We start from the raw sequence: 72,089 nt of genomic DNA, 5'->3' as shown, positions 1-72,089 counted from the left end.
CTTTTTCAGACCCTAACCCGAATTAGATTATAGTCCAATTTACTTGTTCGAATTTAAACCAATCCAGTTTTGTCAATTAAATACGTCTGAAACCCAATCCGGGTTAGAGTTTGGACATGTAAATATTTCGTAAACACATGTTGCTGTTCGACCCAAAATCGACTTGGAACCCATTTTTTGGCACCCGTACCAACAACAAACTAGCAAAAAAAACTAAAAAAGACATACTATAAAATTGTATGGAGGAGGAGGTGACGTTCTCCTCCTCCTCATATCCGTACATCGAGAGAAACTTTGGTTGAGAGAAACTTTAGAGAGAGGGGAAGCGATTAGGGTATCAGTTCGCGGATTTGGTTCTATGAAGATAGATCAAGAAGATATTTTCATTTATTTTTTAATATTCGAAACAAAATTTTTGCAAATATTCAACTCAACACTTTAGAATAAGGAGGAAAAAAAAGGGCAATTACTAATAAATACATAATTGGAAAGACATATTCCAATAATAACAAACAAACAAATTATTAATGACAAAACTCATTGAATTACTTATATGCCCCTTTCAATTTTTAGAAAAAATTATAGAGTATTCATGTAGTCTCCTTCGGGTTAAGGAGAGGCCCGATTCACTAGTGAACCATCAGATCTTGATAAGTAAGATTTAATGGTCCTCCCTAAACCCATTTTTTAATAATTAAAAATTAAGAAAAAATCAACAAAAAATCATCCTTTGCATCTCCCTTTCGTTCCTTTATACAACGGAAAAGGTAATGCCAAAGAGATTGGGTTTAGTGTATATAGGTCACTGAAAGATGTCATTGTTTGCAATTAGCTCATGGAAAAGAAAAAAAATTTAAAATTGAGTCACTGAATGTTATGAATTTCAACAATTATGTCACTCTAATCAAATTCCGATCAATTTCATGTCAAAAATTGCGGACAATTATAAATTCGCCGAAATATAAAATAAAATTGCCATGTGGAATATAAAAAAATGATGTGGCTTTTTAAAAAATAAAAATAAAAATGAAATGTGGCATACATCAACAAAAAAAAAAAAACAAAAAAGAGATTGAAAAAGAAGAAAATGGGTTTGAATTTCGAGTACATAGATTGAAAAAGAAGAAAATGGGTTTGAATTTCGAATACATAGATTGAAAAAGAAGAAATTGGTCACTGGAAATTGAGAAATCCACAACCAAGAAAATCCATTCTATTGATGTATCTACTCTATCGAAGAGGGGACACCGCATCAACACCAACATCCTTTTCACAATCATTTGACGAACATGTTTCCCCTTTACCAGGCTCAAAAGTAAAGGAATCAATCGCGGACATCAGATCTGTAAGCTCCTTGGGGTCACCAGTATTTCACCATGGATTACTGTTACCCCCTTTCAGCATTCGGAACCAAGCTCCATGAAATTTTGCTTTGTAGTTCCAGTTTTGGCTGCAAAGGAATCCATAACCAGGAGACACGGAGAGAAGGAGACCGAAGACGGCAATGGTATCTTTGCTGGTGCAACTTCAGCTGAAAGTCATAAATCGAAAGCTCCTTGATCTTCTAGTCTTTGGTTGTTGTTGATCTGAACACCAAAGCAACATAAATGACCAGATCCAGACATTCGGATCTAACAAGTTTGATTTTTTTTTCTTTTCTCCATTTTCATCTTTTAATTCATTTTGTTTGTTCTTATATCATGTGTTATTTTTATTTTTAATTTTATATTCCATTGTGGCACTTAAATGACAGGTCAGAAATTTTCGACAAACAACTAACCGGATTTGGACTAGAGTGACCTAATTGTTTAAATTTAGGACATTGAGTGATCCAATTTAAATTTTTTTTCTTCCAATGATCTAATTACAAACGGGAGATATCTTTCAGTGATTCACATGCACTAAACCTCACAGAAATCTTTAGGGACAACATTTTCTTGCCTCAAATTATCAACGGAGATAACATTCATGTGGGTCATATTGTTTTGTTGATCATATTGCTTAAGAAAACAACTTTCAATCCCGCAATTTCAGATCTAGAAACGCTTGTAGAGATCGAAAAGCCATATAGAACCTTTTGAAAGACAGAGTATTTAAAATCCAAAAATTTGGCACAAAATTAGCAATTGAGGCGGAATAGAGAGACAAATCCATAAAAAAGAAAAAGAAAAAAGAAGAGACTAACCCATAAAAAACAAACCAAAAAAAGAGAAGAATTATGGAATAGAGACGAACTGAGGTAGTAGATCTAGGTAGAATAGAGAGAGGAGCCAAACCTTTGTAAACGCAAGAATACGGAAAGGTTTTTTGCTGTACTTTTTCCTAATTTTTAATAATTAAAAAAATGGGTTTAGGGAGAACCATTAGGTCTTGCTTATCATTTTGACGGTTCACAAAGTAAACAAGTTAATAACATGTTCATTAGTGAACCGGCCCTCGATCCCCTAACTCCGTCTTCTCCCACATTTTTCCATGCATGACATCATCATCACTTTTTTCTTTTCTTAAATGAAATTTTAAAATGACACTTAAATCAAGAAAAGGGTATTGAAGAATATTTTGTTGGATCAGACACGAAAAAACAAATACAAAAGTTTTATGAAGTGGAGCTCGATCTCTCAAAATACATGATGGATTTTGAAAAGAATTATATATTCTAAATCAACACGAAAACTTATTTCAAACAAGATCATTTATCGATATATTTTGAGATAAAAGCAATCTCGCATATCAAATTTAGTGCAGATGAATTTATCTGCACTGCAGAAGAATTTATATGCACTGCATATAATGTATCTACATTGTATAGATTTTATCTACCGTGTATGAAACTATTTATCTGCAGAACATATAATTTATCTGCGGTGTATATAATTTATCTGCGATGTATTTTGGTCAATAAAAAACATATTTTAAATAATTTGTCCTCAATGTATACAAAATCTTATCCGCTTATGTTCCTTATTAGTTAAAAAAAATTAGAGTGAATTTACTGGAATGAAAATTTGATTTGAGGAATCTGTTGCTTATTAATCCCTAAAAAATAAAGATATTTTGGATCTCGAAAGGGGCTACAGCCGGGACCCATAAAAAAAAATTAAAAAGATCAATTGGATGATGATACATGTGAAACAAAGTAATTAATTTTTTTTATTAATCTTAAAACAGTAATAAAATCACGCATACGTATTTCCACACAAAAAAAATACTCCAAACGAGTGTTAAAAACTGTGTAATGTCATAATGTGCGTCGCATTATTACATTTTGTTCTATCTATAATAGATTAAATCAAATGTATATTTTTAATTGCTAACTATCACAGAAAAGAAAAGAAAATTACTGCTTTAATTTACTTTATGATGCTTTTCCATTCTTCCATGCAATTAAGCATTCGGGAGAAAGTCCTTTTTAAAACAATGGAGGAGGAGGGTAGTATGGTTAATAAAAAATATATTTAAATAATTTATCCTTAATGTAATAAATTTTATTCACTTATGAATATTTTGGGTTGGAAAAAATTATAGTAGATTTATTGAAATAAAATTTTGATTTTGAGAATTTTAGGGTTATAGTGTTATTGTTGTCCATATTTCTTCAAATCACATCAGGATAATTTAGATGTCAAAATATGCAGATCTTTGAAATAATAAATCAAAAATTATAATAATTTAAGGACACTATAAAAGAGATTCATCAAATAATTGGACACATCAAAGAAAAATCTCATTTATTCAATTACATTTATTTTTTTAATACATATGTGACAATACAGTCGTACGTCATGAATCTACCAATTGGGTTATCATGAATCTCAATTGGACTTTTGTAATTGTTTTAGTTTTCAAATATTCTTTTAAGACGAGATTTTCAACTCCACAAACCTCCTCGACGACCCCAACAAAGAAGAACCATACACCTACACGTACATGTTGAATTTAAGGAAAAATATGGGGTTAATGTAATTTTGGAAACCAAAAGAGTGGCTCGTTCCAACTCATTTATCAAATGTTCAAATGTTTCAACTTAATAATCGAAAGTTCAAATTTGTTTCAGTCCAATAACTCGAGTAGATTTTTCAATTTTTGAACAATCAACTCGCTTACATGACGTATTGATCGAACATAAATCATTAATAATTAATGATGTGGCTTGACATGTTTGTTACTTGATGTGGATGAATAAAAAATGTCATGCCTAATCAGCATGACATGTGGCACGGGGAGGGAGTGAAGACTCATGGATAAGAGCTTTCTAGAGTAACTTAGGAAGTCAAGTCAAGTCAAGTCAAGATCAACATAGACGATGGAGAATTAACTCAAATCCTAACATCTCATATCTCCACAACCTCAACGTGAGGATCAAAGCGAGATCCTAATAGATTCAACAACTAGGATAAGATAATCCCAACAAACATGTTTCATAGCGTCTATAAAAGGAATTGTCAACCTGAGACGAGGTATGCACCATGAATTGTAACATTGGATACTTGATAGATTATTGAGAAAGACATTGACTTGAGCGTTAGAGTGTTCCTGGACCACGAATAGCAGCCTTCTCTCCGTTCTTAAGGTTGGAGTTTCGCCATTTACATCACAACTTGAACCCTAACTGTTGATGTGTGGGTCATGCAGATTTTTGCATCGATAATTTGCATAGTTTGTGGGAAACGAGTACTTTCTTGGTGAAACCTCTGAACTACATCATGCTAGGAACAATAGAGCGAGAACCAAGGCTGGAATAAGTGTCCACCCAAAACTGGCCGGGGAGATGTGGAGAAGCCAGCTGGAGAAAGATTAAGACATGATTTTTCTAGAGGGCAAAATTGAGGAAATAGTGTGCCGTAAGCAAGAGGAGCTTCAACAAGGGCTTGAGTTTTCATAGAAAGGTGGAATTAATCCTCCCTCCTTATCTCTCCTCACTTGACTATCTCTCCTGCAATTCAAACAAGCCCTTAGTCCCATCCTATAAATTTCTAGCTCCGCCCACTTACCAAGCCCCCCTCAATATATTTTCTACATCCGCCACTGCTTCCAAATACCTTTTTCTGCGCGTATGCCCTTTTCTTCGTCTTTGGTTATGTACCTTATTTCTCTTTCATTTGCATTTTGTCTTTGTTTGTGTAGGCATCTGCCCACTGCCCTTTTTTGTGTGTACGTGGCCGCGTGGCTGTTTCTTTCATTAAAAAAGAACAAATAAATATTATATGCCAAAAAATAATAGATAACGAAACCATGCATTGTATGTGTCGCCACTTGTTTTATGATTATATATATCTGCTTCGATAATAGCTGCACTTCTTTTGCATTCATTTGAGGTTGTTGATCGGCTCCATACGTGTGTGTGTGTGTGTGTATATATATAGATACACACACACACACATATATATAATATGATACCATTTACCAGTCTCATGTGATCTGCTTCTGCTAACTTCAACGTCTAATTCACAAACATGTCATCTAGTCATTGATTCTTCTGTGATTACGTCAGCTCCAAAATTTATCATGCAAGAGAAATCCAGATTGGACCATCCACGCTTTGAAGTTTGAATATAGTTATTAAAGGTTTGGTTAAAATGAAAGCCCAAGCCCAAAGCTTGGATATATGATTTGGATGGGTTGAGTCTACTTACAAGGGCTTTAGGCCTCATGCACCATTCTTCTTCTTTGTAGACTTCCAGCCCAGATTTTTCTTCTCTTTCCTGCTGTCCTTATCATATTCAGAAGCCGCAAACTATACAATTAAAACAACTAATAAGTATCATTCACATTAATTGATTCCTCAAAAAGGGTAACATCTCCGGTAACTATCATTTAGATGTGCAATCAATCCCTACTTCTGCACTGCATCACATTTTTTTATCTGCACTGCATCACATTTTTTTATTGCAGTATTAAACTTGAGTCCCCCAACTATAAGGATTAATCTCGAGCTTTCTGTCAAATACCACCGTTGCAGTAAACTGAGATTCTTCTTGATTTTATTCTTCATGAGACGGGGATTCATCTTTGTCTCTCTCTAACTATCCCTCTATTAACTAAAATTAAAATTAAAAGCAAATTGAGATATAATATATATGTCTTAGTAATCATACATATATATATGTATAAACTAATTAAGTTGGGATTTGCATTAAATATCTAGAGGAATATTTCTTATACGTACTTAAAATTAAAACCTAAAATACGGATTTATGTCTTAACCATTGATTTAAAACATGTGGGACACAAAATAGTGGGCTCTACTTGTCATTTCACTTATTCACGGCCTCAAAAAGTGATCCACTCACATTTTAGGTATTTATACCTTAAGTTTGCATAAGAGAATTCTTGTACATGGCTATTTGTTTTCCTATTTTCAAACCTACTCTTAGCTAAATTTGATCGATAGCAACCTGAAACCTAGCAAAGGACAGATTGTTACCTAACAATATTTTTATATACAGTGATTTCCCCAAGAGATGAACCACCTTTTTTTTAATATTAGTACTCCAAGAATGCAAAACGTACTCTTTTTTTTTCTAACCTAACTTTCATTTCTTCTTACAAGCATCCCCATGGCGATATATAGGTATTTGGAGCCTTGTAAAGATTGCAATAACTTGCCAAAATATTATTCTTCATATTGAATATTGCATTGTGGCCCCCCCTTGCTTCTCGTCATTGACAAATTACAGCTTTCAAAAGTCATTACACCAAGACACACATCTACTCACCCTTATTTGGATAGGGAGTTATGGGAGGGAGACTACATCTACTCACCCTTATTTGGATAGAATGTCGAGTTAATAAGAGTTGAGCAGAGTTATATGAGAGATGTGACTTACAAAATTTTTTTTATTAAAATTGAAATGAGTGAAAAAATTTTAAGGATGATTTAAGAAATAATAAACAAATTTTCTTTCACCTCACAAACCCCCCAAATTGAGGTTTCACAGAATGTTGAGTAAGAGAATTAAGTGAGGGGAACTTCCTCCCTCCTTCACCCCACTTAACTCTCTTTTCTACAATCTAAATAAGGTGAAGTTACTCCACATCCTTAACCCTCCTCACTTAACTCTCTAAAATATCAATCCAAGCAAACCCTAAAGTAATCTAAACTACTTTCTGGAAAGCACTGTTGCCTGCTAAAAAGTGTTAGGTGCCATATATGATATATCCATATACCATTGCTTAGTCTTTTTTGCGCTGGACAAGAGATCTTCAAATTTTGGCCATTGGTGTTAGGAGTGCTGGGGTTGTTGATGATGATTGTGTTCAAGTGTGCTAGGACTTGTTGTCAGTCCAAATATTTTGACATGAGCTTGCACCAAATATGACCTACAACCAAACGAGTTGTGTGCAGTCTGAGAACATAAAACTGTTGGTTCAAGGTTGTCTTAGTGAAAATGACTTAAAATTTAATTTGTGTCATGAGAAAAGCTAGAGATAGAAGACTAACACTGTAATGAAAACACTTCTATTAACTAAATGAAAAAAAATAACACATCGCTGGATTAATGCATTTGGATCTTTAACTGTGAATACATCCTGGAATGTATTGAGGGAAGTACTTTACAAGCTAAAACTAAACATAGCCGTGGAGTTACAACCATGGAGGCTTGAAAGTAAATAAATGGGATAAAGATAATTGACTAGAGTCATGCTAGGAAATCAGTAAAATTTGTAGATGCGGAGTCTGTGTTTGATGTGGAGTAATTATGAATTTCTATTATTATTCTTCTTCTTATAATTTCCATGGTCTTCAGTGGTGACCATCATCTCCTGTTTCCTTGGCACGAATTTGACAAGTTTTGTCATGGTGAATTGTGAAAAATCGTCTTCTTGCTTAATGCTTGAGTTTTTGGGTCAAAACTCTTCATAACCGCAACATTTCAAAGTAATGGGAATTATGATGAAAGTCTCAAGTCATGTCCCTTCTCCAGGGTGGATATGGGAGCACTAGAAACATGTAGCTTGCATCACTCTCTTTGAAAATAGGCCTCATGTTGGATGTTGAGGAAACAATGCTGGTAGTTGCCATTTTATTACTGCTTTTGTATTCTACAACACGGGAAGGACTCTTTGATGGATCGTACTTAACACAAGAGGGGGGGGGGGTGAATTGTGTCCCCAAATTCCGATAGGAATCTCTTTTTATAATTTAAAAGGAAATCAATGTCAATTAACAATTAGCATACAAATTTGGACTCTAATAATTATCTTAATCAATATTCATTTCAATGCAAGATGTGATACAATATGGTGAATGATCAATTATCAAATAATCAAGGAATTGCAAAAACATATTTTTTTTTAAACAACACACTGCGCACAGATTTTACAACTCAAATTTCACCTAGCAAATCAAGTCAGAATTCAATGAAATTTGGTATGCAGTATCACAACACCCTAATGAATACTATATAAAAAATTCAGATTAAAATTCAAAGTTCAGCTATGTGAACAGTGCACGGACAGACTAGTGGTTCAGAAAATTCTGCAATCAAAACACTTAATCAATCAACAAGCAAGCAATGCAATCAAGAAAGTCCACACAGCAATTTATAGTAGTTCGGAGACTCTTCTCCTACATCTACTACCTAGGTTCACCAACCTAGGATTTTTCAACCTCCACTAAGGATGTGGTTTTCTCAAGAGCTCCACAAAACTCACAAGGGTTTTTAGGTCACCCTTAAAACTGAAGATTTCAAGATAATCTTCAAACTTTACAACCAAGGGTTTCAAGCACTCCCTTAAACTCAACCTCAACAAGGTTTTTGCCCAATGAAGGGACTTTTACAAGTGTTCGGTATAAATGGTTCACTCAAGATTTGCACTAAGCAAATGGGGTTGAGGAACACTCAAGAATCACAATATCACCTCACGGGTTGGATAGAAAATAAAGAATAATGAGGATTTTCGAATCTGAAAATAAGAAGCCAAATGAGAAGCACTCCCTCTTTGCAAAAGCAAAATAGTGAGGAAGCCTTTAGAGTGGCTTGGGTAGAAGCTTGGATTCAATGGCACAAACTAGCTTGGAAGCTTTGAGAACAACAATTTCTTCAATGTAATTTTGGCTTCTCCAAGTTGGAATGAGGAAGAACCCCTCTTTATAATTTACCAAGCTCTTGTGATTTCCACCATTGGATCTTTTTCTATCTTCAAATCTCGACCTTCAATTACATGTGCAAATCTTGGCCATTGAATGAATAGATCATTAAATCTTGACCTTACAATATGTAGCCGTTGCACTTGCATTATTTTCCAAGTCTAGCTTTCCAAGATTTGAGTTGTCATGTGCACTTGCAGCCATCTTTGACAATTTGATCAAACTTGCACCAAATCTTGACCTTGGTATCTCCAACAATTTTGTCATCTTTGACCATTTGATCAAACTTACACCAAATCTTGGCCTTGGTATCTCCAATGATTTCCTACAAAATGTGTAGCAACTTGCAACACTCTTTGACTCCAAAAATCAAGTAAGATCTTCTTTTAAGTAAAAAATTACAAGCAAGAATATGGTCTTATGCACAACCATTGGATTCACCTTTTAAATGGTCATCTTAACCCTTCAAGTCTTGTTGTAATCTGATCCATTCATAATTCAAAACAATTCAATCTCAGCCATAGATTAGTGTACCGTTGGAGCTTGTAGTCTTCAAGAATATCTTCATAATCTAAGTCTTGTCTAGTTGCAAAATATACTTTCTCATCTCTTACAAATTTCAACCATTGCATTTGTCCTTTAGCTTCATCAATTGTCTTCTCACAAAAATATGATTATTGACCTCAATAAAGGAAGCATGTGCAAGATCTTGTTTGATGAAGACAAGAGATCCTTCAAGTGACCAAACATGTCCCTCCAATCTTGACTTCAAACTCTGAATTTGGCAGCACCAATATATCCATATTATACAGCCCTAAGGCTAGTTCCAATCATCAATCAAAATGCCTTAGTGGAAGGTTGATGAACATAGGTTTTTCTTGGTTTTCTAGAGATCCAAGCTCATACTTGAAAACCGGACTTCAATTCACTTGAGCAAACTGAATTCTGAGTGATATAACATCTTCATGATGATTAACCTACAAAGAAATAGGAGGTAGAACTCCCCAATTGCATGTAAGCTCAAAGAGCTTCATATAGAGCGCATAGGTTAATTACATTAGAAAAACAACCCAGAAAATTCATATTACTGCATGATAAATCATTTTATATATATTAAAATGTCCATATAAAATTTCATAACAATCGGAAATCGTTTGGTCACTCAACCAAGCAAATAAGTCACTAATAGTGAAACCGATAAATTCTAAGTGTAAATTCAATGTCATTTTGCAAACTCAGTGTAAATGACCTTTTCTCTTGAACTTTACTAGGTCAAATATGTTCATAGTGATAAAACTAAGATGCACACGAAATTTCATTTAAATCGGAGTTCATTTGGTTCACCACGTTCACAAAGAACACATATGCACAAAATTAGGTAAAACCTAGTTTTGGCGGAATTTAAGCATATGACCAAATGTATATGTGATGCACTTAATTTATCATGATTATAGTCCTAGAGCATATATTAGACTTTTATGTGCATGTGGTTCAAATTTCAAGTCATTTTGATCTAAGTTGGTTAAGATAAATTATGATCATTAGAAGATTAATGCCCTAACTTAGTCCATGTATGTTTGTTTTCAAAACTAAATTTCCAGCACTATCTCAAAAATATATAGATATCAAATTCACATAGAGCTATGCATAAGCCTTCATTTAAGTGTATATGCACAATTAAGATATTAAACAATTAACCAAATAACCATTTAAGCATGTTTTCTAGCATTTTAGAATATGTTCAAGTCAAGCATGCTCACACACATTTTAGTATACAATCATACACAATCATCAAAAACACAATGTTGACTAGACACTAAGTCTTGGTCCAACACTCTTCTTGTTCAAAGTGTATGACAAGTGTGGTTTTGAATTCTGATCTCTGCTTGTCGTGCAATTGCTGAAAACGTGTCTGAGATATTTTATGAACGTGTAGGCTGCAAATTTCAAAATATCCTGAGCTTCCTCTACGTTATCCAATTGAAATCTCGGTTTTCATCTAACAAGTTGTTTAAATAGAATAAAATAATTCTGAAAAAATTCCCTTGATTGTAGCCTTTCAGACATAACTCTTTAGACCGTCCTAATTTCCAGTAACCACCTTTTGGATTTTAGCTCAAATAACACCATAATATCTACAAAATGAACAAACATTAATATAAAATCTTCTTCCCCTTGCTACATGTCCACTGGTGATTGAATGTTAGCATGGGTGGAACTCACGACGCCACTTGTCAGCAGATGATTGGAGGTCACTTTTGATACAAACAACCATATAGATACACCTATACTTATATATATACACACACAATCTCTTTAGCTAGTAGCTATAGGGGTCTATATATCGTGCTTTATTTTGGCAGGGAAATCTTACTACATTATTGTATAATATAGGGGGGTTGCCGGAGCTCCCTCGCAAGTGCTTCTCCCCGTTACAAAACAACAAAGTATGAGAGAGGTGGCTAGGGTTAGGTAGAGTGAAGAATTACCTGTTCTTGAGCTCTAGGAGCTTTGCATGTGGCCTTGTACAGTTGTACGGCCGAAGCATTTATTGCCCTCTCAATATTGATTTTGGTATTATCATTTATTAATGGTACAATTTTGGATTTTCTGTAATTAATTAGTTACATAAGTGTGTCATTTGGAAACATATATATTGATATTATAAAAATATCCCTACCAATAAGGCACTACCACGTGGCACATAAACACAGGACTGTAGAAGGATAAGTAGGTAAGGCTACCTCGGTAAATACCTAGGTAAGCACCTCGGTACATCTCCTTAGCACCAATCGAAGAAGGTACCTTGGTACTGACTGAGATAAACATTATAGTGACTCACTAGTATAGTCACCTCAGTACTGATCGAGGTAGTCTCCTCGACATTGCCCGAGATAGATATGCATCCCCACCAAGGGATTAAAGTCCCAATAAGACATGAACTCTAGACAAAGTCCGACTCCCCATTAGAGAGGAATACAGATGCAATCAATCATTCGATAAATCTTCATAAAACCAAAGAGAGGGAGTCCTACTCTTACTACAACAAGAACAATTCAGCTCATTTAAAAAGGGGACCTCAAGGTCTAGGTAAATATTCTGACTCCTGCACTTTCAATAAATTTTACTGAGAGGAAGAGCTCCGAGATATCGAGCTACTCCCCACTGCAAAGTTCTGTGCTGACTTGAGCATCGAAGAGGTTCCCTCGAGCACACCCTCTAGTGCTGACCGTAACTTACGTTCATTCTATGTGTAGGAAGGAAGGAGAATACTTATCACCAAAGAAGGATATTGACAATTCAAGCTCGGTCTGACTAATTGATTCATCTGGTAGGGTTAGTCCTATTTATGACATCATCGTCAACGGTGTAGCCAAGGGGCTACACTAGGCTTAGCCCCCGTAAATTTTTAAATATATATAGTTAGTTAGTTAGTTAGTTTTTATAGTAAAAAATATACTTAATCTAATAGTAGAGAGTAACTTTGATATTATCCATTCCATTATTGTTAATATTTTAGTTAGTTTTTATAGTAAAAAATATACTTAATATAATAGTAGAGAGTAATTTTGATATTATCCATTCTATTATTGTTAATATTAAACAATAATACATAACAATATTAATTTTTTGTTAAAAAAAATAGATTGTATTTGAAATATGACTTCTAGTTATATACATTATATATTATCTCATTTTGTACATGGTGTTTAATTAGTTTTCAACAATTTTAATATTTATTTATGTAAATATTTTTGATTATTTTATGAGACCAAACATTAAAATGAATATTGAATTTAATATTATTTCAATGAATATTCAGGGACAGCTCGGACTAAATTTTTTTGAAAATAAATCAAAATACTATTTTTTTAATATCTACCCTATTATTACTTGCGGCTGCGCCCCTGATGTGTATAGTCCTAGCCAGAGTTACATCATTCTCACGTAATTGGGAAGTACATGCATGTGTTGTTATAATGATATAGGCCATAGACTCATGGTATATTGCAAACAATATAGGGTACATGAAAATCCACCAAGTCTAAAACTCCTAAGTACATCACCCTACGATAGGACCCTTAACAACTTTAACATTTTTTATACACTTTTTATATTTTATTATTTATTCTTTTGTTTTATTGCATTTTAAAGATAATTTATCGCATTAGACAACTCATCACATTGCTACATCACATCACATTGTTGGCAGGATGATATTTTCATAAAACAAGAAGACAAACCTGTGGAAGAAAGTGAAGACAATATTGACGTTGATGTTATAAATGAAATTTTCACCGAGATGGTATGATGTTGCTGCGATTTACCACAAAATTTTTTGACTTCAAGATTCAATTTTAGAGTTAAATTTCACACGTTTGCATTTAATTCCTGACCTAACTCTCTTAATTACTATATCCTCGGGTATTCAAATCGCGTCAATCCTTAATTGATTGGGTTCAAGATAGTGGACGTAATTTGGGATTTATCATCGTCATTAAAAGGTCAGAGATTGGTGGATTCAGAAAGAGACCCACATTGCAGTTACAATGTGATCGCGGTGGCACATACAAAAGTAAGAAATCATCAATGAAATATACTGGCACCAAAAAAATAGATTATCCTTTCAGATTGAAAGGAGTGAAATTGAAAACAGATGATGATTGGATGTTAAGGGTGCTATGTGGAACCATGTCGTGACATTATATATGGAGGGACACCCGTACGCCGATCGGCTATCTACTATTGAATTCGTTGAATAACCGTGATCCCGACAACGCATCCACAATTGATACTATATACAATGCACACAAGAAGATTCGGCCAGCTGAGAAAGCTGATAGATCCTAAATGCAGGTTCTCATGAGCTTCTTACACGAGTCCGGCTACATTTTCTATCATCGTGCCAATGCTTTAACTAATGAACTCGAAGATTTATTCTTTGCACATCCAGGCTCGTTAGAATTGTTGCGTGCATTCCCGCATGTGTTATTGATGGATGCAACATACAAGACAAACCGGTTTAGGATGCCTCTTCTCAAGATTATCGGTGTGACTTCTACAAATATGACATATTGTATAACGTTCGTGTGATAGCTATCTGTCTTCGTCTTGGCAAAGATGCATGGGTCACCGTCCGGTATAACCTGACGGAAGAGTTGAGCACATTCTGGGATCAGTATGTTGTAATATTTGATAGTGAAGAGCGAGCATCTCGTATTCATAACTCATTGAACTTCTTTGCATCAGATAGAGGAGCACCGGTTGAGCACTTGATGACAATGCCAGACATGGATCTCTTGATTGCTTCGAGGTACAATGTCATTCTACACGTTCTTAGTGAGTTATAGAGCTTGATGTATTTGCCACTTCGATCAACTCCTCCACCGCTGTATCAACATGTTGCTATAGCTATCGGACACGTAAATAATAATCATTACGTCCAGGTTACGTTGACAAAGGGTTACCCGATGCCTCACATTATGTATCAATGGAAACACTTCAGGTATGATTGTGCAACTACACGGGCTATGCCTTATATGGAACAACTTGATGCGTACATGCAGAATACTCGTTATAAGTTTCCTCCTGAAACTATTGTGTTAGAAGATTAGAGATGTAACATGTATTAATGTGACCCAATAAAATAATTATTTTACTTTATTATAGTAATTAATTTTTAGACACGGATCCCACTGACAAACAAAAGAACAAGCAAAAGCCTGCTGGAAATTGGATAATAGTGGAAGAAAATTAAAAGAGAATGAAAAAAATGAGAATGAAACGTTTAAGGAGAAAAAATGAGAAAAAAATTAAAAAGTGAAACGTTTGGGTATATGGGCTCATGAGAGTACGGAGCATCCAGTTATGAGATCACTGACAGGGAGGTGTAACTACCGAAAAATTAGGTGTGAATACCAATTTCCATTGCAAAAACGCAGTCACGTCATTTACCTAATAAGTAAAATCAGGCCGGCATGCATGTGAGAATTAATGCAAAAGATTGTCGCAAGTCAAAATAAGAGATGCCCGACCAACGTTGACCAAATATACTAAACTCGGCAGAAATAAAAATATGTGCTATATCTACATGTAACCATTAATCTTAATCACACTTTCCAAGTGTGGGAAGTCATGTCTCCCTCTAAAATCTCTCTAGATATTCATGTGTATTCAATTCCATTGCTTTTCGAGAAAGAGAAGGAGTCTTGCATATCGTTAATTAAGGACTTCATAGCAAAAGGAGCAGGCCATCACCAAGTCAACTCTTCCTCTTTTTAATTAGTTTGATCATGTACACCTTAGTTGCAAGGGAATTGTTTTATGTTGCCCCCGCTTATTTGATTCAAAGGAAATTAAGTTTTTTCAAAAGCAAATTAAAATTGCGTTGATTCTGATTAGTAGGGGTCCACCATCCTAATGGTACTATATATATATGTAACATTTCTCTGCTAAGGACGAACTATACTGGAGTGTTATCGCGGACATGTCATGTCACAAATGAGTGGGGGTCACATTTATTGTGCTTTATTACAATCTTGCACGGGTCCGTAAACTTTTCTCGTAAAGTTGGTCCTTAACAGAGAATTATTCATTTATATATTGAATGAGTTGAAGAGCCAAAAAAAAAATAAATGAGTATTTTGGTTGTTTCAAAACATGTAAATATATGGTCCAACATGTATCCCACCAATGCAGGGAAGTCGCAACATTGATCAATCATTTTCTTTAATATTACAAAAAATAATTAGCTATATATCGTGTAATACTCTCTGTTGACTATGTGCATGCATATGTTTCTTTTTTCTTGTACATGTATGCATATATTTCACAATCCTCAATCACACACACACACACACATAATACACACATATATATATATCAACGTACCTAAATGTTCTCTGGGTTCACATGAGGTAGACACGTATGTTCACTAAGACCAAACATTTCATGTCAGTACAGTATGAATCACACACGCATGCACACAGATGTACAGAAACTTCGTACACTATTTGGTCAGCCTACGACGAAGTCAAAAGCCTTGCATATGAATACAGGAACACACGCCTAATAAAAACATTAGTAATTAATATGTGGTTGGCAATTTGGCATGCTATATGTGTAGGTACGATAAGTGACCTAATTAAAGCATACTTTTAGGTGTACACATGGACCCCAATACACAGAAGTTGGTGGGGTTAAGTAATCGAAATCTTTATGTACATTTAACGTGGCGTATAATCTTTTGTTATTTGTAGATATATCAACCCTTCACACAAAAGAGAGAGGGACGTAAAAAAAAAGTGTATGTATATATATAAAGATGGTTAGTTGTAAACTGATAAACTGCCTCATTCTTTCATTACATACTAGTCAATCCAAACCCTAGCTACACACCCTTAAAAGCTACCATTTTGTTTTTCAACACCACCAAAATTATTAACACGAACAAGATCAATATGGAGTGCTCATCTTCACCATCGGTTGTTTCAGAGCTTGAAGGAGCTCTATTGAAAGATCCCGATCACTTCTCTTATTTCATGTTAGTAGCGTTTGAGGCTTCAGGTTTGATTCGATTTGCCTTATTATTGATTCTTTGGCCTGTGATTCGGTTGTTGGACGTGTTAAACATGGGTGATGCCGGTCTTAAGCTCATGATTTTTGTTTCCACCGTTGGTGTTCGAGAATCGGAGATTGAATCGGTGGCACGAGCAGTTTTGCCTAAGTTTTACATGGATGATATTGATATGGATGGATGGAGAGTGTTTTGTGGTCATGAGAGAAGGTTTGTGTTTACTAAGATGCCAAGGATCATGGTGGAGAGGTTTGTGAAGGAGCATTTGAGGGCTGATGAGGTTGTTGGGAGTGAGCTTGTGGTGAATCGATTCGGGTTCGTCACTGGATTTGTTAATGGTGATATCAACTCTCATATCTCCGGTCGAATCTCGAAGCTGTGTGTTGATGGCAAACCTGCTTTAGGGTTGGGAAAGCCTTCTTCAAGCTCATCCATTTTAAACCTATGCAATGTAAGTATTGAGAACTCACTTAAAATGTTTCTGTGATGTTTTAATATAGAGAAACACATTGATGTAGTTGATGTAGCTGAATCCAACACTATGATACTATATATATATATATATCCTAAAAGCTTAACCGTAAAAAGAAAATGGTAACTCTTTATCTTTCATTATTCATGCATGGGTCATGCACATTTCATTTGCTAATTGAAACCATCACTTGCGTCAACAGGAACAATTGCACCCCCCATTCATGATGACTACCAAAAAGCAGCAAGACCATCAAATCCTCCGTCCACTACCGGTGATCTTCCATGATGGCCGCCTTGTCAAGCGCCCGACACCCTCCACCGCACTCCTAATCCTTCTATGGATGCCATTAGGCATATTACTTGCCTTTATCCGCATAACTATCGGCTTTATACTTCCAATGTCTGTGATACCATATGTTTCTCGTATCTTCGGAGGCAAAATCATCGTAAAAGGCAAACCACCGGCGCCTCCGACCGATGGTAATAGCGGCGTCCTCTTTGTGTGCACCCACCGGACATTAATGGACCCCGTGGTCTTAGCCACCGTGCTCCAACGCAAAATCCCAGCTGTCACATACTCCGTTTCTCGATTATCCGAAATCTTATCCCCAATCCCTACCGTCCGATTAACAAGAATCCGCCATGTGGATGCAGAGAAAATCAAAGGCGAGCTCTCCAAGGGTGATCTAGTGGTTTGTCCTGAAGGAACAACTTGTAGAGAGCCGTTTTTGTTAAGATTCAGTGCACTTTTCGCTGAATTAACCAACAGCATAGTCCCGGTCGCAATGAATTATAGGGTAGGATTTTTCCATGCAACTACTGCCAGGGGTTGGAAAGGTTTGGATCCAATATTCTTCTTCATGAACCCTAGACCAGTCTACGAGGTGACGTTCTTGAACCAGTTGCCGGTGGAGGCGACTTGCTCTTCCGGTAAGAGTCCACATGATGTTGCAAATTATGTTCAGAGAATCTTGGCTGCCACGTTAGGGTTTGAGTGCACAAACTTTACAAGGAAGGATAAGTATAGAGTACTGGCTGGAAATGATGGAACGGTGTCGTATACTTCGTTTGTTGATCAGGTTAAGAAGGTGGTGAGCACTTTCAAGCCCTGTTTACACTAAGAAATATTTTGATGATCAATAAGATTTGTTGTGAGTTTATCGTATTATTGTTTTGTAAATTAGTTGGGCTTGTATTCTTTTTGTTTTGTTTTTTTTTGCACAATTATTATTTCTGGAATTGTTGAATAATGTAAAGGGTGACTAATGTTAAATAGTTTTTATCGTTAATGTTAGTTATCTGATTGAGACTTGGGAGGTGAAAGTTTTGAAAACAAAAAAAAGGTTTGATTTTGTAGCAATCTATTATCATTGAAAACAGAAGCCCATCAACAAATATGGGCCCATCTAGGCGTAGCCTATTATACTTAGCTCAGCCCATTATCCATATTATTCAATTATTAAGGTGAACTTTATTTGTACCACATCAGTATATCTACATCACATTGAAATTGAAAAAAAAAATCTAATCACGCCCCGTATACCCAAAATCTCACACATTTATGAAATACATCCCATTTGCAGTTTTGCCTTCCACAGATTTAATTGGACTAAGAAAATGAGCAGTAAAGTGGACTTCTTGTTCATTTTCTCTGCAATTATCTTATTTGGAGCATTATTATGGCCTATTGATGCCGACCCAGTTGTGGATAAGCTAGCAAGCAGATTTACTTAACAATATTCAACATTCGCATCATCTCAATTGGAATGAGAACTCTCCAGTATGCAATAACTGGACAGGAGTGACCTGTAATGGCGACAATTCTAGAGTCATCTCCCTCCAGTTGCCAGGACTTGGATTTCGTGGTTCCATTCCACCCAATACTCTTAGCCGCCTTTCAGGAATCCAGATTCTAAGTCTTAGATCCAGCGGAATATCAGGCTCATTCCTTCTGATCTCTACAAGCTTGAGAACTTGACAAAGCTTTATATATCTTCAATTCAAGCGGTCAGTTCACATGCCCATTGCCATTGAATTTCTCAGTTTGGAAGAAGAACCTCACGGTTGTTGATACTTGATATCTCAAACAGAGGCTTTAATGGCAGCATCCCTTCCTCGATTTCTAATTTGGCTCACCTCACAGCCGTTAACAATTCTCTTCCAGGTGAAATTCCCGATATCAATATATATTCCTCGTTTGCAGCCGTTGGATTTTATCCAACAATAATCTCAGTCAATCTGACAGAGAAAGGAGATGATTAGGTTTGGGAGGGGTGTAATAATCCTATGTTGGGAAAAACAGAGGGTCAAAGATAAGTTGATCAAAATTGGGGTGTAGTTAGAAAAAAATGGGTTTCATTTTAAGAAGTACTTTAATACATTTGAAAGAGAAGCCGATCAAGAAAGCATGGGTCCATCTTCTTCTCTCACGCTAATAATCTTAAATCATAAAAATATGACATAAAGAAATTCAAAGAGGTCTTAATATCATATACATAAATAGAATTTTAATTTACATATGAAAAAGACTTTAATATTCATGTTGAGACCCCTGTGGAATGTTGGATGTGAATTGGATGGGTCTTTTGTGGGTAACAAAATGAGGGATGTAGCATTGTCTTTGCACAAAGGATAATGTTTGAGATTTTAAAAAATGACCCTCAAAAGACCTCATTTAATATGAAGTGGGGCTGACGTTTCTGTTTTTAATCAATGATTAATACCATATATGTTTGAGGGTCTTTTGGGTGTCAAAAAATAGGGATGTAACATTGTCCATTGCACAAAACATCAGAGTCATGAACTAAGTTTTCAATTTTAAAAAAATCAAAAGACTATCTCTATTTTTAGTATTGTGTTTTTTATTTATATAGGATTAATCTTGAGAGGGGTACAATATTAAGACATGCCACAAGGTCACCCATTTTAGCATACTCTATCTTATGTTCTATTAATTTCTAATTTTGTCGTGACTGGAATTTTTTGCATTTTCTAACTTCTTGTTGGGCAGATTGGATTAGACGTTGTTGTTGCACTATTAATTGTTGCTTGTTTGGTGAAGAAACTCTGACATTTTAATTTCCTACTATACAAGAAAGGAAGTTTTGTTTTTTTTCCTCTTTTTTTAGAAGACTAATACAGCTATTTATTTCAATAAAAAACAATGAAAGACTAATTATGGTGTGTTTGGAAATGTTTTTCAATTTTGTATTTATAAAAATGCTGACGTGTACATCTTTTATGCCATGTCTTTTGTTGTTATTATTAAGGCTCAATCATATTTTATACCCCCGAAGTTGCATTGCTTTTTCCTTCATGTCCGTCAAGTTTAAAACCTCATCTTCCTTATTCAGTTGTCTTCCTCCTTCCGCTCCTCTCACAACCACAAGAGGTGCAACTGTGCAAGTCTCAAGAATCTCCTTTCCCTGACTTGTGTTCTCATCTCTTTTCCTACTTCACTTTCCAAATCCACAAACTTTTGTACAAGCTATGTCACATACTCCTTGCTCACCAAACTTTCTTCTCCTTCCTCTCTCTTGACCCATTTACCAACTCTCCATTCTTGACACTATTTGAATCCTGCTCAAGAAATAACCCAGCAAAAGCAGCTTCCATAGTTGAGCATTGGAACACACACATATGCCGTTGCCCACCGCTTCTCGCCCCCGAATCGAAGTTTTGATAATTATTATCCGACACCAAATCGGATTGGCCTCCTGGGTCTTCTAAAGCCGTTAATTAGGGAGTACTTTTCGGAGAATCATGTGAAAAAAGTACCAACAAAGCCAGAATTTGATGAGGGATTTGCTTCATTTGGATTCTTTTGTCATTTCCAGTTTTCCTGATTTGAGGAACCACAAGAACACCAATCAACTTGTTAGGTGTGAGGAGGAAAATATCGATCCAATCCCTGCTCGGTTTACATGGAAGCAAAGCATGTTACAAATTTTTTTTGGCTAAATTCAGATTTGGGGAAAGGGAAGGCAGAATCGCATTCGTCCTTCGAAGAAGAAAATATTTATTTTTTATTTAGGGCTTGTTGATGAGTTGGCCTTTTTAATGATGAGGATTTCTTTTTTCTTACACGTGTATGTCATGTTGTCATTTCGGTAGCTAGTTGGGCAAATTCCGGTACTCACATCATCGAAAAGTGGGAATCGGGACATAATTGGGTGACTGTTTATAACATGAAGGATATAATCGAGAAATTTTAAACCTTAATGATATAAATGAGAAAACGATGTAAATTTAAGGGCATAAAATCTGATTTAGTCTAATTGTTAATGTGGAACAATAATTAAATTAAGGAACTAATAAAAAAATTACATCAACAAATTGCAGCCATTGAATAATATTGGGCTTGTTTGGGAATGCTGTGAGGTGTTGTGAGGTGTGGTGCTGTGAGTTATAAAACTGTGGTGCTGTGAGGTGAGTTGAAACGCAAAAAGCAGTTTGGCGCATAACTTTTAAAACTATGGTGCGGTGCGGTGCGGTGCGTTTGACGTATCAAAATTACATTTATATTAGATGACTAATAATATTAATATAAAATCACTCAAGGTTTATCTTGTACATTAATCTAAAATACAATAATTGACCTAATTTGATTACGTAGGACAAGTCAACATATATTGTAAGTGTTTGGGAGTGTGGTGATGTGTGGTGAGGTGCTGTGAGGTAAAAAGCTGTGGTGCTGTGAGGTGAGTTAAAACGCAAAAGCTGTTTGGCATGTCACAAAAAACTGTGGTACTGTGAGGTGTGTTGCAACTGAACACAGTTACAACACACTGCCAAACACATACATTATTATTAACACACTGCCAAACACATACATTATTAACTACATCCGTGGATGGGTCCAACCATGCACCCTTCAAGGAAGTTGTGGATCTATGCACCGGTTCATCTAAATTCTCTAAAATTAACAAATGTATTTGATTTCGTATGATATAAAAGAAAATATATATATGTGCTTATAACAATTCCGGTACTCACTAACACAACCTTCTCCAAACTATCGTCTACCATTCATTTTTATCTACTTATCAATAAACTCATTTGTCATATCACATCCATTCATTTTCAATTCTTTTCTCAGCTTCACTCATTTCCACTATCATCTGCTGAAGGTCATGAAAATATATATTAGTGTTTATACCAAAAATAATTATTACACGTCAGTTGACACGTGACAAGGAAGGACATACAATTGGTAACGGTCAATCAATCCTTAAAGGACATGAGGTAAGGGCAGGACATTGTTATTTTTAATATTTGTTCATTTTGTAGGTTTTTGGGTGAGTGCTGACCTGAAATCTAATGATTAGTTGTTGAAAATTAAAAAATGACTGAAAGTCAATGTCCAAAAGGTTATAAATGAGAAAATAATTGTTTTAACGATTTATTGTATTTCAAATCAATTTGTTGAGGAATAATCAAGATTTTAGGAGGATTATCTCAAAGAAAATTTAGGATCAGAGTTTGTTAGCCCTACATCCCTGAATTTACTCAAACACGTTTTCAGCTACTGCACGACACTAAAAAACCAAGGTCACATTCGTCCTATACTCCGAAGAAGATGACATTTTCCCACGACCTTTCGTTCTTAGGATTTCTTGTTCATCAAAGAGGAATTGAGGTTGACATACAAGAATAAATTCAGAGCCGTTCTTGAAGCACAACCTCTTGACAACAAGAAGGAACTTCAAAGATTCTTAGGATATATAAATTTTCTCGAGAGATTCATCTCCAATCTTGCTAGGAAGGTCTAGGTATATTCTCTAAACTCCAAAAATTGAAGCAGGAAGAAGGATTCATCTGGAAGGAGAGACTCCGTAGATTTTCAAGAAGATTAAGGAGTATCTAGCAAGACCTCCTATCCTTACTTCTCCAGTACCAAAGAAGGTATTGAAGCTCTATATTCCAGTAGCAAAAAGATCTATCGGATGCCTTCTAGCTCAAGATAATGAAAGTGGCAAAGAATAGACGATCTACTATCTCAACTGACTATTATCTCCCACAGAGCAGCGATATTCTCCTATTGAGAAACTTTGCTTGAGTTTTTTTTTTTTTACAGCCACCAACCTCAGACATTATATGCTGCGAGTTACAGTTTTGCTCTTGTGTAAGATTGACCTCATCAAATACCTTTATCAAGACCGATCATCAGAGGCGAAATTGATAAGTGGCCAATCGTCCTAATGGAGTTTTACTTTTCAGTATGTACCTCAGAAAGCGGTGCAAGAACAGGCGCTTGCAGATTTTCATGCAAATCATCTTTGTCTAGAAGTTGAAGAAACAGAGTCCCCAGAGTTAAGGACATTCTCCATGATAGAACGTTTTCTCTCTCAAAATATTTGTTATATTTCGAAAAAAATTTACATATTCAGAAGCAATGCGTAAAAGCATTTTCCAACAACACCCATTGTCGATAGTTTTATCTAAATATTCTTAATTACATTATTTTTGAATAACAATTTCATTACAAAAACAATGAATTTAGCTGTGAATAAAGAAAACAATTAATTTTAGAGTGCATTTGCTGAATTCCATTGTTTTTATTAGAGATATGCATGTTCCAATATTCATTGCCAATAAAATTTCAACATAAATTGACCAAAAGTCATTGTTTTTTTCCTAGTATGTGGGATGTGTGAGTTCCAGTGTGCATTCAGTATGAAATTTCGTTGTTTTCAAAAATAATGTAAATACTACAAAACCTATGTAAATTGTCTGTTTGAGGTGAAATTTCATTACATCATGATAGTAGAACATATATTCATTATTTTAAACATTGAAAGAAATTGTTTTGTCTGTTTGAGGTGAAATTAGGTTGTTTTCCATATTGTTATTTAAATTACTTTACTTTTAAAAACAATCTAATTGTCATATAGGCTATGTAAAATGTCTGTTTGGTGGGAAATTTCATTACAAAATGATGCTAGAACAATGTAACTACATAGTTTTTCAACAAAGTATGAAGTTTATTAAAATATTGAAAGTAGCATGTGTTACAGAAAAACATTGTAATGAGGACTATGTTACACAAAAATAGTGTAATAAAGAGTCTGTCTTAATCTAAAATAATGTATTATAAATGTCATACATGCCAGATTGAAAACAATAAATACTCTATGCACTTAAAATGTGATCTATGTCAGCATGCTTAGATGGCAATGCCACCTAGATTTGGGTTAAAAATTGGTGGGATATTTATCATTTTTGCCCAACTACATATTAAATTTATATTTGGTAGTGCTAAGTATTCCAACTCTAAACATCCCGAGTCATATGAAGACTATATGACAATGTTGACTTAGCATGTGGCATGACAAAAAAAATTATATTTTGAACAAAAATACCCATATTTCTTTAAAAATTATCGGTCCAATTCTTCTCTGCTACATGCTGACATTATTGTTTTTTTTTATATTTTTAAAATATAATTTCAAAATATTTTCTCTTTCAAATTATATGCTAGATTTCGAAAAAAAAATTACTACATATCCGACATCAACATGTAAAGTTCTTTCCAACAATACTCATTATCAATATTTTTTTATCTGATCATTCTAAATTCCATTGTACAACAAATAATGGAATTACAATGTTTTCAAAAAAAATGAAATTTATTAAAATATTGAAATTAGGCCTTAAAGGTGAAATTTAGACTAAATTCACGTTCCAAAGAAGAATAAATTGTTTTTTCTATCTTCTGATTGAAATTTCATTGTTTTTGAGCTACTATCAACTCGGAGATTGAAGAACAAACAGTAATGACCAAAAATTATCATTTAACCTAGTCAACATTGACCACAAACCAATGACAAGTAAAGCCTAGTTACTACTACTTTATCATTCTTATTATCATGACTAAGCATAATATCTAAATATCGCCCAACATGGTTTATAAATCCAAGCCATAGATGAACTAAAATTAGTAGGCTACAAGATTAGTAGGCTACAAGAAACTAGGTAGCTCATGTCGGCGACATTAACTTTATACTGACAGTCTAAATCATTTTCTCCTCGAATATCTTCTCCAACCACCTCTATTACGACCCACACCTCCTCATATGACGTCATTAGTTTACTTCGTCGATACCTTTTATACCTTACATCCCATCAATCACCTCATTATCTCCTCAAGACACACCTTTATGACAATAAATCCAAAAACAGCTAAGTAGCTAACCTTACTCTCGGAAATGACAAAATCCAAAAGGATTTACTCTAACACATGTCTAAAATCCTTTAAACCCAAACAATTCCCAAGATCCTTACCTTAGGCAATACGAATCACCCTACATTATAAAAGGAGGCCATCAACATCAAGTAAGAAAAAATGAGTGGATTAACTAAATATTACAGTTTTTACTTGAGAAAAACATATGATTAACTTGATCATGGAAGCTTCCTTGGTCAAAACCCCTCTGACCAAGGAACCTAACATCTCTTGTGAATTTTGTAAGATTGTCGGTGGTTCTTAGATACATATCATTTTTTCATTAAATTTTCACCACACTTACAAAATGGGGTTAACCTAACTCACTACAACAAACAAGTGATTTTGTGATGGAATTATCCATCACCAAATAAGAAAATTCTGTCACAAAACGGATTTGTGACGGAAAAAAATTTGTCACAAAAACTCTCATTGCAAAATATTAGTGACGGCATTTTGCGATGGATATTTTGTGACGGATTTTGCGATGGTGGGTCATGCGTTAATTAAATAATAAAAAATATATATCTTCATATTTACGACGGATAATTCTGTCACTAATAAAATAATATTTTTAGTAAATTTTTTTAAAAAATTGCGATGGATTTTTCTCTCACTAAAAATTATATTTTTTTAAAAAAATTTACAATTTTTATTTGCAATGGAAAATGATTAAATTTCCTTCACTACTTATTTTTTCATAACATTTTATTTCTGTATTATTTATTTTAATGCAATATTACCTTTTCATTAATATAATTGTATTAAAAATGTAATAAAAAGTAATTATATAAAAGCTTTAAGCAAGATGTTTGACAAAGTTTTCACAAAAGAATACAACCCCAAAATCTACCCTTCATCGGAAGTGTGCCCATCATCCTTGCTATCATCGCCAATGTCATCACTAGGTGGTTGCATCCCAAGCCGGGCAACGAGTCCCTGCATCCTTTGATTTTGTTTCTGAATCATCAAGTTCTGTTTCTCCAACCTCCGGTCTTGTCGCTTCATCTTTTCGCTTTGTGTCTCCGAGGATTGCTTATAGAACTACAACTCCTCCTGCAATGTACTAATCATAGTGCATTGATATGAGAATTGATCATGTAACTCGGAGTTCATTCAAGCCACGCACTCCTCAATCTCCTACTGCAAATAATCAGGACGCGATCCAAATGGTCTACTGTAGGAGGATGAAAAGCGCATATGTGACGTCTCTGATCCAAGATGGTAGATACGACCTTCCTTATTGACCCACTTAGTCACCTCCATGAATATGAAATCATCATCTTATGGCTCAAGAGGTGACTCTCCGGAGGTCGATGCTTGACTGGAAGGGGCCTTCCTTCAGCTTGTTGTTATAATGTTGTATCAATATTATAAAAGTTATATATCAACTATCATGCATGACGATTTAAATATCATATAAAATTTCAAATTTAATAAAATTTATATTACTTACATATGTAGTGGCTACTCAGCGTTCAACGAATTCTTGGGTAGCCTTTTTTGGTATGGCAATGACGAAAGAGCTCAGCCTTAGTTGGAGGCTGACCCAATTTTTTTTTCCCTGCATTCGTTGTATACAAGACAAGTTAATTTTCATCTTCAAGCAAATAAACAATTGAAAAGGTAAACTTGATTTAAAAATATAAAAATTTATCAATCTCTTCTTATGTTCCAAGCGTGGAATAGAGTCACCAGTATTAGTGCACCCGTCAGTCTCAGATGCTCGGTTCATCTTTGCCTTCTCCATTTTCCTCACATAATCCAGTTCCACCCAAAGCTTTTCAAGTGCATCTCAGGCTTCCTCTTGAATCCATTCACCATAATCATCCTTTTTTCGAACCCTTTGCATAATTTTCCGCAATATATCTCCATTCTTCTTATTCCATAATTTTTTTACTGCATCAGGGCAAATGCAATGGGAATTAATTTGCTGGGCCAACATTTTTGTTGGCCCGGTCCCACCTCTATTACACAAAAAGTCAAGTCAAACACGAATTCTAATACAGCCACATCAGCAAAACACAAATTTCTATAAACTTTTTCTTCCCACACACTTTCTCTTTCCACCCAACCCAACAACATTCCATTCCTCCATATTATCCACAACAAAACTACATCAAAACATCAAATATCAATACATCCACATCAGCAAAACACTTATCCCAATACAGCCACATAAGCAAAACACATTTTACAATACAGCCACATCAGCAAAAGACAATGTATTTGTTGGCCCAATACCACTTCACCATTGCATTTGCCCTCACCATTGACGGGTCCCATCTAAATTGATTTTGTAAAATGTAAATATATATAATAGGTAGCAATTAAGTCATTTTAAATTTAAGAATATGTTAAAGATTATCCTAATACACATTGACACTTGACCAGTGAACCATAGCAGCTCACTATGAAAATGTGATAATCTTCGATTGGCAAATTTATGCCTACCTCAAATTGCTGAAAATAAAAGTCCTTGGCTAACTTAGGAACACTCTTCCATGTATAAGCGACATGCTCGAACTTGGACTTAAGGATTGAAGTCATCTTCCTGTGAATGTCATAAGGCTCGAATCTAGAAAAATATAAATAAGAACATATTATTGACATATATGTTTCTTTAATTAATAATAATGATGAAAAATACACCTACGCTGAGTTTGAATATGGTCGTATCCAAGTTTTGTTGGCCTCAGTGTTGGTCAGTGGAATTTGTTAGGACGATGATGGTCCGACAGCCTGCGTGTCCATCATAGGGATGTTCGATGTGGGTGCAGGTGGGGTATTGGGCAAGTGAGTAGTATTCGGGGTCATCAAGAAGAGGGGCGATGATGAACCTGGTACCCACATCTCACGATAATGCTGGGGAGGTGAGATGATGGGTGGCAACACCGAATTGACAAACGAGGGGGATAAGGTTGTGTTGTGAGGGGATTCTTGAATCTCTATAACTCCGTTGCCACCAATTTGGACAACTCGACGTTGATGTCTTTCTCGACCTGATGGAGTAACATTATCTTCGCTTGAATGATCACCAGCCATCTACCATTTATTTCTTTAGTGACGGAAATGCATTTCCGTTGCAAAAAGTCGATTTTCTGTCGCTAGCAAAAAGTTGATGATTAGACACTATCTGCAAAAAACATTTTTGTCAGAAACTTTAGCTACGGAATTAGTGACGAAAATATATTTCCGTCGCAAAAATTAACAACTAGTGACGGAAATGCATTTTCATCACTAACAAAAAGTTGACGATTAGACACTAGTTGCAAAAGGAGGTTTTGTCAGAAACTTTAGCGACGGACTTAGTGACGCAAAAAATTTTCGTCACTAAATGTTGGGACAAAAATGATTTTCAGTAGCAAAAAAAAAAGCCGCTCTGATACCCTCTATGGAGGCCTGTTTTTTCAGACATATTTGTGACAGATTGGGTGACGGAAATATTGTTGTCACTAATATTAGCGAAGAAATTACGCTTTCGTTACAAATCCGTCACTAAATTACGTCACTAAATTTGGCAAGTGTTTGCGCTAAAATTTGTCACGGAATTAGTGATGGAAAGTTCTGTCACTAATTCCGTCCCAAATTGATCCTTAGAGCATCCACATCAGATTATCTAAACATGAGTCTGTCTGTAAAATTTAGAGATTTTGTCAAAATAGAGTTCTGCATCAGATTACCTAGAGGTTCCCTATTTTACAGAATATGAACAGTAGTTCCCTACATCTAGATAACCACTATTCACTTCCCTAAACATAAAATAATATTTTTTACTACTTTATTTTCTCCTCTCTCCTCTCTCCTCATTTTTTCCCTCCTCTCTCTCCTCACTCCTTTCTTTCTCTCTCATCTCTTTCTCTCTCCTCCCCTCACATTTTGACTCCTTTCTCTCTCCTCACTTTTTCTCTCTCTCTTCTTTCTCTCTCCTCACTCTCTGCTCTCTCTCTCCTCACTCCTTTCTTTCTCTCTCCTCTTTCTCTCCTCACTTTTTCTCTCTCTTCTTTCTCTCTCCTCAATTTTTTTTTCTAATTTTTAATAACATTAATTTATTATTTTAATTAATATATTGTTTTAAATGTAATTAATTTATTATTTTAAATAGAAGTAGTTTATATGAATAGAATAAATAAAGGAAAGAGAAATAAATATTATTTTAATGCAATAGAGAATATGATAGGTAATCTGATGCAGTGTTGATTGGATAGGGAATCTGTAAAATAGGGGAAAGTGACATTTTGTCTGTATTTTAGGGAATCTGTTAAGAGAAACTGATGCAGATGCTCTTAATAATAACGACACTAATTTCATCGCTAACATAAAAAGTAGTGACGAAATTAAATCCGTTACAAATTAATAGTTTACTTCTAAACTATACAAACACTATTTATTAGAAAAAAAAAGTTGAATTTTCTTTAACGACACGTATTTTTGTGGGTTATTGTATAAATCGATAGATTTATCTAGTACACATCCAAAAAATAGTGACGATTGGTTCCATTAGGAAAAAAATTTAATTGGGTGATAGCCTAGTTGGTGAATCTCTATAGGGTCAAATCATATGAACTCGAAAGGTCTTGAGTTTGATTTACATTGGGAGCAATACCCTTATGGCCATGCACCGGACTTTGGCCCAACTTACCTTGTCGTCTAACGATTTTCCATGTTTCCTCATGATGTAATATGTGTGGAAAGTGCCAGAAAAACAAGAGAAGAGATGTCACCATGATCATCACTAGCACTATAAAAGGAAAAGGAAGAGAAGTTTACAACCACCCCGTATCAAACACAGACTCCACGTCTACATATCTTTACTGCTTTTTTAGATAATGACTCTGGTAACTTATCTTTTCAATTAGGATGGCTCCAGCTAACCAGTTTCTAGCTTAGCTGTTTACTTTTCAAAGTCTCGCGGGTATGTTTTGTTTTAGCTTATAAAGCACGCTAGATACATTCCAGGATGTATTCATTTTCAATGAACTTCCTGATGCATTCCAGCAATGTATTGTTTTTCATTTCTTTCCAATAGAAGTCCTTTCATTCCAACGATAGTCTTCTGTCTCCTATTTTCCCAGCTTGGCACGATATGAATTTTAAATCTTTTCCCAGAAGGCAACCGCGAACCAGCAGCTTTGTGTTCTCAACCTACACACAGTTCGTTTGGTGAAGGCAAATAAAGTTGAAAACAAATAAAGCATCAATTGGCTATCAATTTCTTCGAATGAATAACATGATAGCACAACCTAGTTGTACATCCTCATCTCATATGGTTTTGTGAAATCAGATCAGTATATCAGGTTGATTTGAGTCTTTGAGAAGACCACCTCATATGACCTTCCTTGGCAATCCAGTGTAATTCTCAAAGACAAATCGTAAAAGACAAATATGAAATATCTAACCCTAAAGACAAATAGCTAAAAGCAATTGGAAAATTCTAAAGACAAATTAAAATTTGTTTGGGAGAAGAATAGAGAAAATGAGAGAGAGAACTACCATTGTGGCTTTGTCTGTTTATCTTTTTCTTTCAGTTGATCTTCTTTCTCTTGCAGTCTCTTTCAGTCGATTTTCTTTCTCTTACGTGACGGGGGAGAGGAGAGGGGAAAGATAGGGTTGGGCTAGGCCAAACACATTAGGATGGGTTGCGGGCAATGATTAGAATCTAGGGTTGACAAAATTAGAAAAGACCTAACAAATATAACTTTATGTTCAAAAAAAATTAAATTGCACACCCTTACGCAACAATATGTCTGCCCCTGGTGCAAACTCTTTATGAAAATCAATCTTTGAACAGACAGTAAATTTTTGCACACCTGAACACACATCATCCATAATCCAAACACTCCTATCTCCAACAGCCAGATTTTGGTTATATCTCTTATCCAACATAGAAGACATCGAACACTCACATGTTTATTAATTTTTACTGGTTCAATATTCCATGATTAAGCCCATTTAACTTTTTATTCATAAAACTAAATAAAGGGGAAAAAAACCCCCATAAAGAAGCTTTGACGATACAAACAAAGTTGCAAACAAAAACGGATGGCGATGTGGGGTAGGATTTGACTTTTGACGCGTGTGGTTGGATCGTAGCCCAACAGAATCATGAATCGGCTTTAACACGTGTCACCTTTTTCCCTCGTCATGGTAGGCACGTGGCAATTGTTCTGGCAAATGGGATTTTTGGATTTGCAAAAGTCATGTTGCAATGAAAAGATTTATTTAATCTGGGGATGAAAAGAATATTTTTTGTGAGTAAAAATTACAAGTCTTGTGGCTTATGAGAAGGTTTTAGCCTTTAGGTTTTTTGATATTTTGTTAATCGTCTCAATTAATCCTAATTACTTATAATCAGCTTGATCTCATTCCTTTGGCAAAAACATGCAATTATTGATAAGAAATCATCATGTTTTTGGCATTGGGAGATAACACCAACTTTATACAACTAAAAGACACGATTTATGGGGAATTGAACATTTTTTTATGTAAGCATGGAAAATTGTCCCTACATATTTATGACACGATTTTATTTTTATTTTTTTTAATGTAGATGTAGGGGATGGAGGAGGCTCGAACCGGTGACCTTAATAAAATATCATACACATGATTACTATCTGAGCTACCCATACTTCCTCATTTTCATTTTTATTTACAGTTGAAGAAAAACATATTTGAATATATTGAAATTTAATCTTTTTTTTTTTTTTTTCCAAATTTCAAAATCATTATCCAAATTTTAGTAGGATTTGAAATTCGAGTCAAATAATCGAAATTCAAAAAAGTAGATTGAGAGCGAATCACACACAAAGTCCATCGTTAACATTTAACAGTCTTCGGACAATTCCGTTTTACCACGCGCCTACAACGTAACGGCGTAACCTTCCAATTTATTCCTGCTCGGCCATTTGCCCCCAATATGCAGAGCGTAGATGCCACGCAAAACGAACGCGCTTTGCCGTTAATGCCTTTTCACTCCACGCCTTATAAGCCTCAAAAAGTAACAATTTTTCTCTGAAATTTAACAAATCTTCTCACCTTCTCTCTCTTTGTGAATTTGACGATTTCATTTCAATGTTTTGTAATATCAGAATTTGATATTTCGATTTCGATCTGTTGAGTTATAAGTGCAAGCTGGAGATCAAGGTTTCGGGGACTTTTGAGATTTGATCTTGATGTCTGCACCGCCGACGGCGCCGGCGTCGTATTGGTGTTACAGGTGCAGCCGATTTGTGAGGGTATGGAGCCGCGACACCGTGATTTGCCCGGACTGCAACAGCGGCTTTGTGGAGGAGGTTGATAACCCGCCGCTTGCCAGCCAGGCGGATGCGCGTCGGAGGCGGTTCCCTGCCGCCGCGATGTACATGGTCGGGAATCGATCAAATCCGGACCAGAGCCTGACCCCTGCTCTCCGAAGGACCCGCCGTATCGCCGGAGACCGGTCGCCGATTAATCCGGTAATAGTTCTCCGTGGACAGTCCGATGGGGAAAACGAGAGTCGGGGATTCGAGTTGTATTACGATGAAGGCGATGGCTCTGGGTTGAGGCCCTTGCCGCCGAGTATGTCGGAGTTTTTGTTGGGATCCGGTTTTAATCAGTTGCTGGATCAACTCTTGCAGATTGAAATGAACGGAATAGGTCGCTGTGAGCATCCTCCGGCGTCGAAAGCTGCAATAGAGTCCATGCCGACAATAATCATCGACCAGACTCACATAGCAATGGAATCTCACTGTGCAGTTTGTAAGGAAGCTTTTGAATTGGAGTCGGAGGCAAAGGAGATGCCATGTACGCACATCTACCACTCCGATTGCATCCTACCTTGGCTTTCCCTCCGCAATTCGTGCCCTGTTTGCCGTCACGAATTGCCGGCGGATAGCCATGGCTCGCCCGTGTCTAATCACAGCGGTCGGCTTTTGGGTTCGAACAGCGAAGATGATTCTGTGGGATTGACGATATGGAGATTGCCGGGAGGAGGGTATGCTGTGGGGAGATTTTCAGGGGCAAGAAGAGGAGGTGAGAGGGAGCTGCCTGTGGTGTACACGGAGATGGACGGTGGGTTCAACGGTGGGCGTGTGCCGAGGAGGGTCTCATGGGGTGCAAGGGGAAGTAGGGGAGGAAGAGAGATCCGTGGGCTTCGTCACTTAGTCCGCAATTTGTTTTCTTGTTTTGGTATTGGAAATGGAAATGATAGTGGAAGGATTGAAAATGGGAGTAGGAGTTCAAATTCGAGCTCGAGCACTGGTATGAGGATTAGGAGTAGTACAACATCAATAAGAAGAAGGGGTTGGTTAATGGAGGCTGATTGAGTGAGGAGCAGATGGTGAATTATGTGAGAGACAGAAGGCATTGAAGTTGGAACGTGTGTATATACTGAAGAGGGAGAAAAGTGTTGCACTTGATGGGCAATTTACAAGTCTCAATCTTTCTTAATTGGGAAACTGTTACTGATTTGCAGTAAACATGAACTAATTGGGATGTTTGAGGGAAACAGAAAGAGCAGAAGCAGTGGAGTTCAAACACGGAAAATACGGAATCAGTGTTGTTGTTTGGGGAGAAAGTATTGAACAAAATGGTATGTCTGAGAAGCAGAAAGATCAGATGCAGAGAAGCTCAAAGAGGGAAGATGTGGAATTAGTGTTGTTGTCCGGGGATAAAGAAGGTACCAATATTGCCATTTGCCACTATTAGAGGATCGGTAGTCTTCTTTTTTTTTTTTTTTTTTGCCTTTTGTTTTGTCTTTTTCGCCATTATGTGTAATATTTAGTTAAGCTTGTTATGTTCCATCTTCAATGTCATTCTTTTCGGAAAAAATTCTATAAATGCTATAAAAAAGACAAAAAAAAAAAAGGCTGCTTGAAATTCTCTCATGTCCTTTAAGTTTACAAGTGATAGCCTTTTTGAATCTTGTGTTGTATGCTACAAATACAATGGATGGACTTAACACACTTGCTCAGTAGCAGTTATACTTGTATGATGGGCGAATACCTGAATTTAAGGTTTGCTTTGCCTATCCTTTGAAATGGGAAATGCTTTGGATGGTTTGCTCTTGGTAGGATAGGTTAGGTTGGCTTATTTGAAAATTGAAACTGATATTGAAAGTTGTAGGTGAACAACAATTAGCTGGATATGTTTAGTAAGCAGTTACTAGCATTCTTGGTTGAAATTTTATATAGCTATGACAATGGTGAATTTCCACTGGTACACAGTGTGCTTGTCTGATTGGTTGCATCTTGAATATGTTGAGAAGGCAATCTTGAAGTAGTTGAAGTGGCTAGTCAGTCGTGGAATTGTCATGGAATATTGGAGTGATGAATTTGGTTAATATAGCTATCAAGTCACAAATTGCTATCTTATGATTGCTAAAGGAACAAATCAGCAGCTGATGCGCTCTGCTAGCAAGGATGATTGAAGATTCTATTCAATGATAATGTTCTGTTTGGAGTCTTTGAACTGCCAAATAAATTGCATCTTGTACCCTAAAAGACAAAACCAGCTACACTGATTAAGGGATTCCTATGAACTTTGATTTGCATTAGGTGCCAGTCTTTACAGATGCTTTTAGTTTGCGTTACAGCCAACGTTTGTTGAAGGGGATATTTCAAGGGATTCCAGCTAAGGAAATCAAGTTTACAGTTATCCCCTTTGATATTATGGGGTTATTGATTTCCTGAGCTGTAGGAATTAGATTATTTAGATGTTGATGGCATAGTTCACGCGTGCAACCAGAAAGGAAAGGAGGATGACTGGATGAGGCAAATTCCATCTGAACAGCGACATATGTTTTTGAATAGTGAAACAATTATATTTATTGGTGGGATCCATCATAATGTGCTCTTGTGGTGGAGATAAAAAGAAAAAGAAAAACTTTCTGGGGGAAAACAAACTTTGTGCAATTGTAGTCATGTAGTGACAGAACCTTTTGTCTTTACTTTTCATGGGCCAAACAAAGCAGGCACATGAATCTGTATTCCCAACTCTCCAGAGCTAAATCATTCATAGGGTGCAAGACGAGTTTTTACCAAGTTTGAGATTGTTTGTTAAGAAACATAACACGTTCGACCCAAGATTGAGGGCTTTATGCTGAGTTGTGAAGATCTTGGTCAAGCTTGTTTTGTTTTAAAAAATTATTGAGGTCGAGTGTAAACGAGTTTTTTTTTTTTTCTTTTTTTCTGCAATAGTATGACTATTAATTAATTGAATGGGCCATAAGTATTAATGGCATCGTCAAGAGGTCAAAGAGTGAGGTGAGTTTATATGCATGATTGAAGCAATCATACAATCAACATGGGAAGAACAGACAAACATGTAATTAATTTAGGAGTGGGGTCTTTGTGAATTTTGATATGAAAGCGCGTTTTTATTTATCTTGCAAACAATTGAATTCACACCACGCTTTCCATGCACACGGCTTTACATATATATATATATATATATATATATATACCTTCTCCGTGGGAGACTTTGAGGTTGAAATCACACCAAATACTTTGTTTTATTGATCAGTTGACTCCTCCACAGTTTCATATATATGTAACTCTAATAGAATTGTAATCAAATCAGTATTTACTATTAGCATGTTTAGCAAAGCTTATAAATTTCAAAATAAAAAGGAACTTATTTAAGAGCTTTTTTTTTCACTTCTTCTTTTCTTTCATTAAGATGATATTGTATATATATAATAGTATAAAATTTTTAAATATTAATTTTCATTTCATTTATATAAAAATATGTTGTAATTTATACTTTTAAAATTAAAATTAACAATAGTATAAAAATAGTATAACATAAAAAACTATAATAATTTATGTTGTTCTCATTTGTTTTCTGATTTTTTAATTATATCTTTTATACTACACTTAAATAGATTTTTCACAACTTATAAAGTAACATCACCTTTAAGTTTCATCAAATTATTTCACAACTTATAAGTTAGCTTATTTTGACAGCAAATAAGCTCTGCCAAATGGAGTCATGTTTATAATGTCTAAATACAATTACCATACAGATCATACAATTTTATTTTTTATTATTGGCTAACACGCACAAATTCTAAACTAACCTTTTAGGTATGAAATCAGATCGATCATATAAATACAATTACCATATAGATATAGATAAGGAATGATATGTAGGATATATAAATCAGAAAATAGGAAAATAGACTTTTGATGTTCTAACATATACCGGTCACAGACTTATCGGATAACTAATGAACCACCCAATCCTTGTATTCGGAAAAAAAATGGCCCCAAGAAACAATTTGTGCAAGTGAAGTTTTGAACTCTTGATTTATACAATGGGAGGTACTTATCAAGCTTCGGCTTGTCAGTTAGTTAATCTGTTATGGTTTTGATGACGAGCAGAATCAAATAACTAGTTGGTAGTAGACCTTTCGGTATTGCGTACGTCCTAGTTGATCAGACAATGACGATGTTCTTCGCTGCACAGGTAAAGAACGTGAACTGCGGGATCCCAAAAATTTTCCTTAGGGAGAACACTCCGACGCTCAAGTGAGTTTGGTAATGTAAGAAGGCAAAGGAGATTACTGCTTGGTAATGAGAACTTTCTCTTTAGTTAGTAGTAGAAAGTGAAAAAAGTGAGACCACCATACCTGAGTGGATGTCCCCTTTTATATGCTACTATTATAACCGCTATTTTACAATTATAACCAATCATTTGCGGTTGTAACAGCACGCTCATTTATGATCGTGGGAACTAGAGATGCGCTTGGCATTTATGGTAGGATGGTTTACCAACCTATCCATGTCGATCATCCCAATAATTGAGATGACGATTACCAAGGTGATGACACTTGGTTATACTGAGGTGATCCTCAACACAGAATCTTGTTGAGTGGACATGTGTTAGTGTTTTATTGAAAGGGTATTTTAGTATTATCACATGTCCCCAATCTTTTTCCTCGGGAAGTTGAATCGACTGAGGTGAAAGAGTAAATCACCAAATGATATATTCACTTTAAAAGTGTAAAATAAACAAGATTCGCAAAAACATGTTGCATGCAACAGTGGCATAAACACCTCAAATATAGTATAAATGTTTTATAAAATGTTGTAGTTATGACTACCCTCACCTTTGTCATTATTCTTGACCTTATTATGCGGGTGCCTTCCATTTTCTTTTATGGTATATGAGACTTGGACCTACGACGTCTTCCATTCTTATCCAATTCATAATTTTAGTTTCGGGAAATACATACGTCATTACAAACATTAGTTCTATTTTTGATACTAATTTGGTGACTATGAAAATCCCTTATCCACTTTATAATCCTTTCCCATTTCACCAATGAATTAGATTAGAATTTATCTTTCCTCACCCTTGTCAGACTGTAGAGGAAGTTCTTCCTTGTTTCTTGATGATTCCTTAACTTTTGATTTCCTTGGATCTTTCTTACTTTGTCCTAGTTGTTACCCATTTTCTCTGGCTACCCCTTTTTCCTATTCTTTTCTCTACTTCTCTCTTCTTTTCTCTCGGTCACTCTCTTCTCTCTTTCTTTCTCAGTTATGATTCTTGTTCTACTTCTTGTTGTTTATAAAGATCCCAAAATTATGCACCTCATCTCATCCAAGATCCCTAACTCAAAAGTGGTGATCCAGTACCTGTTGGAAAAATATGGTAGGATTGGTGGTGATTGTAATAAAACTTGTACAAAATTGGTGCGTCAAAGTGTCTAGTCGCATTCCTCAAGACAGTATTTGCCCCCACCAAATGGTTGCATTGGGTTATAGCAAATCCACCTCTAGGATACAATGAAGCCTGGTTTATGGATCACCTTCTTCTTGGTACAATGATAGTAGAAGGTCAGAGTACTTTGAGAATAATCAAAAGAGAGAAAGATACTTGTCTTTCTATTTCTGCAGCAATAGAAAACTTTTATGAAGAGAGAATGAGAGAAAGTTGATAGAAAATTGAATGATGAAAAATAGTTGGAGAATAACTCTATTTATAGAGTTTGTGGTGACTCTTCACATAAGACACCATAAATGAATACGTCTTTACAATGTAAAGAGTTGCCTCTAAACCAATGAACACGTCTTTTCAAAGGAAATAGTTTGTAAAATAGTCATGTCTTTTCAAATATTGAAGAGTTTTTAAAACACCAAATAAAAACTCAAACTTATTTTGAAAAATCTCCAACAGTACCATCCCTTATGATCATACTCCTCTGTGTTTGGCTTGTTTCCTTACCACGTATCCTGATTTTTCCTTGCTAGGTTTACCATAAATCGCCACACGTCCTACTTAAGTTACATACCTTACACTTAACTTAGCATGTGCTACAACTCTCTCTAATTGCCTATCCCAATACACTTGTCCCTTTTATATGCTTTATAGCATAGTTTTTAAACCCGACCCGTGCATCGAACCTTCAAGGCTGAAGGTTCGAGGTTCGACCGTTACGATGAAGGCTGAACCGCCGCTTTTTAATAAATAATAAAATATTATGTATTTAAATATATAATATAAGTATATAGTATATATACAAAATGAATATAAATTAATTATTTATATAGTATACATACAAAATAAATATAAATATATAGTATAAATATAATATACTATAGTATATATACAAAATGAATATAAATATAAAGATAAACTATAAGTGGTTTGTGGTTTTTTTTGTTTATTTACTTTCTAAAACCTCGTTTATATATTTATATTTTTTTATTCCTGTTCAAAAAAAAAAAAGGGTGTCTTGTTGTTGTAGTCTGTAGGCCGTAGCAATGTGGGACCAATGAAGTAAATGTTAAAGTCAAAACATTTGCATTTGTAAAGAATCTCACATCGCTTACAAAGAAAAGGAGTCATCAATGAAGTCAATAAAAGGCAACAAGAAGGCCAACCTTGGTCATGTGAATGTAAAGTCAGCAGTGCTGACGTTGTGCTTTCCAAAGCACTAGCATTTACTACTACAACACCCAGCTAGCCGGTTTTCATCAAACCTGTCGGTTCATAGGTTTGACGAGTTTTACGGTTCAATTCATTGTTTATAACGGTTCGATGTTTAAACGGTCTAAATGTATGAAACGGCCAGTGAAAACTTTTGGTTCATGGATTTTACGGTTTAACCGGTGGACTGGTTTGAGTTTAAAAACTATGCTTTCTAAGTCATATTCAATAGAATTCATCCATGTCAAGCTAATAGTTCATTGGCTCTTGTTCATGTTATTTTTCTTAATAAGAAATTATTATTATTGCTACCAGCAGACTAATATGCATACCCATGCTATGTCTCTTATTTATATATGTATATACATATATTTTCATACATTACACACTTCGATTATATGGGCCTGGAAATACGACCTCAACTTTCAAACTGCAGTGACCAGAGCCAGCTGTTCTGCTCGACTATATCTAGTTTCTGGGTCTAACATCACCTTGCTAACATAATTTATCGGTCGTTGACTCTTTTCTTGTTCTCAGATTAACACTGCACCGACCGCATGTTCAGATGTTGCAAGGTAAAGATATAAAACTTCTCACTTCTTATGTGAGGAGAGTGACAAACACCAAAGTGTTTGTGTACTTATTCCAAGTGTAGGGTATTGGCAAGTAATAAATCGATAAGTCCGATATCGATCCATGAGGAAGCAATGCAAATTTATTGGTGAATGATATGCAAATGACTAGCTAACACTACTAAACGCAATGAATATCAAAACAAAGACAAGTAATAAAAATGACCGAATGACTCGGTAGCATGAGCGATTTCGTAATCAAAGTAAGCACGAATTTGATTTAAAACAATTAATTAGAAACTTAGTCCCTAATCCATCCCGGTGGCTACTCAGTTCTCATACTCAAGGTATCATTGCAAACACGCACCCATCGTTCTCAATCACATAATTAATAGCTATGCAATGGGAAACTCAATTAACTAAGGAAATCATGCATTGGGATTTCATAATTCTCAATCAAGCATATTAAATTGAATCCCTAGACTAGACAATCCAAGAACACAATCAACATGCTATTCACATACACCCAATCACACAAATATCACAAAATTAAAAGAAAGAGATTGAAGCTACGACTCTTAAAGCATACATTGAGTAATCGAAACCTCGCACCCATCATTCGGAACTAGAAACTAGAAAAGAACTTAACCACTCATCATAATGAACATAAACATCAATTTTATAGAGAAAAAACCAATGTTTACAACCAAAATCACAAGAAGTTCGACAAAATCTAGAGAGAGAGAGAAACTACAATGGAGGCTAGATGTTCAAAAGTGAATGAATGAGGTAACCCCCTAAAATCTTAGGGTTTTCCCCTCTTTTTACAATGAAAAATACCGAACTACCCTTATACAATTGTCCCCCATTGGTTACATATAAAATTTTGCCTCAAATGCTCCTGAAATTTCAGTGTAGAAAGTTGCAGAATGTCGACAGGTGTCCAGACGCTTGGTGGAGGTGTCCGGACACTTTATGCATGTTGAGATTTTGGGAGCCTCTGACTCTTTTTGTGAAGTAAGTGTCTGGACGACATTACTGGGTTTCCGGACAGTAGTGTCCAGTCAGATGTATTTGGTGTCCGAACACCTGATGAATTTCCAACTCCTTTCTTCAACTCCAAAACATCTCCAATTCAGTCATTTTAACCCAGTTTTATGCAAAACCAATGAGAGGCAACCATAAGAGTAAAATTAACTAAATTAAACATAAATACACTACTTCAATGCTAGAACATCCTAATTAAAGGACATTAGACATCGAAATAGAGGTCCAGTAAGAGAGTAGAGGAGGTTGACCAAGATTTTTTTTTAGACAATCGATGAATTTTTGGTATTTGTCGGTCCATTGGAACTCCTTTACCTTTCTCAAGGTATTGAAAAAGGGCTTGCATTTATCATCGAATTGAGCAAGAAAAGACCCTAGAGCGGCTGCTCGGCTAGTCAACCTTTGTACCTTCTTAGGATTAGTTGGGGGTTCCATCTCAAGAATAGCTTGTACTTTCTCGAGAATTTCTTCTATTCCTCTTAAAGTGACGAGGAATCCTAGAAACTTTCCCGAGGAAACCCTATATGCACACTTTTCGAGGTTCAACTTCATCTTGAACTTATCCAAGGTATTAAAAACACATTACAGATCGGCTAGATGATCCTCTACCTTATTGCTTTTGACAACTATGTCATCCACATAAGCTTCTGTATTTTGACCGATATGTTATGCAAAGACTTCATTCACCAACCTTTGGTATGTTGCTCCTGCATTTTCCAAGCCAAATGGCATTACTATGTAGTAGTATACGCCCTCATGAGTAATAAAAGAGGTATTTTCCTGATCTATTGGATGCATCTGGATATAATGGTAGCCTGAATAAGCATCTAGGAAGCTCAATACCTCATGTTTGGAGGTTGCATCAACCAGTAGATTTATCTTTCAAAGAGGATGATTATCTTTCGAACATGTTTTGTTGAGATTAGTAAAATCTACACACATCCGTCATTTGCCATTTGCCTTTTTCACCATCACCCTATTTTCCAGCCATTCTAGGTACAGAACCTCCCTGATGAAACCTGCATCCAAAAACTTCTACACCTCTTCTTGGATGGTTTTTTGTTATTTTGGAGCAAAATTTCTCTTTTTCTGCTTCTTTGGCTTGCTGCTTGGTTTTATGCTTAGGCAATGATTAATCACCTTGGCGTTTATACCTGACATGTCGTCTACACTCCAAGAAAAAAACATCAATATTGGATAAGAGCATATTAGTAATTCCCCGAGCAAGATCTTTTGAAAGTTGCGTTAGAGGTAAAGCTTCCTCGGTGTTCCTTGCTCGGTAATAATCGGTGTGAGCTTTTCTACTTGTTCTAGTTTCAAAGTCTTCTAGAGCTCCCAAACATTTAACATCATCATATTGAGTAACGACTTCTTATTTTCTTTCAAGTCAATCAAATAGACTTGTCTAGCTATCTTTTGATATCCCTTTACAATCCACATATGCCTTCATCGATAGGAAATCTCATCTTGAGGTGGTACGTAGATATCACTGCTCGGGCTTTGTGCAAGAGCGGCCTACCGATGATGGCATTGTAAGCCAATTTAATATCAACAACCAAGAAATTTGACATAAACATGTTGGTCTTGGGGCTTGTTCCCAAGGTTATACGTAAAGAGATTATTTCTACTGACAGAACAAACTCTCCACTAAACCCAAAGAGTGGAATTGTAGATTTTCTGAGTTTGTTTTCTATGATGTTCATCCCTTTGAAAGCTTTATAAAACAGTATATCCACTGCACTTCCTCCATCAACCAACACTCGCTTCACCAAGTAATTTGCTATGTTGACTTCAACAACCATGGCATTATCATGTGGGATTGTGATTTCTTCGATATATTTTCCTGAGAATTATATGAGTTCTTCATTACTTTTTGATTTTTAAAATTTTTGATCCACTTTATAGAATGTTCTTGTATAAGCCTTGCTAGCTGAGGAACTTTTCCCCCTACCGCTAATCCACCAACAATAACATTGATTACTCCTGCGAGAACTCTATCATCTCCTCAAGGTGAGTTATCTCTCATCGGTCTTCTATTCTCTCTCTTATTTCTATCATCTTCTCTTCCCCTCTCCTTTGGTCATCGCGATCATTTTTGAACTCCCTTAAGTATTCTTCTCTAATCAAGCTCTCAATTTTGTCCTTGAGTTGCCTACAATCATCTATGTCGTGACCATGATCTTGATGGAAATGAAAATACTTATCTCGGGCACATTTTTTCTATGGGGCCTTCATTTTTTGAGGCCACTTGAAAGATCAGTATTGCGTACCTCTATAAGCATTTTGTTGAGGGAGGAGTTAAGAGGTGTGTAATTTCCATATCGAGAACCTGAAGGTTGATCGGTCTTTTTGTCCTCTCTCTTCCTCTTGTCATCAAATCCCCGATTCCTACCTCTTCTGTCATTCTTCTGATCTGCTAGGCTCATCGAGGTTCTTCTTCCTAACGGACGACATGTTGACATTTTTAGCCTCCTATATGGCTTCGGCTAAGTTATGATATTTCTCTTTCAAGCTAAAAGCTCTCCCATATCACTAGGTGATCGTTTGGACAAAGAGTTCTAGAAAGTCTCATGCTGAGCAGATGAATGAGAGCCACAATAGCAACTGGTACATATAGATCAAGAACATGTAGACGTTCATGGGAAGACCTTGTAATGAACATCACGTCTTCTGCGAATATTCATAAGGTTGAGGTTCTTCTTCCTAGGTTTCTAAGCACTCATAAAAATAGGTCATGAACTTCTGGGATAGATCCCTAAAGCTGGTGACACTCTGGCAGGGCAAGTTCAAAAACCATGTTCTTACAACATCGAGGAGGGAAGCTCGAAAGGCCTTGCATAATGTCATATCGTTGGCTCCTCTAAATTTCATAACTAATCGAAACCCATGACATGATCAAAAGGGTTATTTCTCAAGGTTACTTTGGTGCCTTAAAATTCAAAGGCCTTTCCACACAGAGTACATCGATAGACAAAGGTGCAAAGGAGCTATCCCGTACCGCACCCATGAGAGCTATATGCTTCAGCTCAACAATCTTATAGTTCATCATTTCCTCGATCTCTTTCGCTAAACCTCCTTTATTTGCTACTTAGGAGATTTCCTTACCATTTTTTTGTTACCGAGATCTTATCTCATGTCTCCCATTCTCGTGCTCTCCCAAGCATTACACCTATGACTATCAAAGCAAGAATGAGCCTTCTCTTCTTTGTTAGGATCGATGGCTGTTCGGTGGAGGTGGCTGATGAGATTGTTGTTGTGTTGTCAACATCTCCATCATGGCATTCATCTGTTGGGCTAACACAACAAACTATTCTTGTGTAACAAAGGCGTCAAGTTGAACTTTCTCGGGAAGTTCTCCTTGTGGATCAACCTCTTGGGGAACGCTGCGCATGTAATGAATGTGAACTGCGGGTTCCCCGAGGTTTTCCCCAAGGGGGACACTCAAGTCAGTTCGGTAATGTAAGAAGATTAAGGAGACTTCTCGGTAATGAGAGCTTTCTCTTTAGCTAGCTAGGAGTGTAAAGTGATAAAAGTGAGACAATCATACCTGAGTGGAAGTCCCCTTTTATATGTTGCTATTGTCTCCGCTGTTTTACAATTATGACCGCTCCTTTATGATCGTGGGAGTTAGAGACGTGCTTGGCATTTATGGTAGGATGGTTTACCAATCTATCCATGTCGGTCGTCCCAATAACTGAACTGACGATTCCCAAGGTATTTTGGTATTATCAGGTTTCAAATGAGGAGTAGCGTTTTGATTAGTTGACTTAAAATGCCTAAATATTAGGTACGTACAATTATGCTTTAGATTAATGCCCACTAAAAAAATTTGAAACACAAGAGATCTAATATGCTGAATATAAATGTCATTATCATTATCAGAAAGGAATAAAAAAGGGCTTCGAATGGTGGTATCCATCTTAATCCAGCTATACTACTAGGGTGCTTAATGACGATAGTGATGCATAAATTTGATTGATCAAAAATAGTGGACACATACATGCAAGGGAGGCTACAACTAAAGAATTAAAATATATATATATGGTTGTATACCACTTTAGATTCTTCAAGTCAAATTTTTTTTTTGTCTTCAAGTGTTTGAAGAATTGCAAGAAAGCCAAGTGGAATAAATACTGGAGATGTGATTGCTAATGAAACTAATAAAGCCTATTTTTCACATCATCTGGTAGAATAATATCAATTAATTAAAATTTGATACGGCAAGTCGGCAATAACTACATTAATTTTTTATGTAGTAATAGTTTGAATCGAATTTTAAAAATGTATAAATTCAAATTCGATTCGGCAATGCATGAATCATTTATTCAATTAAAACAGTGAGAATATAATTTAAATGATGTCAGATATCCCGACTTAACGAGTTAATTTTTAAGGTTGAATAACAAATTAACAAATTATAAGATGGTTTTTGAGCAAGAGGTATTTATAAACTTTCATTTCTTTGAAAAAATTTCCTATATATTGAATAATGGGTTTTAAATTTTTACGTGTTGGGTTGTCGGGTTGTCTTGAGGGAGATTGGTTAGAATATAGTATAAATGAGATATGAAATGCGCGAACTCAACATATTGACAAAGTAATAAATTATAAGAAAAACTAAATCCAAAGTTGAATTATAATTTAGTTGGTCAAAGTATTGGTATTGTAATGTTAACACTACTGATACAGTTGGCACTATTACAGGCAGCTGCTTCCCACAAACACCAGAGTCTCGATTGCCTACCTTTAATTTACCGAAAGCTTCAAACCCTAATTTAATTACATGTCACTATCACCAAGATAATAATAAATACCCAAATTTGGTTAATTAATTAATTAACCACCTAAACATGTTTGTTTGTATATGTATATATTATCTGTGTGCACTGTCGAAGATTCAATTAAAATATTTAGAGTTCCCAATCTCAGAGCAATGGGATTTGGTGGCTGTCGGGTTCTTCCTGGTTTTCATAAGATTATCCACTTTTTGTCGCCGATTGCACCTTCCATATAATAACACTTTTTTTAAAAAAAAATAAAAAAAAATAATATATATATATATATATATATATATATATATATATATATATATATATATAATTTATGACAGTGTATAAATATACAAACACATGAATAAATGTGTCATGGATAACACGAAAACGAAATACTACAGTTTTATTCTGGTATATATATATATATATCTAATTAAGTTAGAGGAATCAAGTAGGTACTAATTAGGCACACAATAAATATTTCTTAGAAAAAAAGGCTTCGAGAAAAAAATACTTGATTGAAAATGTAGTCCGAACCATTTTAATTCGGTAATACCTACTAATTGTATAATTACTTAATGTTAGATGTATAGAATAATTGCACGACTTTAATGTAAATTTTACTTTTGATTCATCTTTGGTTTGATAAGAGACAAGTGGTCTAAAAAGGCATGCAATAACCAATTCTAAATGTATGAAACACTTTAACCTTGAGATTAAGGCTTTGATACGAAAACAATATGCCATAATAGATGCATAGATAGGAAGGCTCTCAATGACTATACCCAACTTGTCACATCAATATCTCGTCACTTGGCTGGTAGGATAGGAGGGCTAAGGTGGAGAATTTATATGGGGTCAAATCGTATGAGTTCGAAAAATCTTGAATTCTATTGCATTGAGCAATATCACTATGGACACTCGCTCAGTTTTAAACCAACTTACTCTATCATCAGGTTAGAAACTTCTATATGCGCAAACTTGATATTCTGAGTTTAGACTCATTTCAAATGTCCAAAGAAAAAAAAAATTCTCTAAATAAATTTCAAGATTTTAGTAAAAACTAAAAGCACATACGAAACACTCAGAGGATAGTCAGAGGTAAATTTATATGTGGCCAAATCGTATAAATTCGGAAAATCTTGAATTCTATTCCACTGGAGCAATACTAATGTGAGCACTCATTAAGTTTTGAGCCAACTTATCATATCGTCAGGTTAGAAATTTCTGTATACGCAGGCCTGATACTCTGAATTTAGACTCATTTTGAATTTACACCTTAAAAATTCTCTCAATACATTTCAAGATTTTAGTAAAAACTAAGGCACGTACGAAACAAGATTGTTTTTTTAAAAAAAAAAATGATATATGCCATTAATCTACAAAAGTCTTCTTCAATTTGAAATAAGTAAACATCAAGAATTAATTAAACCTTGACATCTTCCTTATCCTCTCATACAACACGTACTCCTCCAAATATTCAATGCATGTGTCTCCATTCACAACCCAAGTATATAACACATACCATTCACAGAAATCCAAAAAGAACAGAAAAACCACCACCACAAAGACATTTGCAATTGCAATTGCATGGCTTCTTTCTATGTTCTTCTTCTTCTTTTTCATCAACTCACAATCTCCATTTTCTTCACTACCTGTTTGTCCTTAAACAATCACACACTCATTCTTCCACTCAAAACCCAACAAGCTTCGATAACTCCAAGAACCTCCGCAACAAACAAGCTCCTCTTTAGCCACAACGTGTCCCTCACTGTCTCTCTCACCGTTGGATCGCCTCCACAGAGTGTTACCATGGTCCTCGACACTGGCAGCGAACTCTCTTGGCTCCACTGCAACAAAATTAACCCAATGTTCTTCAACCCAATCTCCTCCTCCTCTTACACTCCCATCCCTTGCTCCTCACCCATTTGCACGACCCGGACCAGGGATCTACCCGTACCTGCATCCTGCGACCAGAACTCCAAACTCTGCCACGTCTCCATCTCCTACGCCGATGCCTCCTCCATCGAAGGCAACCTCGCATACGACACTTTCCGGGTCGGGTCGGAAACGCAGGCTCGCACCATATTCGGGTGTATGTATTCTGGTTCAAGCTCTAACCCAGAAGAGGACTCCCAAACTACTGGGCTAATGGGGATGAACCGTGGGTCGTTGTCATTTGTAACCCAAATGGGTTTCCCCAAGTTCTCGTATTGCATATCGGGTTTGGACTCTTCGGGTGTTTTGCTTCTCGGAGACTCCAATATGTCATGGCTGACGCCGTTGAACTACACTCCGTTGGTCCGAATTTCGACTCCGTTGCCGTATTTTGATCGTGTAGCGTATACAGTCCAACTGGAGGGTATAAAGGTAAATGGAAAACTATTAAATTTGCCGAAATCGGTTTTCGTACCAGACCATACCGGAGCGGGTCAAACCATGGTTGACTCCGGAACCCAGTTCACTTTCCTTCTCGGACCGGTTTACACTGCCTTGAAGAAGGAATTCAAGCAACAAACGATGTCGGTAATGAGAACCTTGGAGGAGCCGAACTTTGTGTTTCAAGGTGCAATGGATTTGTGTTACTTAATTGAGTCGACTCGGACGAGTCTGCCCATAGTACCTGCAGTTAGTCTGATGTTTAGTGGGGCCGAGATGAGTGTGTCGGGTCAGAGGTTGTTGTACCGGGTGCCAGGTGAAGCGAGGGGGAGGGATTCGGTGTATTGCTTCACATTTGGGAACTCTGATTTGTTGGGCGTTGAAGCGTTCATCATCGGTCATCACCATCAGCAGAACGTGTGGATGGAGTATGATCTTGCGAAATCTAGGATTGGTTTTGCTGAGATAAGGTGCGATCTTGCAAGTCAGCGACTTGAACTGCCGGTTTAAAATGTATAGTTCTCGATGGATATGTGGCTTCGCAATTCTTTTAAAATTGTAAAATCTATAATTTATTTAATAATTTAAAAAGTATAATCTCATATCATATTTTTGTTTTTATATTTTTAAAACTTGTTTGATTGTTTTTCATCATTAAATATAAATTATAAACTTTAAGGAATTGTGAAGCACCATTCATTGTAGACACCATTGAATTTGAAGGTACATGTGGTTTCCCATTTATGGAGGTGCAATGGGTGGAATCAAAAGTTTTAAGGCTTTTTTTTTTGGTGTTTTGATCATGTTACAAATGCAAAGATATATTTTTTTGAAATAAAAAATATATTAAAGATGAAAAAAAATAGAATTGTCTTTGATTTTATATTCAATTAACTAGAATTATTTGTTTTTTATATTAAACTTGATTTTTATTTCAGACAAAACATACATCACTGATTGGTAAAAAATGTAAAGCCGATAAAAATTGAAATAAACTTTTATAAGAAAAATAAAATTTTTTCCCCAAAATGTAGTTTAGCCACAGTAGATCCACGCCACTCGATGCGTCTTACTGTCTGACGGTACATCAGAATGTCTCATTGGCAGCCTATAAGGGCAAATGCAATGGTTTCTTATTTGCTGGGCCAACATTTTTGTTGGCCCGGTCCCACCTCTATTACACAAAAAGTCAAGTCAAACACGTATTCTAATACAATCACATCAGCAAAACACATCTTCCAATACAACCACATCAACAAAACACAAATTTCTCTTCCCACCCAACATGGAGGCCAACAACATTCCATTCCTCCATATTATTCACAACAAAACTACACCAAAACATCAAATATCAATACATCCACATCAGCAAAACATTTATCCCAATACATCCACATAAGCAAAACATATTTTACAATACAACCACATCAGCAAAGACAACATCTTTGTTGGCCCAATAACACTTTACCATTGCATTTGCTATAACACTTGTGAAAGCTGCCCCATGCAAATCCCATTTTAGCTTGACGAGTCAATCAATACATTCCCCTAAATCTTGTGTTCTTACCCATTTACCTCTCTTGTGTAAATAAATATCGGTATAACATCGAAAATGACATCTAACCCAATAATTTATTGATCCAAGATAGCTAAGCAGATTTATTGTATTAATTTAATCAATGAAATAACTTTATTTTGTTTTTTTATCTCAAAATTTATTGTCCAAAATTTATTATTTTAATATATATTTCATTATTTTTTAAAACATAGTCGAGAATTCATTATTTTAATTTTGAAGCCATTCTTTTTGAAATTTCATTAAAAAAAATTAATTGAATTAAGATCCACCTGATAAAACTCATCGACAGTGAATCTTGTTAGAAAGAGCTTTATGCGCTGATTTCGAATATGTAATTTTTTTTTAAAATTTCGTTTAAAGGGATTGTATTCCTTTGGGTTACCACTATATAAACTACCTAACACTATTGATATAACATTGGTTTTCAATTTATTACCAAAATAGAAATTCGAGCTAGTGACACCGCGGTTACTAATATTGTTGTTTTTTTACTCAATCATACCACCATCAATGATGTAATTGGACTACTAGTGACATGACTAAAAAGTTTCGTTAGTCACGCTACTAATAATGGCAGGCAAAAAGATATTTTTCATCCCTCAATTACGAGGCGAGTTTCATTTTTGTCCCTAAGCCCTTTTTTCTCCCATTTGCGTCCCTCAATTATTGAAAAGTATCATTTTTGTCATTTTAAGTGAGATTGAAGTTGAGAAAAACCTGATCTGATGAACAATATGATGCCACGTAAGATTTTTCAAAGGTCGGATTTATTCGAGGGATAAACAACGTACTTTCCCATAGTTGGGGGACGGAAAAGGGAAAAAAAAAGTTAAGGGACAAAAATGAAACCCGACCAATAATTGAGGGATGAAAAATACTCTTTTGCCAATAATGGTATGACTCAACAAATTGCAATAGTCATGAGTTAGATAAGGTCTCCTCCTCCAGCGCCACATGTTCCTTGTAGCTCCAACTCCAATACCACATGTTCATCCAATGCCACAGGTTCCTCCTTTGAGCATGTGATTTTGACGAACGAAGCTTTCGAAATCGCTAAAAATTTGGGGGAATTTAAGAGGGTGTTCGTATGTGAAATAAACTGAAAGTACAGAGGATTGGAGAAAAAGTTTTTATATTATTGAAGACAAAATCAGAGCATCCAAAAACATTCTTTGAGATGAATGGTTGTGGTTGAGCAAACCATTCTTAATACAGAGGATGACCAATGGTCATCAAGATTCAAAAACAACAAAAGAGTAATATTTGTCTTGTCAGCTACAACAGTCTGAAAGGACCGAAAGAAGAAGAAGGAAGGAACGACGTCCAGGGGAGGAGAGGCAATACGACATCGCATAAGTTGAAGGCTTGAATAAGATTTTAAAGCTTGAAACGCACCATTTCCTAACACTCTCCCTCAAGCTTAGCATGAGTTGGGATCATGTTAAACTTGCCCATGAAGAATCTAAGCTGAGAAACTGTCATTGGTTTGGTAAATATATATGTTGTCTGTTGAGCAGTGCGAACAAAATGTAGGTGAAGCAGTTTCTTCTCCACTCTTTCCCTGATAAAATGATAATCAATCTCTATATGTTTGGTCTTCTCATAGAACATTGGGTTGGTTGCATTATGAATGACTGATTTGCTGTCACAGAAAAGAGCAAAGGGCTTGATTATGTTGATCTTCATCTAATTTAGAATACCGTTGATCTCTTGGAGTCTGAGCAAGATGCCCAGTCAGCATCACAGAAAGCATGAATGGTTGTGGCAGGAACATATGAGTAATATAAGGTTTGATCGATAGTGTCTTTCAGATATCTCAAAACATTGATCTGTACAGAAAGTATGAATTCATAATTTATAGAACCTACATGAATCTTGGTAGTTGTCTTGTCTTGGTTCCAAATCAATCTAAAACCACGACCAACATTTATGATAAACATGCGATAAAGTGTCAGCAATATGCATTTCTTACAGTTATAGTCATGCAGAAAATTTAAACGTAATAAATCATATAATAATATGATATGCAAAGAACTAATTTAAGAATATGATAGGCATGGTTGTGTTTGAGGTGTGGGCAGTGGCCCGACTCCATCTCAAAAAACTATACAGAGTGTACCTCTATCACTTTTGTGACCTTACAATGACTAATATTGGGGCAAACAATAGAGACGGGGAGGTGGAGCAACTCAGGGACGTAGCCAGGATTTGCAGTGAGAGGAGGCATTGTGCCCCCAAAATTTTTTTAACTATTTATATGTCGTTTGTTAATATTCAATCCAATAAATATAACTTGAATTGTAAGACTATAGAATTATATATATTATTTTATATTATTAGAAATTAACAAATAACAAGAAAAATAAACTATATTTTACAATCGTTAGTTTCTAATGAGGGACTCAAAGATTAAAATAGGCAAAATAGGGACAACACTAATTCTTAAGTACCATAAATGAAGAGACAAAATAGGCAAAATAAAAAACATAAAATAAAAGAAATGAAATAATAATAAAAAAAACACAAAATTGAAGAACGTAAATGAAGAGACAAAATAAAAACAGTAAATGAAGAAACAAAAACAAAATGAGACAAATAAGTTAGAAAAATATGGTCAACCCTTGAGAATGAAATCCGCATAAGAACAAGTGCATAACCACTCTGCCACACAACATTCTTTCACATATGTGTAAACTTACATGTATATATAGTAAATTTTTTTATCAAAATCCAGGGTGGCACATGCCCCCCTAAGACCCTTAGTAGCTCCGTCCTTGGAGCAACTCAAAGATGTAGATTGCTAATATGCAGGCTCACTTCAATGTCGAGCTATCGACATTACAGTCCCAGATGAGTATAATGTTGGCACATATTCAAGGATTCGGCCATGAGAGTAAAGAGGTAATGAATTATGCTTTCTCTTTGTTTATCTTTACTTGACTTATGATTTGAAGTGTGCCAGAAATGAAATATTTTTATGTTTTATTTATGAAAAAATTCTGACAGACACCATGGATATATTTTATGTGGATGTGCTCTGGTAACTTAAATAGGTACATTGCTCTGCTAGTACATATCATCATGTCTCAAACACTTTGGATCCTCATCTACGCTCTTGCACTTCAAGTCTCGAGCCTGCTATGTATGGTGACCAATGTAAGAAACCAAAGATGCTTGTTTATTATATAATGTTATTTAATTACATATGTTTATTTAAATTGGTAAAGTATTTTCATTAATGCATGTCCAACTTGCTAAATCTCATTTTGTTGACTTTTTTATATGGTAATGTTTAAGGATGTAGAACTTTTTATTGTCAATACACGGTTTTGGAGGATTTGATATGATTTGATATTAACGAATGTTAAGGAATATTTTTGAGCTGGAAATATTTTGAAAAATGATTTGGATACGATTTGATATGTACGGTGTTTCATTTTGGAGGATTTGATATATAATATTTAAATTTTAGGAATTTGATAAGTAGTATTTGATTTTGGAGGATTAAATTTATGGTATTTGATTTTGGAGCAATCAACAGGTATATATAGTTTGTTATGTAGGAAGTAAATCACCAAATTGAAGTAGTATGTGAAAATGATATTGACTTTTCGTGCAATCATACCCTCATAAGTGACAATACATGCGGTTTTGTTAGCTATACCCGTGGTTTTATATCATTAATGCCATGATAATTGTAGGTATACGTGCAGTTACAAAAACTCGACAATAGATTTATGTTGTACGCAGTTTTATTATGTTATAGCCGTGCTTTTGAAACCGCGAGTTATAACCGTAGGTAAAAGACCTTCCAATGCTCTCTTAACCATCGGTTTCTCAACCATAGACCAACTCTATTACCACGATTTTTTGTATTTTATCCGTAGGTATAAGTGCATTGGTGATAGCAGAAATGGTGCAATGCAAGGTTATTGATTTTATGGAATTGCGACGTCCATTCAGCTTCTAATGCTAAGAATGACCAGGTTAAGTTAAAACAAGTAAAGCAAGAATGTCATCAATTTTGATCCCCAAGTTACTAGCACAACCAATCAGATACTCAGATTAACTTGCTTCCATCATTGCATTATATAAAAACCATATATTTAGCCATTCACTTCTATCCGTATAAGCTTTTTGAATCACCAAGCCCCAATCTTCATTGAAACCCAACTAGATTGAAATTGGCAAAAATGTTTGGTAAGCCAATCCATTCCCAAGATAACATCAAATCCATGCATATCCAAAACTATTAAATCGGCCAATAGCTCTTTGTTTCCAACCTTGACCGCACATAATTTGCAAACATAATTCGTCACTAGGTTGCTCCCAGTGGGGGTCATGAGAATCCCACATCGGAAGATGGTCGATTGACAAACCTCCTATTGTCAACCTGTGTTTTCAATAGAGAGTTAGGCTCAAACTTGTGATGCTAGATTTAGGCCCCCATCCCGTGTGGCGGGTATTCATCATTGGTGCTTTCATTGAGAGTGCACGCGCTTGCGTGCAGGCCCGTGGGTTGGCACTATCGTAGGCGGGCCTGCCCCAGAGCCCATTCATTTGTGGAGTTGGGTTAGCAGACAGTGGGCCGTGTCCATTGTGGACGGGTTGGAAGAGAGAAAAAGATCGTTAAAAGTAACTGGGAAAACCTTAGATCCATTGGACCTGGCAAGGTTATGTGACCCTGGCTCGCAAGGCTTGGGGCGGTAAGTGGGCCGTATGTCGAAATGGTACAGCCAAGGCCATGCACGATGACGTGCATGCTCCCAAGAGGGGAGGATTGATGAGAATCCCACATCGAAAGATGGTGGATTGATAAACCTCCTATTGTCAACCTAGGTTTTCAACAGAGAGTTAGGCTCAAACTTGTGATGCTAAATTTGGGCCCCCATCCCGTGTAGAGGGTATTCACACACATTTCATTCTCTAAAGGCTCAGCATATCTATTTAATTTTAAGGCAAACGTAGGGGTCACAAAGGAGTGTGTGGCCCCCGTGTCAAACAATGTATGAGGGTGCACGGAGGAGATGGAAATCATACCTGTCACCACATTTTTGGAAGCCCTGGGAGTCCTCCTGGTCCAGAGCGAAAACCCTCCCTTGATTCTATGGCTTCTGGCCCCTACTCTCTTCTGCCCGGTGTTTATTGCCGGTGTGGCTATTGGACAGTTTGTTGCACGGTGACCCTTCCGACCACAGCGATAGCACGTCATGTTCCACCTTGCTTTGGGACAGTCTGAAATCCGATGGTCACTTTGACCGCAAGCTAGACACAGGTTGTTCAACCACCTACAATCTTTGGGGTCGTGTCATCCTTTACATTTCCAACATTTAAGTTCTCCACTCTATGAATTACTCCCTACTTGTGGAATATTCTGCAGTTTATCCCTATTTCCAGCACTTTGAAATCCAGATCCTTGAGCCCGCAAGGCCTGTCCAGTCTTCTTCTGAATGCCCTTTTCACTATCTGTCTTTATTTTGTTGTGCCCATGCTCTAGTAATTTTGTCTTGTTGACCACTGCTGCATATGTGGTCAATTCAAAGGATGTAACTTCATGTTGAAGATGAGAATCCAGTCCAAACAAGAACCTTTGAATCATAGCATCCTCATCCGTCTTAAAAGCCGCGGGGCCAAACTTTAATAGCATGTTCAGTTCCTTCTCATATTCTGCCACACTTTTGTCATCCTTCTTCAGTGCAAAAAAAATCATGTTGCATCTTCTAGCGTGCACTACTAGGGAAGTACATCTTATAGAATGTTTCCTTAAACCTGTCCCATGTGATTGGCGACCCTAGCAGGCGCTCCTCAGACATCCACCAGTCATTTGCTGCACCACGTAATAGATATGTTCCATACAACACTTTGCACTCATTCGTGACTGTAGTGGCCAAAAATCGTCATATGACTCGACGTAATACCGGACGGTCAACGTAATGCAGGACGGTCGACACATTAGAATACGGTCAACACAATATAGGACGGCCAACGCCAAATTTATGCTTAACCATTCAATAGGCGTGTCATGAAGGACGTACGAGTCCATCTACATCTAGCGCCCTCGGCGGCCCATGAAGGAGCACCTCAGCCGGAGACGTCTAACACAACTGATCATCAAGAGATAGAGACCATGCACACCTCAGGTACACGTGCTGCATCATATTCACATATATTTGTACATGCATATACCCCGTACCATATTAATCGTGCACCTAAACCACTATCTCCTATCGTGCCTCCGCCCCGCTGAGGTAACGGTCGTCTGAGATCATTGTCGAACCTGGCCCCGACAAATCAGACAGCCTAGCACGCCGTATCAGACGGTCTGCAGCCACCTCCTGACACCGAGCCGCCTGACCACTGTACAACCCTGACTTCAACCAACCAAAATAGGCCGCGTGTCCTGACACTCGACACCACCTCCCCATATCTGCCTGCGAACTATACTACAGTACCCAGTGTGTCAGTCTTGGTCGGCTAGTTACCCCACTATAAAAGGCTCCCTCCGTCGGCTAGTTACCCCACTATAAAAGGCTCCCTCCCCCTCGGGAGCGAGATACGCAATCCTGGAGACTCAGGCCCCTGGCTCTCTCACTTTCTTCAACCTTCAGTTCATTCACAGCTACCTTGCATTTTGCATCCACCATTTCCATATCAGAATTCGCACTTTATGATTCATATATCTTTGCTTTGACCAACCTGATTCCAATTGACTGACTTGAGCGTCGGAGGCTCTTTGGCAGGTACCCCACCGGTGCCCGAGTTCTTTGATCTCTACCTTGCTTTGTTCCTCAGGACCCCGCTGTAGAAGGCCTCCATAGAAATTACGTTGACTATTCAACGATTGTAGATTCGGGTATCTACAGTGACCCCGTAGCCCCTGAATGTCTTTTCCATCTCTTGGATCCAATTCTCTGCCACCACCGGATCGGTGGAACTACCATCAAATGGCTGGGCCAATTTAATAAATTCAGTCAACCCACTCTTATGTGCTGGTGGATGGAATATCGTCTGCTGCATCTGTTGTTGTTGCCTCTCAACTACCCCTGCCAAAGTTTGCATAAGATCATAAAATCAGGTTGTTCCACCTCCACATTATCACTACGTTTGACACTTGATGAGTTCTGTGTCTCATCATGCTGGTTGGTCCCATTGCTTTGCCGAGTCTCTGTTTCATGACCAGTATCAGCTATCCTTCTTCTCTTAGGCGGCATACTGTTTAACACACAATTTCATTATTATGGCCATAACGTCATTACTACTCCATAAAATTGGCATCAACACAGTTGTATAGTTTCATGTGACACTAACAAACGAGATTTATCTACTCTAATCATTTAGCCAGCACAAAATTTTTATAAATATATCAGGCCAAATATTATAAACAAAACCTTATAAATCACATCTAGCTATTTTAAACAAGGTTTGAAAATAATCAAAAAAAAACAAAACTAATCACCCAAATTTAAGCACAAAAGACAAAGCGTAGTGCACTAAGCAAATTTCTACGACTATATCAACAACCCAAATCAGGGGCGAAGCTAGGACTTTAGATAAGGGGGCGTCGTAGTGATGGACAGAGGATTTTATGTTATGGTAGACAAAGCTAAATAGGGGTCCAGGGGCAATGCCCCTGAAATTTTTTTAGGGTTATATATTAATTATACCTTCGAAAGTAAAAAAAATAACACTAAAAATAAAATTTTTATCAAATATGATAAGTAATATTTGTCACAGGTCTTATTGTTTCAATCATGAGTATGATTTTTTATAACAAGGGGGTCTAAATTAAAATTAATATATAAATTAGTGTTATTAATTTTTTTTGAGGGGGGTCAGCTGGCTCAACGTGGCTTCGCCTCTGACCCAAATAATATCCTAGACGGTGGTTAAGTACCCATAGATTTCCAATTATGCCGAGCAAGACAATTAACTAGAAAAAAAAATCACAATTTAATGACAAACTGAATCAAATCAGATGAGATTCAAAAATTTAATTAATTCAAAACGAAATTATAAATAACTAATTTCAGCAATTGTTTGAAATTAATAAACCCAAAAGCTTAAACAATTAACTAGAAGCATCTAGCTCTTACAAGAGACCTTAGAATTACTCAGAACCATGTACCCAGAAATAAATAAATAAATAAATAAATACTCAGAACTGATAGGAGGTTAGTTAATAATACATGAATCTTATTGTTGATTCTCTATTTATTTATTTATTTTTAATGCTGAAAAAAACACATGCAATCATGATTTTATGGCTATCCAATACTAAAGTTAGGCCGAACGATAGTTAAACCTGTCTTTGATACCATTAAATTGTCATGCCCCAACCCGAAGGTCAAAGACATAACAACACCACGCGCTCATGGGTAACCCCAGGTGCACGCAAGGCTAACAGGTATCTGTTAGCCTAAACTCAAAACATTCTAATGAACTTAACACAATACTCATTATAGCAAAATTGAAACGAACTCTATTAGATAAACTTAAAACAATTGCAATATGTGAATATTTAGACACTTATTCAATTCACCTATTTCAACAATTCTAAGAGGAGAAAAATAATATCAACTAGGTTCCTGGCACAAGAAAATAATAATAAAAAAAATTGACTCCAATATCCCTCCCCATGCACCCCATGCTCAAGCATCTTCATCTGAAAACAATGAAAAGCAAAAACTGTGAGCTGAGAGCCCGTAAATAGACAAATCAGAATAAATAAAAAACATTTGAAAAACAATAAAACTATGAACATTCTACTACACCAAAGCTTTATTCTCCATGACCATATACATTCCTTGTTACAGTCACACAATAATCTCAGTAATAGTACCCTCAGTTTACCCCCCTGAGGAACGGGTCAATGCACTCAGTTTAGCCCCCTGAGTAACGGGTCAATCCTCACAAGCCAATAAAGACATAAAACAATACACGTTAAACTTCACTATCAATTGACTAAACAAAAGAAAAACAACAACTATATTGATCTGAAGAGAAATTACTGTGTTTTAACCACGATGAATATAATGCTAAGAATGACCAGGTTAAGTTAAAACAAGTAAAGCAAGAATGTCATCAATTTTGATCCCCAAGTTACTAGCACAACCAATCAGATACTCAGATTAACTTGCTTCGACCACTGCATTGTATAAAAACTATATACTTAGCCATTCACCACTTCTATCCGCATAAGCTTTTTGAATCACCAAGTCCCAATGTTAACAAAAATCGTTAAGTTACTCCAATTGGTTTCAAAAACATCAAGAAGAGAAAAGTATCTGCCGTATATATTATTCTACAACACAAAAAAAAAAAAAAACTAAATAAAAACTTGAATTATTAACTAAGTTGACATATACCCCAATCTTCATTGAAACCCAACTAGATTGAAATTGATTTAAAGACTAATACATGTTAGGGATGGTAACGGGTCGGGTACCTTTCCAATTAGGAAATACCAAAACCGTTTCCATTTAAGACATTCTATACCAAAATGGTTCCAAAACCATTTAAAAAACCATTTAAATTTTCAAACCCTGAACCGTTCCATAACCGTTTACCATCGGGTACCTATTTACCATTTAACTTTTAATGTTTTTTATTTTTTTCTTTGATGATTATATTTATATAAATTAATATTGAGTATGATTTATATTTTATAGTTTTATTAGTATGCTTCTATAAATATATACGTTTTAATATGTTTTATCATGTTATAATTTAGTATCCTAATAGTATACCTTTATACATGATTTATAATATTATTACTATAATGAACATTTTTATTAAACGGTTCGGGTACCCTAAACCCGACATCAAAAACTAAACTCGACCCTAAACCATGACAGGTTTGAAAACCAAAACTAAAACCAAAACCGTTTCCAAAACCTATAGGATCGGTTTTCGGGTTTTAAACGGATCGGATACCCTACGGATAGTGCTCGGATCAGTTTTTTTTGCCATCCCTACTACATGTGCAGATAAACCTAAAATCAGTTTATCACTCACTACAAATCGAGCACATAGAAGAATTTCAATCCTATCAATATCTGATTCAACAAACTATCAATTGCAATCATCAAAGAAAATCTTTGAAATCATTCAACCAAAAACCCATCAACTATTCTTTTCAACTCTTCATTTCAACTCTTCATCAAAACCAAATTCATTTAAATTTCCTCTTCTTTTGTAACACAAAGGGATCCGTCTACTTACTCTTTTTGCTTGGACGAAGATGAAATAGAACTTTAGATTGCTTTCCTCCCAAAGAGCACAATTCTTTTATCCTTCTCTTTCTCTGCCGCCCCTCTCTTGCTTCCCTCTTTCTTTCTTTCTTTTTTTCTTTTCTTTTGTTTATAATGAAAACCTAACATTTTATCAGATGTGGGCCTATAAATAGTTGGGCTATTATGATTAAAAGTTTCAAGGGCCCAAACTTGATTCGGGTCCTTTCAAAGATAGTAGTTAAAAATGGGTCTGTCTTGTTGTTTGAGCTCAATAATTGCAAGAAAAAAAAAAGAATTTGTAAGACTTTACGAGAGTTTGAGTTGATCATTTTTTTACTGAACAAACTATCGCATGTTAAAGAGCAAACTCCAACATGGTAGAGCTTGGTACTATAGATTATATTTTGTCCAAGGAACCATAATTAATGTATTATACCTGATGTTACTCCAATGCAAATTATCGGTCAAAGTGTGGAACGAGAGAAAGGTATTGGCACAAGATACCAGATTACTTTTACGTTGAAGATGATAATACATATACATGAAGGGGTCATCATAGTCCCTGAATTTAAGCACTATTGTATGCCTGTATTTATCGCTATTTCCTATTCTAAATGTGTACAGAATCAGTGTAATATATACAACATATCAGTCAAGTTCTTGTTTCCTTGATATCCTCCGTAATCTTCTCCATAATTAATTAATGTATTATACCAGATGTTACTCCAATGCAAATTATCGGTCAAACTTCAAAACAAATCTAAATCAACGAATAAAATTTGATGGTAATTGATAATTGATTACTTTGATAATTGATACGGATTTAATTGCAAGCGCACAAATCGCACAAGTAATAAAGAGATGAGTAAATTATCGTTTCCACTAGGGATGTGTTGGTAATAAAAATTAATGTCAAACTAGTAAAACTATGCAAATTGGGGAAAGGTTTTGCGGTTTATTTTGATTTTTAACTAAACTAATTAAAAAGAACAAAGACAAATCAAACACAAGTGTGAAATCAAGGATGGAAAGCACTAGGGTACTTAACGTCACCTCACATATCCAATTCAATTCCCTTAGTCCCTTAATCCCTAATTCCTCTCTCTATAATGACAATCGATTTCCCAACCTATTCAATGTTCTATTCCTAGATACATCAAACGTATTTTCAACATAAATCTCTGTTATTCCTAACAATCGGATTAATATATCAAAAACTCATTAAGAACTATGGAAATCATTTAGCGATTGCATAAGCCACAAACCTATATTCATATGGTTCATGCACCCTATGTCATCTATGGCTTGAGGCAAACCCTAGATATCTCCTTCCGGTCTCAATCTAGGCAGCAAATCAATTGAATGATGGCCAAATATTCAAAAGCATTAATCACACCCATAGATAATCAATAGAAAGAGATAAATCAAGAAATAAGGAAGCCAAGTTTATTGAATCTTCAAGGTTTGGTTACATTAAGACCCCAGTAAGAAATCTAGCCACTCATGGAAGCAAAATACATCATTAAATAAAGGAAATCAACCATAGAAACTATGATAGAAAATGAGAGAGAAAACCCCCTTGTAGACCCTCTTCTTCTCCAAGCTTCAATGGTGGCTCCAAGCTCTCCAATGGTGGTAGAATGAAAAATCCTCCAAGAACTCTCCCAAAACCCTATTTTTATCCCCTTTTATACTTCCCCAAACTCTTATGTCGTTTCCAAAACAAGTTGGGGTCGTTTTGGCTTAAAAACACGTGAATTCGAAACTTTTTCGCGAAATTACGCGTGCTGTGAAAAGTACCTCCGATTGATCGGGAATATTTCCGATCGATCGGAAAAACAATCTGCCTCCACGATTTTTTGGGTATTTTGGCAGGTCCGATCGATCGGGAATGGCTCCGATCGATCGGAAATCAGTTCTGGATTCCAAATCTTCATTTTGCACTCTTTTCCTTCTTTTCTTGCCTTGACACCTACAATATGCAAATATAACTTTCTTAGGCAATATCAACTATTAATCAACTCAAAATGGGATGAACTCATGTGTAAAGAATGTGCAAATGTATGTATATATTTGGCACATCAATAATGTTATTTGTAGATATTCAGAAATAAAAACGAGATGAAGGAAGAAGAAGAAGAAGAAGCAGCATGGAGTAGAAGAAGAAGATGAACAGAGAAGAGAATAGCGGAAGCTGTAGTAGTGTCTTCAAAAAGTAGCCGTTACATATGGCTGTAAAGCCAATATATATGATGTAGACTAATAAACTAATAAATAAAATGATTAATGGAGATTTGAATGAAACTAATGAAGTGTGGGCTTAGAGAAAGACAAGCCCAAAAGCCCAGATGTCTTCAAGAGCCCAGCTCTGTCTTCAACTTCAAGATGCGGACAATTACTAGGTCAAAAGAAATCGAAGAAAGGTCGACGAGCTTCGAGAACAACCAAGATCAATCAACAATCTTGTCAAAATTGGTAGAAAGAAAGATACCAGATATCTTAAGGACTGAGTCCGAGAGTCCGCATCAGCCCCTTCAACACGCTCAAGCAAGAAGGCCTGTTCCACAAAGACCTAAAGCTGTGAGATGAGACTAATCCACCACATTCATATAGCAAGGGTCCCTTGTTCTTAATGGAAGTTTCACGTGTGAAATGGCTGACCGTAGACCATTGTTATCAAAGTCAACTTCAGTTCGACGGTCACGATTGGTTGCTAATTTTGCCTTTCGTCCCATGTTTCAGGCCATATCGATAAATCAAGGGAGCAATTTCATCTATATATACCAAGAGATTGTGTGCATACTTCCCCAAGTCTTATATCTCACTATAGACATAGCCATAAAGAAAATATTCTTATCTCTCTTACAATGAGTCCATCCCTTCAACATGAGTTTATTGCTTCCATTTTGCTGATTTTTGTGTTTTGTGCAACTCAAGGCCTGTCCAGGACCTTGAATGATGCCTCCATTGCTGAGAATTTCGAGAAATGGATGGCTCAATATGGTCGTACATACAAGGACATGAAGGAGAAGGAGAATCGATTCAATGTATTCAAGGAGAATTTGCGATACATAGAAAACTGCAACAATGCTCGGAACAGGACCTACAAGTTAAGCACCAATAAATTTGCAGACTTAACTCGTGAGGAATTTGTTTCCTCACATACCAGTAAGAACATGCCAACCTTCTCAAACCCAATGAAAGAAACCTTCAGTTACAACCAAAAACTCACTGATGTTCCAGCAAGCATGAATTGGGTCGAGAAAGGAGCTGTGACCCATGTAAAGGACCAAGGTTCATGTGGTAAGAAAACACACCTATATCTAAATTTCATGTTAGGTTGACTTTGATGTTGTTTATTCTTTTACTGCTAAATTATTAACTTATTTTGTAATTGTTGCAGGATCCTGCTGGGCATTTTCAGCTGTGGCGGCCATAGAAGGGATTGTCCAAATCAAAACTGGGAAATTACAAACTCTGTCTGAGCAACAAGCACTGGATTGTAACCTCAAGAACTGGGATTGCAATGGTGGTTGGATGCACGATGTGTTTGACTACGTTGTACAAAACCAAGGCATCACAACTGATACAAATTACCAATACCAGGACATGAAGGAAACTTGTGACACTACCAAGGCTGCAAATATTGCTGCCCAAATTACTGGTTATAGAGATTTACCTCCCAATGATGAGGCTGCATTATTGGCGGCAGTATCTCAACAACCTGTCTCAATTGTCGTTGACAGCAGTGGACTCGACTTTCAATTTTATGAAACTGGTGTTTTTACTGGAGATTGCAACACTACTATGTCTCATGCTGTTACTGCAGTTGGGTATGGGACAAGTGAGGACGGTACCAAGTACTGGTTGTTAAAAAATTCATGGGGCTCGAATTGGGGTGAAAATGGCTACATGAGAATTCAGAGAGATTCTGGTGTTCCTCAAGGTCTCTGCGGAATCGCCCAGAAATCTTCGTATCCTATCATATGAGTAGTAAACAAACAGGATTCTTTGAATAAACAGTAATAATATAGGAGTTGCTTCTTGAGTTTCCTACAATAACATAACCTTGTTTTTATTTTTGATATCATACAATAAGCTTGTTATGCATCTTTGGCCGTGAAAATGCCAGTATACCCTATAGAAAGCAGATGATACATACATATTCTGTTAGAATTCAAATTCCACCCCAAAGATGATCCTGAAAGTAATAATTGAATTGAATCAAAGCCAGGCAGCATCCCTAAGAAGGCACCTAATCATTCCTCCCAACATTAAACATAAAAAGGGTGCAAGGATTATTGCCAGTACAACAATGGGAATGGTGTATGACCTATTGTTAATGAACGCAATTCAAGACCAAATATCAGTACTAATTTCTTTGGGCCCTGAAGATGGGCTTGAAATTCGAGTCTGGGCTTTAAGTTCATAGCAAGTCAAGTATCCAACGTCTTGGGCCTGAGATTTCGAAGCCTTTGTTCCTTATAAAGACGAAAGTGGGCTCAGCCCAAAAAGTATAAAGAACCACCCACACCCACTAGACAAGAAGTTTTTTCCTTTTCTTTTCACATGGTAAGAGAGTAGTAATAAGAAAACACCATACAAAGGCCCCCAAGGGTAGTCAAACCCAAAATTCAACCGCGAACACAGTTGTAGAAACTAGAAAATTTTCTGGGAAAGCTACTGAAGAAACCTCCAGCAACGGCCCACTTAACCAAATGGTCGGCCTAGACATTTTGATACTGGTGAATTTTAGTAATTGGACCAACTCTGAAGCCCATCTAGGAAGTTACGGGCCTCCTTTATTGGTCTTTTTGCGGCCCATCCTCTCAAATTTAGACCGGGCACAGGTTTTTGATCAGGTTCGTTAGCCATGGCCCATGGAGAAGGAGTAAGGGTTGTTAGGAGGAGAAATTTTATCTACACGCCACTAATATATTATATTTATACCATTTTTTGAACATGATAAGTTTACACCAAAAAACTATAAGTCTACACACAAAATTTATGGTGAAAAGATCACTACACCCTTGATTTGTAAAATATTAGAACTTTTATTATTATGTTTACGTATACATTATCTCTCTAAACCCCAATTCAACTCCACCCCCCTCTCTTACCGAAGTGCACATTGTTAGTGCCACTACTGCAGACTCATTTGAGGTCCTGCCTCGTCCATCATCGACCTTGTCGAAGAATCCTTCGAGCTTCAATGGTTTCACCTTCACGTGGAGCAGCTTCTTATTCATTATCATCGTCAAATTTCACCACTTCTTCTTTTCAAATCTTAATACGACAAATGCATGGACATGTTCAATTTCCCCTATCTTGTGACAGTCTCGATCAAAGGTTCGGTCTTTCTGGTTTTAATCGGTTAATATGCAAAAATTATTTATTTTAAATTTTTAGTTTGAGGGTTAATATGCCATTGTATACAAAAATATGTATATAAACTATAAAAAAAATTTAAAAGTGGTGTAAACATAGTAGATTAATGATGCGTAGATAAAATTTCTCTTCTAAGAGGCTTTATAGGTCTTAGAGTTGGGCCCACTTGAAGAATCCTTTGATTCCTATTAAGTATTAATGAAGGGAAAAATGAGGGCCGGTACACTAGATTGTACTTATTTGTAAAAAGATGCAACCACTAAAACATCATTTTAAAAAAGTCCAATAAGAACCTGCTTTTACCAAAATAACCTCATATTTCATTTTCTCTCCCACAAAACCTTCTTCCTCATACCGTGATTTTCTCTTTCCATCACACCACGATTTTCTCTCTCCACGAAGCCTAAAAAACTACCGATTTTTGGACCTTAAAACCTCCATTTTCAGAGATTTCACATCCATAATGACGTTTCTTTCTCAATCTCGAGTGATACTAAACTGATTTTCTGGAAAATGATTAACATATTACATACCCAAAGCTTTTTTCAATTAATGGATACTTTGGTGATATTATCTGAAATTTGTGCACCGAAAACCTTTGTTCATTTTCAAATCATGTTTTTATGTCTTGATTTTTGAAAATTTTGGTTAATTTCTGATACATTTGCTAGTTAGGGTTAGTTGGAAACTGTTAGGGCTGTTGATACAATACTGGTACTTTTGTGCATTTGAGGCTTTCACGTGGTTAATTCTCATCTATTTTCCTTCAACATTTCCGAATTTTGGTTTGAATAATATTGTTTCTGATGCGGAAACTACTTTTTTTTTGAAATTTTGATAAACTGATACTATAGTGAAACTTTTGTAATTGTAGCAAATGATTGATGCTACAGTAATACTAAATGTGTATTTCATTAAATTGATATCAATAATCAATTTGTGGGAATGTAAGTGGTTGAGGGATTTTTGGCTTGTTTACTAGTGAGTTTTAGTGTAGATATGACATTTTTCTTTGGTATTTTGTTGAACTGATACAATAGTGATACTTTTAAAAAGAAGATCCAATTTAATGTTCAATATATATATTTTCCTCATAAAATGATGATACAAATATTGGAATGTAAATTTGATTGCATTACATGTCTTTATGGTTCAATGGTATCATTTTAGTGGATTTTTTGTGCTGGTGATAATATAGTGATACTATAGTGATACATCTCTGCATATGTAAATATTTTTCCAGAACGAGCAAGAGAGGTAACCAAGAAAAGAAAATCAAGAAAGGAAAAGTAATTAGGAAGGGGAAGCATGCATACTAGTTCAATTGTATCATTTTAGTGGATTTTTGATATTGGTGATACTATGGTGATGCTATAGTGATACTATAGTGATACATCTCTGCAACTGTAAATGTTTTTTCAGAACGAGCAAGAGAGGTACAAACCAGACAGAGCAAGGAAGGAGAGAAGAGAGAACGAAGCACAACCCAAATTAAGCAACGAAGCATAGTCCAGATCTGAGACAAAAGCAACTCGATGCAGTCTAGATCTAGCAACAAAGAAGAAGGCGATGAACAGAGGAGAAGCTAGGCCAAAAACGGAGAAGAAAGCAACGAAGAACAATTCATATCGAGAAGAGTGAGGAGATAGCTTTTAGTAGAGAAGAAGGGGAGAAAGATGGGACACACTGAAGTTTGATAGTTGGAGGGAGAAGAAGAAGAAGGGTATTGTAGGTATAAACCAAAAAATATTTTGAGTCAGATTACCAAATTACCCTTAAATCGCACTTTTTTACAATTTTAAAAAGGCCCATGACCTTTTTACAATTAAGTTGTCCAAAGTGTTCTTAGTGTCAATTGTCTGATTAATGAATGGAATAGATGGTGGAGATTCGGCCCACAATTAAAGAAACAAGGTCTATGGGTTTGATAGAAAGAAGGTCACCAAATGAAAGTGATGCAATTAAGAATAGGATAATGACAAATTATTAGGATCCTCCATTGCCATAATAAAAGTCAAAATTATACCTAATTTTAGTAAAATAAATTTAAGACTATTATCACAATAATTGCAAGCCACGCAACTGAAGTTTGATATACGACATACATAGTCGAGCCACTTGTTAGTTAGAGTGAAAATGATGGTTTGTTTCTATTCAAATAAACTGAGTTTGAGTATCCAAAGGAACCTCCGAACTCAACATGCCACTTTGTGATAGCGGAGCCATATCTAAACTAGACCTTGTAAGACAACTTATCACTCTTCTCCTTGTTGTAAATCAATGAATTGGTCAAGTACGAATACTTATAAAGGGTTTTGAAAAGCTCACAAGCTTCCTGTTAAGATTTGCAAAATCGATTTGCAATGATAAGTATGGATTTTTGGGTGTCCCCATTAGATATGATTCAATCTTGAATGCTTTGCATCACATTTTAAGCACAATTAAATCTTCTTTGGAGTGATGTTTGTTTGATTGCCTAGAAAGTGCGTGAAAAGAAGATAAATTTCCAAGGAAAGTAGAGCGCATTGTGTTTGACCATATTAATCAAGCTAGAGGTCCAAAGAAGTGGTACGAAAGAAAATATAGAAATTTAGGGGTTGATAGAATCAAATTGCTTTAAGCCAAGAGAAGGTGAACAATCAAGGTGTTAATCAACAAATTAACCTAATTAATTGGAAGTTAAATTATAAACTTTATTACCGCTTTAATTTTTTGTATCCAATGTCACATTCTCAGCAAGGAATAAGTTCCTAACCTAACAGTTCTAAGAATATCTATCTTTTTTCAGAAATTATGAGTTCGATTTCTACTTAAAATTTATACATTACACGCACACAATCAAAATTAGTTGTTGCACATGTTAAAAAAATCACCTTAATTCTCAATCTACGGATGAACACCGTTCAATTAATGTAGGAATCACTCAAATGACGTGATGGTCAAAAGTATTTTTTTTTTTTTTGAAAAATAGATAATGTCCCAACACAAAAATAATTGAAGTTTTGTTGATTATGGGATTACATCACAATACAAGCTTGTGACAAACCCTTATAAGAAATGTCCCACACGTTGTGATCCCAATCCAAACGACAGCGTGGGATTGTATTGTATTCTTCACTTTCCGCTTTATATTTTTTCAAAAATTTAACCCTATCAAATATCAAGAACAAGAAGGAAAAACTGAAAGGTCATTGTTATATGAACTAACTTGAGTGTCGAAGCTACCTCTGACTCTCTAAGATATACCTCGAAGACTCCAAACCTCGCGCTTTCTACCTATGCAAATACAAAATACCAACCCCTGATTCTTAGTTTGATCAACTAAGATGTCTACAAAACTAAACAGTAAGTTAATGAACAGTTGAGGAGTTGGTCCAATTTTGTTAAATCATCACACACCATGTATTTTGGACACTTCTTTTTAAGGAAGAACCTCCAAAAATTCTCCATGAATAATCTCTAGAACACGTACAGTGGTCCATCCCATTGGTAGTTGCAGCAATGCACCGGATTACAATTTCAATACTCAAAGCATCATTATTTCCAAGAATTCCCATTTCTTTAAAGAACAAGTCAGATCCATGATAACCCCTCCCACACCACACTCCACAGTAACTATTAAACAAATAGCAAAACCCAGCTGTAATTTTGTGTGGACCAAAGTACCCCCACCAAGTACATCATAATTACCTTCTTCTCATGCACCAGATTGATTATCATTCATTACTGACCATGAGTCCATGACTGTAAAATGTAAATTACTGAGCATGATTAATTATCCCATTAAAAGTTAAAAGTACAAAACAGTCCTCAATGAAGATAAGGAGTCAAAGTGGTCCATTTAATGGTCAAATACCGAGGAATGCAGGACAAAATAGTCACTTACAAACATTGTATGTCGTGCCCCCATTACTTCTCTAGCTATCACAGCCCATATTATAACCTTACCAGAAGCATCCTTTTTAGCAGGAAAATGTAAAAGGTTCAATGTTTTTGCGAATTAAAAGTTCCAAAATTACCAGAAAATCTAATGCACAAAGATAACTGGAATTGTGAGGCATCTACAGTCGGATTTGCCCCTTTGAGCACTGAAAAAGTGAAAGACTCTCCCTGTCTCTCTAAAAATCTTTTTCAACATGTATTATTGTACTAAAATAATGAAGAAATTTAAAGTTTGAAATTTTAAAAAATTATTAATTAGTTGTGAAGTTGAGTAAACCAGATCCACAGAGATGGTCACCTGCAATTGTTTGAATGGAATCTCTCTCTCTCTTCAGGGAGAAACCCATCACTTCAATCATCAGAACCCAGAAAGGAAACACACGACAATTAACAGATTTGGGTCATTATAATTGAAACTATATTATGTATTAATTTGATTGATTCTCTTTCAGTAGAAATAACATTGGAACACTTGAGCAGCTCATCTCCTTCAATGGAGATTCAGAGCCCAAAAAACAGAGAGAAAAAAGGAGAAGAAATCTGGTCTCTATTTACATGGGTTTTTATCTTCCTCAGATGGATGCCAAGAAAACTCCGAACGCTGGCCTGGAAGAGCATCAATCGAGGAATAAAAAAGATCGACAGAGAACAAAATTGGCTGCAGATTCTGCTCTCTCTCTATCTCTCTCTCGATCTCAAGAAATGAAGACCCCCCTTCAAATTCCTTCAAGAATCGCTGTAATCACGCCAACAAATGAGCATCGTAACGCACCGCCTCATAATATAAAACCTGGCCCTCTGTTCTTTGACCAATCTGGCACACTTTCTACTGAAAGAACACCTCCTGTGAGAATTTTTCATGAGAGGGGTAGTATTAGTAGTTGTCGAGGATCTGCTTCTCGACAGTCCTTTCTTCGACAACTTCCACTTCTCATCGAAGTAAAATTGGGGAGGCGCACTAACACTGTGTGTGAGAGTAGTAGCCATACTTGAAAACAAAGCAAAACAAAACACTCTTCCTCCTTTTTGATTGCAAGAGAGAGAGAGAGAAGAAAAGTTGGGTGTAAACAAGAAGTGAAAGCAGTGGGTATTGCAGAGAGACAGTGATGAGTCTGAGCCTGAAGAGAAGGAGGGCGTAGGAAGGGTTAGGGTTACTATTTATAATAGGTTCAAGGCAGATTGGCAGATGGGTTATCGGCGTGGCAGTGAGCATCACCTGGGCCGTAAAAGGGCCCACTTCAATAATTTTTTCAATTTTGTTATAAATTAAATTGGGAATATTATCAATAGAGGGAGGTGGGTTCCCGAGACAGACGTCACGCACAACAACTTAATTAGTTAATTTGACAGAGAATGGGAGATAGTCTGATTGGTAAAGTTGTCTCTCTAGAACCTTGAGTTTCATGATTCCATTCTCATCAATGAATTAGGATTTGGTAGTTTTTATCCATTGTAGTGGCATTCATACTCGTCGAACATTATTTAACGTGTGTGTGACCTATGGACCTTTAAAAAAATAGTAAATTTGATGTAGTGAGAGAGAGAGAAGGGTTTTACTAATTAATGCAGAAAATCTCAGAATCTCACTGAGTTGTTTTTGTGGGGGCTTCTAAACTGTGAATTTTGTACAGGACTTAAAAGCAATGGTTGAGACAAAAAAATTGAGGATCATGTTAGAGGGTCCTGACTTTGCAGTAAAATTGTGTAATGGAAAAGAAAATAAAAATGATCTTTTCATGCTGTCAAGTGTCCAAAAAAAAAAGTGTCACATTTTGATTTTCTTGCATAAAACACTCCTGAAAGAGAGATAAATGACGTTGAGGTCCTGGGGATCAGGACTCAAACGGGTATTATGTCCAAATCCGATCCACAACTAGAGAACCGATCCGAACCATGATTATACGATTTTTTGATTGACGGTTTCAAATTCAATTATTAATTTAGATTTTTTCGGATACTTTTTTTAATTTGATTTCGGATTTAATCAAAAAAAACCAAATAAGATTTTATGTTTTATAATTTTAGTTATTCAAATAATTAAGATTTAGTTATTCAAATAATTCTATGTTAGTACGTATCTGAAGATTTGGTTATGCACTGGGCTCTCCGTTCATGTAAATATGCTCCAATCTAACACATCTAGTGGTTGACTCCATTGATGCAATATCACCTTCTTGAAGATTTGCACTTTCTCTGATTGTAAGAATAGAGTGGGTCAACTTTTAAGAGAATCTGCGGGGTTATTAGATCTATCACATTGAAAAGTTTGAGTAATATTTGGTTAAAAATTGAATCGAAATCCGAATGTTCACCCCTAAATATACCCAATCCAATATCTTATTTTGTAAATTGCATTAAGTACCAAATTCTTAACTTGTAAAACAGTAACCATCCAAAACTATTGTAAATTTTGAATGTTAAGATCTAACAAAAATTATAAAAATTTACAATGTATGTAATACATTTTTTATTTTTTTAAAACCGAGAAGAACACCATAATAAAGTCGATTTTCACTTGATAACGTGATAAATTGGACCAAATTTGAATGTTTGACCACGAGAGTTATAAACGCACTTAAGTATTAACACCTTCTTATGCCACAAATGTGATGTTTTTGTCTACATAATTGCCATATCTTATGAATGTGACATTGCAAATATTACTTTTATGGTGGATATTTTCCACCCACTACGGGGAATTGTCCGCTCTGGTCACCTGTGCATCAATTAATCCAGTCCCCCATGGGGTAGGCCAGCCAGCAAACATATTAATCTTACGAATTTATTTTAGAAAAATATCTCATCTCCCCCACTCGAACCCATGACCTCTTGGGTAGTCAGGGTTTAGGGTATTTTCCTGAAATAAATCCGTGAGATTGATATGTTTGCTGGCCGACCTGCC

The 72,089-nt window shown here is 35.9% G+C and overlaps 3 protein-coding genes and 1 pseudogene across 3 annotated transcripts; all 4 read left to right on the top strand.

The window, feature by feature from the left end:
• The first annotated feature begins 16,438 nt into the window (after positions 1 to 16,438).
• LOC120005381 (glycerol-3-phosphate acyltransferase 5-like) lies at positions 16,439 to 18,453 on the top strand. The gene is made up of 2 exons (XM_038854989.1): positions 16,439 to 17,118; positions 17,342 to 18,453. The coding sequence occupies exons 1-2, from the start codon at positions 16,552 to 16,554 to the stop codon at positions 18,260 to 18,262; spliced, it is 1,488 nt and encodes a 495-aa protein (XP_038710917.1). The 5' UTR covers positions 16,439 to 16,551; the 3' UTR covers positions 18,263 to 18,453.
• A 13,901-nt stretch (positions 18,454 to 32,354) lies between these two features.
• LOC120006390 (probable E3 ubiquitin-protein ligase RHC2A) lies at positions 32,355 to 34,221 on the top strand. Its single transcript, XM_038856413.1, has one exon. The coding sequence runs from the start codon at positions 32,538 to 32,540 to the stop codon at positions 33,666 to 33,668; it is 1,131 nt and encodes a 376-aa protein (XP_038712341.1). The 5' UTR covers positions 32,355 to 32,537; the 3' UTR covers positions 33,669 to 34,221.
• A 12,899-nt stretch (positions 34,222 to 47,120) lies between these two features.
• On the top strand, positions 47,121 to 48,687 carry LOC120006340 (annotated as a pseudogene).
• Positions 48,688 to 62,466: 13,779 nt separating this feature from the next.
• Positions 62,467 to 63,940, top strand: LOC120006446 (zingipain-1-like). Its single transcript, XM_038856489.1, has 2 exons — positions 62,467 to 63,160; positions 63,261 to 63,940. The coding sequence occupies exons 1-2, from the start codon at positions 62,725 to 62,727 to the stop codon at positions 63,845 to 63,847; spliced, it is 1,023 nt and encodes a 340-aa protein (XP_038712417.1). The 5' UTR covers positions 62,467 to 62,724; the 3' UTR covers positions 63,848 to 63,940.
• The last annotated feature ends 8,149 nt before the right edge of the window (positions 63,941 to 72,089 follow it).

This window comes from Tripterygium wilfordii, chromosome 9 (genome assembly GCF_013401445.1).
Source record: "Tripterygium wilfordii isolate XIE 37 chromosome 9, ASM1340144v1, whole genome shotgun sequence".
Lineage (NCBI taxonomy): Eukaryota > Viridiplantae > Streptophyta > Magnoliopsida > Celastrales > Celastraceae > Tripterygium > Tripterygium wilfordii.
The sequence above is the reverse complement of the archived record's forward strand: the minus strand, read 5'-3'. Positions and strand labels throughout refer to the sequence as shown.

Coding starts and splice junctions, on each gene's coding strand:
- LOC120005381 (XM_038854989.1), top strand. CDS start 16,552: ATGGAGTGCTCATCTTCACCATCGGTTGTTTCAGAGCTTGAAGGAGCT. Junction 17,119..17,341: donor CCATTTTAAACCTATGCAAT/GTAAGTATTGAG, acceptor TTGCGTCAACAG/GAACAATTGCACCCCCCATT.
- LOC120006390 (XM_038856413.1), top strand. CDS start 32,538: ATGTCTGCACCGCCGACGGCGCCGGCGTCGTATTGGTGTTACAGGTGC.
- LOC120006446 (XM_038856489.1), top strand. CDS start 62,725: ATGAGTCCATCCCTTCAACATGAGTTTATTGCTTCCATTTTGCTGATT. Junction 63,161..63,260: donor AAAGGACCAAGGTTCATGTG/GTAAGAAAACAC, acceptor TAATTGTTGCAG/GATCCTGCTGGGCATTTTCA.